We start from the raw sequence: 72,089 nt of genomic DNA, 5'->3' as shown, positions 1-72,089 counted from the left end.
TAGCCAATTCTTGTTTCATTAACTCCTTTATACCATTTCACCACAATCTCATAACCTATATGAGAAGGATCCATACACAACCTTGGTCTTTAGGGATTACCATGCTTCCACGAACTTGCCTACTCGTGGTCCAACTCTACGGACCTCCCCACTCATAGTAGTCTCAAGTGTGAGCACAAAAAATACGAATATGGACCTCCTTGCCCGCATCAATCACGTATCTTCAGCTCCATTACGAACCTCCCCGCTCGTAATTTAATCAAGCATATCCCAGACCAAACCATCAAGTCTATCCATGCAAACCCTCTGCAAAGGACCCTTGCCCCTGCATTATCGCCTGGTGCTGCCTAAGTGTCGCCAAGCAAAATTTTGCTCTAGACCGCTTGGGGGTACCCTCTTGTCGCCAGACGCTAAGCAACATAGTGAACTCTCTATTTGTGGCTATTGTTGGGCGGGAACACCACCGTCGCCAAGCGCCACACTAATAAAACGAATTCTATTGGTTTAGGCACAACATGCTTTCTAGCACATTCGAGCATTGTAATCATACATCCATAACACCAATTTCATATAATTACAATTCTCATGATACATAATTCATCATAACAGTTCCTAAGTACCAATCAAACATAAGAGCTCAAGCATTCCATCTTGAAAATAAGATATCATTTAGTGTAGTTAAGAAGGCACATCATATGGTAAATCTTTATACCAGCAGTCCAATATACACGCAATTTCACAAACATCACATTATTTATGCTACCACTTCCATTTTGATGTATCACATCATAAAACAAGATTTATCCAGACCCATAATTACCATCCCAAACACAAGTTCTTTTAATTAGTTATTTGGCATTATCAAGATGTTATGCCTACCTGTTAAATACCTCCACACAATAATCGCTAAAATTTCGCAATCGGGCTAGTGATATGCTGATGTTAACAAAGCTTATTTTAACCCTTTCCTTTTCATAGCTTAATTCAATTCAAGTTTCATTTGAATCCCATACTCCAAGTCATGCAACAACACACCTAGTTGAACACTTAGACATCATGTAATCATACCAATTTTCGCACTAAAATTGTTCGCAATGACCCCAATGTCAGTTTTCCACTGAGCCGACCAAAGAAGTTATTGGCCACATTTCATCGCCTAGCGACGTGCCGATACCGCCAAGTGGTGCACAAGGATTCTATAAATTCTAGATTTCCTTGCACCTGCTGAAAACCCTAATGTACTCAAAATCACAATTCAACATTACAAATGTAAGTCAACCACTAGAAAACACATATTCAACATGTATTTATAATTCTATTAGTTCAACCAATTCTTCCAACAATTCAATTCTGACTTTTGCACATCATATTTCACATTCAATCCCAAACCCATATTGAAATTTTATATACATATAATTCCAATTATGTCAGACTATCATAAAGAGCAATCACTATCAAACGATCATGCTAGAAAACATATCATCAAAGTCCCATAACTACAGAACACCCAACACGTCACACGTCACAAAAACACCAAACAAACATACAAAATCACGCGATTCTAGTTCGTGTCACCTAGCGGTTCTTCATTTCCACCAGGCAGTTCGTCACAGAACCTAGAAAATCAGGAACAAGATGGTTGTGTCCCCTGGCAGGCCTTCATAGCCGGTAGACAGTTTCTGGACAAAAACCCAGAATTCACGAAAATAGCATAATTTGAAAAGGAATTCAAGCACTCAGACCGTGAAATCATCCAGAACAAATTAATCAAAATTAAAACAGGTATGGTAAGCTCCCCTTACCTGGTTTCCTTGCTCTAAAAGCAATCCTAATGGATTTTTCGTTGTTGCCAAAGGCTTCATTCCTTGCCTCCACTCCAACTCCCTTAGAACACTTAATTCTTCTCCCTGGATCACAATTTCTCTGTTCTCCCTAACTCTCCTTGTTGCCATACTATATGACTCTTTATTTTCTCACTCACTCTTTTCCCTCCCACAATTTCCAGCCCAAAAATAAATTAAAAAATTAATAAAACGAAAATAAGGAAAAATTATTGGTTAGTGGCCATTAACTGGTCCCTTTATTGGCACCATTCAATCCCTCTGTTTTCCCAACGAATTTCTAAGGTTTAGAGGTTTTCCACCACCTAGCAAAAAGATTAAAACATAAAAAAAGTCTACTTACGCTAGCCAAGGTTCAAACTCCCATGCTTCCCAACCATCATGCATATGCACATCCATCACACCAACACATGTTTCATACCAATTTTTTATACACATATAATGTTAAACCATGCTTTTACATTCACAATATATATGTAAAATAAAAAAGAATGAAAATATCACACAATTGACATACACAAGATTCAAACCGAAGCTCATTCATAATAGTCAAGTACTCTTAACCACTTGAGCTAATATTATTCCTTGTCTATGACTTGTCAAGAAATTCTCTTAGGGGTACTTCCAACCCACCATTATTTGTAATTTATTAATTATTATTTATTTAAATTTCCCGGTTCTTACATTGCCTTGTGTAGTGGGGTATTTTCTCTCTAAGGATAACACTATGAGTGCCTCAATCCAGACTTTTTCTATCCTTTCCTCATTTACATCATCTTATATTGTTATTGTTTGTCATAAGAACAATTCGACTTGATCATCTCTTTTATCCATATCTCTATCTTGTTTTTGGTTTATCATTATTCTATTTTCAACATTTTTTAACATGAACACCTCCTTTGAATCCCATAATGGATGAAGATACCTCTCTTGAATCACACAAAAGATGAAGAAACTTCTTTCTTGATCCACAAGGAATGAACGCCTCCTTTGAATCACACAAAGGATGAACCATTTCTCTTAGCAACAACAGGAGTACTCAATCACACCACACTAGGTTTTTCAAAGCCTTTCCACGATGAGTTTTCAAGTACTTAGACTTCTCTAACTTCTCTATTTTTCTTTGTAAAGGAGAACTCTTGCCTTCATTTATAAAAGCCACTTTCAAATTTAGGTTAAGAATACGAAATGTCAAGTCACAACAGTTGCTGATAATCGATTATCATAATGACTTTTCTCGAAAATCAATTTTCAGTAAGATAATCAGTTATCAATAAGAATAATTGATTATTCCAGTGTTAATTGCAGAAGCAAAAACTCTTTCTTAAGTTTTTTCAGTGCGTTGCTTACTTGGGTTCAACCTTTTGACTATTCTCCTATTAGTTTAACTATTTTAAATAAGATATACAAATTACAAGACTTCAACAACTAAACTTTAAGTCTTCAATGTATCTCTAGAATCCATGCATTTTTAAGTCTTCAACACTTTTTATAAATTATCATTAAGTCTTCCACACTTCTTCATAAGTCATCATCATCAAAAGTCTTTATTAAAGCAATATGTCAATCTTTTTTTTTGTCAACATTTGAAAATAAAATGTATTAAAATTTGAAATAGAGATGAATTTAAAAAATTAAGAACTAAAAACATATTTAATCTTTATTCATATATTTGTTTTAAGAATAAAAGTTGTTATTAGTTTCACACTCATGTTAGCATCATTCAGTACAAAAATGGACAATTATTAAATCAAGAAAATACATGTTAAAAATTCTACATTTAATATATATATATATATATATATATATATATATATAATTAAATTATATTTCATGTTATTAATTAAATTAACTTTAAAATTCACATAGATTTAGAAGTTCCCAAAACAAATCTTAAATAAATTATTACTTTATGGTAATCCATCAATTAACTAGAATCGTCAACTTTTCATGTAAATTGTTCCTGTAGAGAACAAATAAGATACATTAGGCACAAGTGTCACTTTACCCGTATAGTCTGCTATCTCCTCAATTGGCTTCTTCTCGGTTGGCACATGTTTGCTTGGACCCGGAAGGGGTTACTTGCAGAAGGGACTCTGAAGCTTAAGTCAGTCAAAGCTCTCAAAAAGTCAAATCAGGTGATTAATGGAGTAATGAATGTGTACCTTTAATTACTGGGGTCCATGCGTATTTATAAAGTATTAATTATGTCTGGCCATGTCATGGATCGGGCCCTAGCTTGGGCCCTAGTTTGGGTTGTAGGTGGGCCTGGGCCCTAGCCAGGCTCTTAGTTCGATTATTATGGGCTCATTGGATATCAGGGGGCTTTGATTTCGCTAAGTGTATTAAGGTTGTCGGCCTAAACCGACTACTCCCTTTGGCGGTTTGTATTGCTTATATGCTGTCTTAGGCAGGTTATTCCTCTTAACGTTTTATGTTACCGGTTCAGGCTGGCTAGGCTTCGGTCAATCCAGCCCATACCGGTTACTTGAATGATTTAGCGTATAGATATGGTGATTGTTTATTATTATTTTGTTAAGTTGGCTTAGTGTGGTACACTAGTCTTCCAGCCTTTGCCAATATAAATATGTCGGTCAAGAGTGATATGTGTTGATATGCCGATGAGACCGGCTAGGTGTGTACATAAATGAAGATAAGAAAGTCGAGTATTCTATTGGGATGAAATAGCTTTTATGAAAATTTCATATGTGAAATGATTCCATATACAGTAGCAGTACTACTTATTGATTATCGTATACCAGTCAAACCAATGATTATTATTTCAGAACGCAAATCTTAATCTTTTACCAATGCACATACGTGTCTTTTAAATTAAGCAAACAGACAAACAGAAAAACTGCATGGTCAAAAGGTTGTTTTGTTGAATACACACCGAAAAGAAAATGCACATATACAGTACCCTACCCTAGTTTTTGTTTGGGTTAAGTATGTTTTTAGTCCCTGAACTTTGACCCAAAATTGGAATTCGTCCTTGGTCGAAACTTTGATAAATTTTGGTCCCTAAACTTTAAAAATGAATGAATATAGTCCTTTTAATCAAATTTTGTAAACTTTTTTTTAGGTTTCGAATACATTTTTCAGTAAATATTGAGCCGAGAATGTGTCAAACGGCGTAAACAACCCTAATATTTACTGAGAAATGCGTTCGAAACCTAAAAAAAAGTTAACAAAATTGGGTTAAAAGGACTATATTCATTCATTTTTAAAGTTTAGGGACCGAAATTTATCAAAGTTTCGACCAGGGACGAATTCCAATTTTGGAGCAAAGTTCAGGGACTAAAAACATACTTAACCCTTTTTGTTTTTATGATTTCATTTTTTTTTTCAACTGAACGTTATTACAAATAAATTTAGCAGAAAAGGAAAACCGATACTAACTTATAAATTTATTTTTCATTTTTTTCTATTTAATTGACATGAATTTTGTTTAATTAGACTCAGGTGTTATCATTCCAGTAAATATTGTCACTACCATATATACTTAGTAATTTTTCTTAAAAACAATAGTTTTATTTCCACTTTTTCCTTTCCTTTCTATTTCTCAGTTGTTTCCTTTTTTCACTTGTTTTATTCTTTTAACTCTTGGTAGGAATAAAATAATTATTAAGTGACCAACCTATACCCTTCAATATCCATGAAAAAAATCATTTGGTAAAAAAAATCAAAGATGAAAAAATATATACACTTTTTCTAAATTCTTCGACGCAACTTTTCATCACTATTTTTAAAGAGATTTTATATTTTATCTACTAAAACTCATATATAAGGTACCAACGCTTTTTACATAAATGTGAGTCTTTTATGCCATTTAATATATTTTACCCTTAAACTTCTAATGCAATAGCCTACAATAAGCTTTCTCACTTGATTAGCCTCAATTTTCTCTAGTTCATTATGAGATTCTAGAACTATTATCCACATGCCACTTCAAATGCTACAAGAAAATTTATAAATAATAATTAATTTTAGTGATCAATTTAAATATTAATTTAAAAAACTCAAAATTATTGGTTACTAAAATAGTCACTATTATGAATAAAAATTATAATTAGTCACTAAATTGATCTTTAAAATTAGTGATCAATTTAGTGACTAAATATAATTTTTTATTTATAATAGTGACTATTCTAGTAACAAATACTTTTTTATTTCGTAAATTTGTATCTAAATTGGTTACTATAGTGACTGACTATTTTTGGTTTCTAAAATTGGTTTCTAATTGAGGATTTTCTTGTAATGAAAAGATGTGGAAAAATTAAAAATCAAAGTAAAAAAGAAAAAATATTTTTTTTTCAAACTTTTCCTTAATTTCAAAATTTAACAAAAACTAATTGTCTTAGTTGCATAATAGATTATGTCTAATGTAATATGTAGTCTATTATATTATTATACCAATTACATATTTTACTAAATTTTAATTCACTTTCCACTCCTTCCAGTTTAGTTTCTAATTCAAACAAAATTGATACTAGCATAAGTATACCTTTTACATTACATGTTGAGCGTGTCAAGAAATAATTGAACAGAAGGATGTCACAAGAAAAAGGTGGAAAAGAAACGTGTCGAGGCAAGTAAGACTGAAGCAAAAGATTGAGTAGAGAACTTTGTTGAAAATCAAAAGTAATATTAATGCTCTAACCGATCGAACTCTCAACCTTTTGGTCAGAACATTTTGGCACCCACTTTGTGGCTTTGGAGAAACACTTCTCGATGCCCCAAATTTTTTTTTCAAAGCATAATATCTTAGACAATAGGGTGAAACACCTATTGTCGCTCTCTTATCGCATGTCGCTAATCCACTTGATAATTGACATTATCATGTTTTTATTTTATTTATTTTTATATCTTACTTTTATTTTATTTTTAAATTTTATTTAATATTTCAGGTTTTCAAATATAAATTTAGGTCCAGTCCAATTATGAAAGTATATAAATTGAGGGCCTGACATAGGCTAAATACACACTTGGAGAGAAAGAAACTTGATGTCTTTACACTTGAAGGATGGAAGCATTCAACTTCAGCATCAATCTTGTACATCATTAGTCATTCATAACATCATAATTTTGATCATTAAGGCAGACTCTTAATAAGGAAAGTTCTAAGACATTAGAGTTCTTATTAAAGTTTAGACTTGTTGCTAACACATTAGTGCTTGTTATATAAGGTGTGAATACTAAATTAGGAATTAGAAGAATATAGTTTAGTGTTTTTGCTTTGAATTTGATCATAAAACCCAATTGCAATGAAGCTTTTGTTTGATACATATCTCAATCAAGTTCTTTGTTTCCATTGTGCCAATTCCTTTTAGTCTTTACAATTTAATTTTGAATTTATTTTCTTTTTTTAACTAAACCTAAAATGTTTGTTATTCTCACCCTTTGTTAGTAATTAGTCAATTAAATTAAACCACATTAGTCCCTGTGGGATACGATATCTGACCCGTTGTCGGGGACTATAGTTTGGTTTAGTTTAGTTGTGTTTCTTTAATGATTTAGTTTTTTTTTCAAAAAATTGTCTTTATTGTTTTATACTATTTAACAGGCCCTGTCTAGTTTTCTTTACTATGGATGAGACGTAGGTTTTTGGCTGATCAATTACTCTACGATCTGAAGATTGAAAGAACAGCTTGGAGAAACAACAATATTAGGAGAAGAGTATTAAAGGAAGCACAAGAAGTCTCCTCCACAACCATAGAAAGTACAACAAATTTCTCTTATCAAGCATATATCCAACCATCAAATCACAAAGAAGAGGTGGATATGGCTAAAGAAGGTGAAGGAAAGTGTACTTTAGGAGACTATGCCACATTTATGGGCCCACTCAATTTTAATAGCATTGCTAGGCCAACAATAATTGTAACAAATATGGAGATGAAGTCTACCCTAATACATTTGGTGTAGAGTAATCAATTTTGTGGGTTATCACATGAAAATCCATATAATAACCTGGCCACGTTCTTGGAAATTAGCAATACGGTGCAAATCAAGGCCATGTAGATGTGCCATGTAGAGTCAACCATCGACGGAGGTCAACTACATGGGAAATCAAGGCCGCCAAGGAAATTATGGGAATTTCAATAACCAATGGAAGTCTCATCCAAGCATAGGACAAGATGGACCATTCAATAAGAAACAACAACATCAACAACCTTCCCTACACAAGAGACAAAAAGTTGGAGGAGACACTCCAACAATTGATGCAAGTCTCTCTTTAAATTCACAAGAGCACAAAAGCCTCAATTTGTAATTTGGAAACACAATTGGGTAAATTAGCAAAGATAGTAAAAGAAGATTTTGAAACGAATTTTACAACCAATATAGAGGTAAACCCAAAAAAGCATTGTAATGCTATGATAACGTGGAGTGGAAATGTGTATGAAAAAAGAGAGGAAGAAAAGAACGATGGAGAGAATGAGAACGGAAAGAAAAAAATAGAAAATAAAAAAGAGGATGTACTATACCTAGGCAGTCAGGACCGATATGGTTGACTACCCGGTCTGAACCACCTACGACTACTCCTACCATAAAAAGAATAGATTGTTAGTTAACTGCACAAAATAAGGACACATATATAACGGCTAATGCCGCCTACTTTAAAGAATAACACACAAGTAAAAGTCGTCAACTCCAAACATAGGAAATCACAATGGGACTTCTATTGTCAGATCACAAACATGGAACTTGGGCCTGGCCTAGGCCCAGTCAAAGCCTAAACATTGGCCCAACACAATAAAGAGGGGCCTAGCCCATAAAGGGGGTAAAATATAGTTAATATCTCTATAAATACATGTGAACCCTAACAATTAAAGGTACATTTTCATTAATTCAGTAATATGTGATTTGACTTTTGAGAGCCTTTGTTAACTTGATCGTCGGAGTCTTTTCCGCAGGTAACCCCCTAAGGGTCCAATCTGCCAACACTAAAAGAGGACATATCTAATCCAAGGAGCAACCAGTCTGAGAAGTCGACGACTGGTGTAAGATATGATTTGTGCTCCCTAATACGCTATTAGTGTTTCCGTAGGAACAAAGGAGGAGAAAAGTGAGAAAAGAAAAGAAGAAAATTTGGAGAAAATCCTTCCATATCCTCTCGTACTATCCAAGAAAGATAAGGAAAAAAAAGTTGACTCGATTCATGGAGATCTTCAAACAATCGGAAATAAAAATTCCTTTCTCTGAAGCAATAACACAAATGTCAGTGTACATAAAATGTTTGAAAGATTTCCTTAGCAAGAAGAGAAAGTACATTGAGGAAGACATCATTGAAGTCCAAGGTTTCCAAACTACTGAAAAATTGTTCCAGTTTCTTTTCTCCACAACAAATGAAGGGTCGAGCTATCTTGTGAAACCCTAGAAAATGTCATTTTAGAATTGATAGATGTTTAAAAATAGTGAGACACTATTATTTTAATATTAAAAGGTTTTAATATAAATAGAATCGTTCTAAAAGAGTTTCATTATTTTAAAATACATTATCTCTCTAGAAACCACTTTTCTATAGCTCTTTGACTTCTCTCTAGGAATTTTGTCTCTCTAGTAATTTGATTGAAAAATCGAGAACGTAGGATTGATCCTCTCGGCGAGCTCTTCAAATTGGACCGATCAGTTTCTCCATTCACATAAGTTGAGTTTTCACCTTCTTTTTAGTCTTTTTCTGTTTTTTGTTGAATGTGAGTTCCTTCAGCTTGCATGCGATGTTTTAATCATCAATATGAGTCTATGTTGATCAATGATCATAACGGTGTGTCTTGATCGTTCTTGTGATGTTTCTATGTTTAGATAGAGCATCCTATGGAGTTAGAGGCCTTTGATGTATATAGAGTTGCCTAAGTAGGATAACAGGTAATGGAATCTAATAGCTTTTAGAGTGAGTGAGTTATATATTGTATGATTGTGAAGTATTTGCTATGATGAATTATTGAGGCTTGTGATTGTGGTATGTTGATCTTTTAAATGATTGTATTGTTTGAATTGGGGGTATTTGAGAAATATGAAGTTATTGGATCATGGATCTAATTGGTGCTACCTACTATAATTTATAAATTCTTTTTGACCATTGCTTATAGTAGAAGTACCAATTGGAGTAATGAAGCAGATCCAGATTGCTTAAAAACCTTAATCTGTGATTGTTGATATTTGATACAGCGATAAGCCTCACCATGGCAGCGTTGAGCGTTGGATTTTACGAGCCAATCAACGTTAAGCCTCACCGTGGCAGCGTTGAACGTTGGCTCTTTCGATCCGATCAGCGTTGGGTGCCACTTTCTGGAGCTGAGCATTACTCTGTTTTTGACACTGCATCTTATTGGTAAAATGAAGATTTTCGCTTCGTTAACCATTAAATTTAGTAGAAATTTTGACAGTTGATTCTAGACATGTGAATCTTCATTGTGAACAGTGGGATCTTTATTTTGAAGTCTGTGATTAGAGAAATGGATTTCACCATTTATATGTCACTACAAGAAAATGTCTTATTAGTAACCAATTTTAGTGACTAAAAGTTGTTAGTCACTATAGTGACCAATTTAGATACCAATTTACAAAATTAAAATTTATTGGTTACTAAAATAGTCACTAATATAAATAAAAAATTATAATTGGTCACTAAATTTGTCACTAATTAATTAGAGAGCAATTTAGTAACTAAGTTATTTTGGTAGCCAAAACTTAGGTAGCTAATTTTTAGTGACCAGTTTTCTTTCGTAGCCAAAACTATGGTAGCTAACTTTAAAAACCAAGTTAGTGACCAATTATAATTTTTTATTCATAATAGTAACTATTTTAGTAACCAATAATTTTGTTTACTTTGTAAACTTGTATATAAATTAGTAGTTCTAGTAACTAACAACTTTTGGTCACTAAAATTGGTTACTAATGAAGCATTTTCTTGTAGTGTGAATTCATGTATAACTTTAATTGCTCTATTTGGTTATTTTTGTTGTTTTGATTATTTTGGGTGTTCTATGTATACTTGAACTGGATTCTATAGTCCTTATTGTTATCAATTGAGATAAAAATGTTATTATGGGTATATATGATCATAATTGGTATGAAATGTTGTGTGAGCATGCAAAGTTATAATGTTTAAAGAATTTCAAGGAGAAATTCTGTGTGGAGGTTTTAGCGTATGCATTTGCATAAGGATTCATTATTGGATTGGTATCGTTTCTCTAATAACTTCTAACGCTCAAGTAGAATAGAGTAGATTATGTGGTGAAGACATGAAGGAGATCCTAGCTACTGGACTCGATCAAGTCCTAAGCGCGAAGGAGTTTTACCTTGTTGGTGGTTGGGTGATAACCCCTTGAGGTCAAACTCTACATAGTTTGGAAACCATCCGCAGGTACAAGCCGACAGGGGATCAGATGTCAAATGCATGTATCCGGATAATTGAGTTTAGTGTCACTGCGTGTGTGATTATATATCAGAGTTATGTTTAATAACATGTTTGTAAGTATTTAGCATTATTTAAATATAAATATGTTTGCTTATCTGTTTTGCAATTAACTTACTCTTCTTCTATGTTTCTATGTTGTTTGTCTTTCTTTTGCGATGATTACCTATTCGGTGGGGGCAGATGTGGTTGTAGTGTTAGAGGCACCTCTAGATGATGAGGAGTCACCTTTTAGGGTGGTTGAAGGTTTCTGTGGGAGCTGTTGTAAGTGAGTGGTTTGTGCTTAGAATTAGAATTGGTTTTTAGTTGGTTTGTATAAATGTTATGCTTTTATAGTCCTATTTGTTTTAGGATTGTATTCATATACTTTATACATTGGATCTTCTGTTTTTAACTACTATAGTGAAACAATCCTATTTCATTTGTTTTTAAGCTGCTAAAATTGGGATGTTACATATCAGACATTAAACTAGCGCTTACTAAGAGGCAACCCAACATTTTTAAATTTTCATTTAATTTTTATTCCATAAAAAACACAACAACAATCGAGTTCGCTAGACGAACACATTCGCCCAACGAGCACTTAACCCCTATTTTATCATTCGTTCAACGAAGGAGCTTTCCTAGCGAACAACTTCCCCTAGCGAGCATTTTCTCTTTGTATTTTACTTGTGTTGTGAATCAATTGGCATGCGAGCAAGCTAGACTCGCCTTGCGAAGAACATGGAGTTTTCTTGATTTGTATTCTTGCTTTGAGTAATTTTAATTATTTTCTTTTGTTTCTACATTGTATTTCTGTTTGGATGGGTTTGCCATTATCTTAAGCTTCATATGAGCTAATCATGTTCTCAATTTGCATTTCAATTAATGTAATGATTAATTCAACTGAAATACACATGAAGCATTGACTATTTTTCATCTTGATTGTGCATACTGGATGGAATATATTGTGACACGCTTTAAGTGAAAGATAGTTGGTATGATGATATGATAGGTAGTCCTTTTGAAAATATTTGGGTGTACCACACCAAGCCAACTTAACAAAATAATAATAAAATGATTACCATACCTATACACCAAAACATTCAAGTAACCGGCCTAGGCTGGGCTGACCTAAGTCTAGCCGGCCTGAACCGGTAACATAAACATCTAGAGGAGTAACCTGCCTAAGACAGCATATGGGCAACACACACCGCAAAGGGAAGTAGTCGATTTAGGCCGACAACCTTAATACACTTAACAAAATTAAAGTCCCCTGATACTCAATGAGTCCACAATAATCGACCTAAGGGCCTGGGTTAGGGCCCAGGCCCACTTACAACCCAAACTAGGGCCCAAGTTAGGGCCCGGCCCACGGCATAACCCGACATAATTAATGCTCTATAAATACACGTGGACCCCAGTAATTAAAGGTACGCATTCATTACTCCATTAATCACCTAATTTGACTTTTTGAGAGCTTTGGCTGACTTGAGCTTCGGAGTCCCTTCTGCAGGTAACCCCTCTTAGGTCCAAGCAGACATGTGCCAACCGGAAAGAGGACAACTGAGGAGATAGAGGACTATATAGGTAAGGTGACACTCGTGCCTAACTTATCTTGTTTGTTCTCTGCAGGAACATTGAGTATTATGAGCTTTTGTGTAAAGAGTTGTAAGGTGAGCAATTATTGTCATTAAATTGATTTTTGCTTGATTCTCATTAATAAAATCACATAATTGGATAGAAAGGATAAGGGTATTGTTTGATGTGTAAAGCAACTTAGCCAAATGGCCAACCAAAAAGTTTCTTATCTATTGTTACCCTCTTGGAGCCTACATGTTTCATTCTTTACCCTTAGATTTTAAGGAAAATATATTTTGTCCCATACCTTAGCATAGAGAACATATACATGTTGAGTGGAATAAAGGTATGAGATGGATCAGTTTGGGGTACGATGTAAACACCCTACCACATATCAGTGTATAAGATTAAAAATGTTTGAGATATGCTTTTGTAAACAAACCCTGCCCCAATAATTTTAGGGTAAGCTTTTATAAAAACCCTACCCTAGAGAAAAAAAAGGAAAGATAACAGTTTTATGTGATAGAAAAGGGTTGCATGAAGCAGATGAAAGAAAAAGTGGAGCATATTCATAAAAACATTCACATGTGTTTATTCTCTTAGGCTTAATGGTGTTTTTGAATTCCTGAGAAAACAAATATTTTTTTTCTAGCCAAGCCGCATTACAAACATATGAAAGACCTTTTTATCTTACCAATGATGTGAATTTAATTATTTAAATGATGGGAAATAATTGATGAAGTATTTTTATAACATGCTGAGTGTGAGTGATTATTATTACTATAGATATATGTGTTGAGTAAAAAACTAAATTGTCGTGAGTTATTTCAATAGTCTGGTTCTTAATTCATTTTTTAGATAAAAACTTGAAATTCATTGAAGTAAATCGATTTTTCTGTCAATCATTCATTGAATGATAAATCACTACAAGTGATGGAGATATCCGATTTAAATAACGGAAAATCCAATATTTTAAAATTGTATCTAAAATGACTAGAAAAGTGGACACAAGACCGGATATAATGTGATCATTTTGAGCAAATCCAAAATCTTTATAAACGAAGCCAAAAAGTAGTTCCCACCCATTCTTATCATGATTGAGGATTGAAGTGGATACATGCAAATCATATTGTACTGTCTTGAACTTTTAGCAACAAGCAAAATTCTTCGATATAGCATAATTAGGATTGAAAGTTAGTTGCTCTTGAAATGTTTTGATCAGGTTGACAGTTTTCAAAATCCAAAATTTTTAATCTTTATGAGGACATGAAAATGTTTAAGTTTGGGATATTTTCATAATTGACATTATCATGTTTTTATTTTATTTTATTTATTTTTATATCTTATTTTTATTTTATTTTTGCATTTTATTTAACATTTCAGGTTTTATTAAATGTTTAATTACTCGGATGGTACCCACTTTGGTACAAGTGTGTCAATCTGGTACCCACTTTTAAAAAAGTGTTAATTGCATTCCAACTTCTGAAAAAGTGTTTCGATTAGGTCCCTTTCAGACGAAGTTGACTAACGTCGTTAGTCAACGTGCCACATGTCAGTATGTGTTTTTTTTATTTTTTATTTTTTTAAATTTTTAAATTTTTTTTTTAATTTTTTGAAAAAATATGCCACGTGTCAGGTCCCTATGTGTGACATGTGGCATTGTCAATGCCACGTCGCATTGCAATGCCACGTGTCAGTGTCACTATCAGATGTCATTGTGTTGATTTCGATTTAGTCCCCATATATGTCTTTTTGTTTCAATTTAATACCTACTTATGTGTATCTTATTCAATCTTGACCTAATTTTTTTTAATAATTAAGATTCATTTTTTATAAAATTAAAAGTAATTAAGTATAACATTTTTACAAAAATTAAGTATTTGATATTTATATTAAAATTTAGTGGTAAGAGTCATTTTATTAAGTCATTTTTAATAAAAAAAATTAGTATAACATTCAGACAAATAGAAATTTTGGTTTAAAATTAGTAAGAGATAATATTGTTCTATTTTGGAAAAAAAAATTAACAAAACATGAGTACTTAATAAAAAAAGTAATTAAGAAAGTAATATGTTAAAAAGTCATCTTTAATAAAAAATATTAGTAAAACATTTATACAAATAATAAATTTGGTCTGAAATTGAGAGAAACAATATAAACATTAGTACATAATTTTGTAAAAATATTTATACTTAATTAGTTTTAATTTTATAAAAAATGAATTACAAAACTATTTTACTTATTAAAAAAATTGGGACAAAATTGAATTAGATACATATAAGTAGGTACTAAATTGAAACAAAAAGACATATATAGGGACTAAATCGAAATCAACACAATTGCATCTAATAGTGACACTGACAATGGCAGATGTCACACATAGGGACCTGACACGTGGCATTTTTATTTATGTTTTCAAAAAAATAAAAAAATTAAAAAATTTTAAAAAAACCATATACTGACACGTGGCACGTTGACTAATTGAAGCACTTTTTCAAAAGTTGGGATGCAATTGACACTTTTTTAAAAGCGGATACTAGATTGACACACATGTACCAAAGTGGGTATCATCTGAGTAATTCAACCTATAAAAGTGGAAAAGATAAATGTGTGGATTATATTATGCAAATAAAGGGATATCTCTGAGATTTGGGAATATTATCAACAAAATGATTGGAATATTGAGTAGTCAAAGATTATCAACAATATTAGATATCCACAAAATTGGCTATTCAAATTACAAGTCAGAATAATTGAAGATTAATCCAAAGATATTGAATTTCCAAAGATTAAAAGATACATTTCAAGAATTATATCTTACAATTTATTCAAGTATCAAATCAAATCTAAATTTTAGGCCTAGTCCAATTATGAAAGTCTATAAATTAAGGGCCTAACATAAGCTAAACGCACACTTGGAGAGAAAGAAACTTGATGTTTCTACACTTGAAGGTAGAAGGGCATTCCAAAGGCTAGAGGAATTCAATTTCAACATCATTCTTGTATTTAGTATGTCTAGGAGTAACTAACTCCCTCATTCACACGGGTTGGGTGTAATGTATTTTTAATTATCCATGAATTCCATTAATGAATATAATTCTTTTTCATCACTCTTGTGTTTTATTCTTGCTTTAACTGCATGATAATTATTGATTACATATTTGTGAGTATCCAATCATTGGACACGATATTAGAACCTATACTAGAGTAGACAACTAATTGATTGTGCATTTAAACATAAAGTACATTTACTTATTTAGAACTAAAATAATAGAAATATTAATAAACCACATTTATTAAAGAAGTACTTTCTCAAAACATGGGAAAAATTCAAACTTTATTTTATAAGCGCCAAAAGATAAAATCCATAAATGCGTTCAATGCTTACAAAACAATTTATAGTAACTGATTACAAAATAATCCATAAAATCCAAAAAAATAAGTCCATAAAAAAAGTCCCCCATGTTGGCTCTTGTCCGGCTCTAAGTATCCATGTGCTCACATGCATCAACATCTGCTCCCATATAACGAGTTACATGATCATCACCAACCACACACAGATAGGATGAGCTCAAAATAAAAATACATTACAATGTACATTACAATAACAATTTAAAACCCCTAACACTTCTGATACACCTAAACCTTACACCCAAACATTCACATCTTTCTCTAGATGCCTTTTGATCCTACAGCTTTGATGATTCCCTTGGTCGATTCTTGCTGCCATGAGTGTCTACTTGCCCCTTCGACTACAGGCCACCACCTATAGTCCACACGTGGGAATGATCTTGTTATGGACTACAATCTACAATACCAAGTGGAGTTCCCCAATACGAACCACAGTCTGTATTTGTCCCAAGACTACCAAACTCGTCGGCTAATCATCGAGGACGACAATCTTCCGAAATCCATTCGTACGAGCCACAATCTCGCATACTCCACTAGACCTCCAAAACCACCAAGCTACAACCTCAAGTGGCCACGTGTTACCCAGTATGAGCTACAACTTGTAAAAGGCCCCTAACAAGTCATCGCCTCAAGAACTCTATCCAAAGTTGTGTAGAATCCTCCATGCAATCCAACTTTGTACTCGACACCACATGGCGCTTCACACATATCGCTAGTCTAAAACTGGTTCCAAATTGCCTACCAGACGCTTCACGCCGCCAAGTGCCATGCATCTCCAAAGCACTCTACCTGACCATTTTTGCCTAGTAGAACCACCCCCCATCGCTAGGCGCCATGCAATTCTAGTGACCACTACCATTGTTTTGGATCCCTATCGCCTAGTGGCTCGTCCCGCGTCGCTAGGCACCATACTAGTAGCGACAGTACTACTGACTTCTGGCATTTTGGGCAGGTTCTAAAGAACCCTAGACACACACCCAACAATTAATAATATCAATTATACTTATCCAACCATAATTATATGATTGAATCACAAATTCAACACATTCATTTACCAACAATTTCATAATTGAGATCATGCCATCACTCATTCATTAATTTAATTTACTATGTCCTTATTCGTTTACCAACCAAAACATGCCACCTTGAATTTCAACTAACATTCCAATTTGCACAAAATGACAGGTTCCAAAACATACACTATACAACATTTCACACCAAGCAACCTTACTTTTACACACTTTTAGTCCCATCCATCATTTTATATAAATATTTAATCATCTTACATGCAAGTGTTTTCTTCTCACACCGTCTGCCCAATTAATCTATATTATGCACGAAATTACTAGATAAACCCTCCCACCAAGAACGTCAATCATAGAACACAACCAAAATGTCCTACTACACTAATGTGTCACCTGACGACAGTTCATGCGCCGCCAGACAGTGCATACAAATCTAGGTTCTGCCCAGATTTTCCTACACCTGTACTAACTCGAAATCTCCCCAATCATCAATTTTGTCATGCATTTTGGCACTCTAGTGAACAATATTCAATAGATAAGGCACCCCATTATACCATATACCACGAAAACATATAATTTAATCATAAACACAGATAACAACTCCCCTATCCTGGATTTCTCACTCCAAAAATGTTTCTAGCTTTCTCCTTGATCTAAGTTGTCCTCCCTTTGATCCCTAACTATCTCCACCTTTCAATTCACTCTTAGTTCAGTTCTATAGTGCAATTTGGTGGCTGATACCTTCCCCTTGCCAACACTAAAACTAATTTAGTTAAATTTAAACAAAATTAAATGAAATCTCCACATTAATTTGGTCCTTAATTAACCTCTTTGTCTGTGTCCCGATTCGTAGAACCTACATTCAGCTCTTCACCTACTCAAATTCGTCACCAAGGCAAAAAAATAAAATATTATGATTTTATTCTAGACAAGGTTCAAACACACGACCACCTCATTGATAATCTTAATTTTTACCTCTATCTAGGTTACATTTTATTAGCAAAATCAACTCTTCCATAGCTTTCAACCTACTTAATTCTCAATTTTACCTTGCTTTTGTAAATAAATACATTTTGGGTTACATTGATATAATTTTACAACTAATCCCCATTTTTTGTATCTTTTGGTAGACAGGAAACTTTGTTCCAAAACCTAGACAAGTGAGTGACCCGAAGTAGAAAGGAGAAGATAAAAAATATTATAAAATGGAAGAAATAGTAACTGTCGGGTGACACAAAGCTAGAGCCAAGCGCCAGCATGCATTTAGTGACTCAGTGTCAGGCGGTACCTAGAGACCATCGGCCGATACACGTAAGTCTTTAACACTGATTTAACAGGTCGTGCCTGGTAGCAAGTGGCTTTCGTCAGGCGCCACTTTCGCTGATGTGGCAAGTTAGCCCTATTTCTTCATGTTTTTGCAAGGGAAACCCATCTTGGACGTTGTGGAGCTCAAACAACATGACTTGGAGTGCTTAGAGGACTGCTAGAGCTTGTGGGAACTCTCATTTTTTCCTCTTTGTATCTCCTTCCTCTTCCATTTCCATTTTTTTAAGCTTGTGCTCTCCATGACAATGGAGAGTTAAACCCATTTTTTTGGGGTTAGATGTAGCTTTTAAACTCTTGTGTAAATGCAAATGTTTTGAATATATATATATATATATATATATGCCTCTTTCATTAAATGCTAGTCTTCTTGTTTCTTCACTTAATGCTTGCATTGATTTGGCAATCCATTGTATGATATTTGGTTCATTAGGTATGGAAATATGTTTTGAAACCTTGATTTGGAACAAGAAAACACAATGAAGCTTGTATCTAGGATTGGGGCTTGACCCATTGGTTGTCTTAAACCCTAGTGCTTAAAGCGTGTTTGCTTCTTTAGAGTTCAAGGGATTGACTCTTGATAAGGAAATTTAGGCTTATTCCACTAAGGAATTAGGGTTTGAGTATATTTGTGGGTTGATATTAGCATATTGATATAGAGTATGTAAAATTATGTTTGCATGAGAGCGAAGTAGGTGAATTCTAACCCCGACAATATCAATTCATATAATTTCTAATCTATTCCGTTGACTAAGTTCCTTTAACTTCCAAAGTTCATCTTTAATCAATTATGCACAAATTTACTTTCGTACATGAAACTCAAAATTTTGGATTCATTCTTTAGTTTAAATTAGGTATTAATTACACTATCAATTAGTATTACACAAGTCTATTGGGAAACGATATCTCGGTCTTACCGTTTACTACTTGTGTAACCTAGTACACATGTTAGAGTCTTAACAAGTTTTTGGCACTGTTGCCAAGGACCCGTGTCTAATACTAGACTATTGTGTGATTTTTTACTTTTTTTAAACTTAATTCTTTTGTTCATATTTTACTTTTTTTGTTTAGTTAGATACACACATTATTTGGGCTAACTTGTAGTTTGAGCTTGTTGTTGTTTTCTAGTGTATGCAGGGTAACATCCATACAAGGAGGATTGTGTCTTTAGAACCACTCCTTGTTGATCCTAAGATAGAGAAAATTGCCCCCATAAACAATAGTGCCACTAGGAGACGACAAGCTCTAACACAAGTTGCCCTGGAATCTTCTACTTCAGACAATCTTGACACTACTTCTTTGAGTATTGACTCATCTCCAGAGGAAGAAATGGCTGAAATCCTCATGGTGATGGTAGAGGTCGTGAAATATGCACTTTGGAAGATTATGCAGCGTTCGCATGCCATATCAACTTCAATAGTATTGCTCGATCGACCGTCAATACCACATATATGGAGATGAAGCCAGCTCTCATTCACTTGGTCTAGAGTAATCAATTCAAGGGATTGACTCATAAAAATCCATACACTCATCTATCAACTTTCTTGGAGATATGGAACACAGTGAAGATCCATCAAGTACTACATGAAGCCATTTGCCTAAGTCTATTCCCCTTATCATTAGTTGGAAATGTTGAAGCTTGGCTAAACTCCTTCCCTGAGAATAGCTTAAATGATTGGGATGATGTGGTGGCCAAATTCTTGAACAAATACTTCCCTTAGTCCAAAGTCAACAAGGGAAAGCAAGAAATATTTGCATTCCAGCAAGATATTGATGAGTCCTTGGGCCAAGCATATGGTAAATTTAAATGACTATTAAGGAAAACTCTCGTTCATGGGTTTGATCAACGTACACTGATTACTTTTTTCTTGGCAGGGCTTAGATCCCAAACAAAGCTTATGTTGAATGCCTCAGCTGAAGGAAATATCAAGTGGAAGACACAAAAGGAAGCGTAGGAGTTAGTAGAGAACATGGCAACTAGTCAAATGACGCTTATATTAAGAGAACCCATTTGCAAAAGATAGGTGTCTTAGAGCATCAATCCCAAGATGCCTTGCTTGCTCAAAACAAAATCATGACTCAACAACTTGAAGCTCTCATGAAGAAACTTTCTCAACTTCCTCAAGAACTTCAAAATGCTTCTCTAGCTCAACATCAACAAGGGCAAGGCTGAGAATTGTGTGGGAAAAACCATTCTAATGGATAATGTGCAATGCAAAACACATCTCAGGAGGAATTTAGCTATATGAGTAATCAGGGCCATCCTTGATTGAAATTTCCATCAAGGAAATTTCAATTAAGGACGGAGGCCTCACCAAAACATGGGTCAAGAAAGAACGTCCAATAAAACCCCCAACTCAACCAAGTTACCAACACCCTTTTTTCTTTGATAGAACCTCAAAGCTTGAAGACATGATGCAACAGTTTTTGCAAATGTCAATTCAAAACCAAAAAGTGGCAAACCAAAATCAGAAGAACATAGAGGCATCAATTAAAAATTTGGAGGTGCAAGTGGGGCAATTAGCCAAGCAATTAGCAGACCAACATGGTGGCTCATTCTCCGCTAATACTCAAGCCAACCCCAAAGAGGAATGTAAAGTCATTTCACTATAAGTGGAAAGGAGGTTGGGCTAGGTTTGAAAGAAAAAGTGGAGGTTAAAGAGAAGAAAAAGGATGAAGAAAAGATCCAAAAAGATGAAGAAGTTGATGAAGAGAAAGAAAATAAGAAAAAGAAAAAAGAGAAAGTTGTTGTGAAACACCTTCCATATCCTTAGAATCCTTTAAGAAAAGAGAAGGAAAGACAGTTAGCTCAGTTCAAAGACATATTCAAGCAACTTGAGATCAAGACTCCCTTTCTGAAGAACGACAACAAATACCTTCTTATGGAAAGTTCATGAAGGAATTCCTTGGAAAAAAGAAGTACATAGAAGAGGAAACCATTGAAGTGCAAGGGATTTGTAGTTCCATTATTCAAAAAAATCTTCCTCAAAAATTCAAGGATCCGGGTAACTTCACCATCCTCTACACCATTGAAAATCAAGATATGGGGAAAGCTCTTGTTGACTTAGGGGCTAGAATCAATTTGATGCCCCTATCTCTACTTAGAAATATTAGTGGACTCAAAGCTAAATTAACAAGGATGGCCTTGTAATTAGCAGATAGGTCCATCAAATATCCCTACTGTGTAATGGAAGATGTAATGGTTCAAATAGATAAGCTCAAATTCTCGGTGGACTTTGTAGTTTTGGAAATGGAGAAAGATGAAGGGGGTACTGCTCATTCTTGGGAGACCATTCATGAAGACAGCCAAGGTTGTCATCAATGTGGATGAGGGAACGCTGAAATTGAAAGACCAAGATGAGGAGGTAACTTTCAATGTTTTTAAAGTTGTGCAAGAACCTAGTGATGAACAAACTAGTCTTAAGGCCATCAATGAAGTGTTATCTGTGACTAGTAGACCATGGCAAACTTCAAAGTTGCTTGGAAAGTGTTTCAATTATTTCTCTACTAAAGTGAATAAAGAGAGGGAAGAGAAAGATGATGTTCTAGTTCGCCACCACTCTTTGATGGGAACTAATGAGCTTAGACTTGGCCAACCAATTGTGATGAGAAAGGAAAAGTTGAATATTTCTCCTAGAAGATTCAAGTCAAAATGGTCAAGGTTGTGGGTTATTAGAGACATCAAAGTTGATGGAAGGATTGAAATTTAAGCTTCTTATTCTAGAAGGACAAAATTGGTGACTACTGAACAATTGAAGTTGTATAAGTGTGAGGTTGGGAAGGAGCACACCAAAAGCACCAACCAAGCTTAAGCGCATCACCCGTCAGGCTCGTGACATTAAACAAGAGCTTCCTGGGAGGCAACCCAACGCTCTAAACTCTTTTTGTTTTAACTTAATGTTGTAATTTAGTATTATGCTTGTATACATATGTGAAATGTGTTAGTATGGATTGTTGTGTTTTTTGAGATGTTGAACTTTGTGTTAAATTTGCATATGTGAACCTATGGTAGCATAGCTTTGAGTGTTGTCATGCATGTTGAGTTTTAGGATGGTGATAGCATGTGCATGTTGTGGCATTTTAGATTTAGTTCAATCCTAGTGCATTGTAGAACGTGGTAGTGAAAAATTGGGTGCTTGTTAAAATAGTAGTAGCATAGCTTGTGTAGTGAATTCATGTCTTAAATTGTTGTGTTTATGTGTTGTTGTGTGCATTCTGTGCATTGAGTGCTTTGCATGAGTGTGGGTGCATGGTCTAAGATTGAGAAAGTTTGAAAAAGTTTTATGCAAGAGTGCAAGGTTGGTGGGAGCATAATAAAGTCAAGCCAACCCAACCATAACCCAAAAAACACAAAATTTCCACCACTACAGCCTAACCGGTTGGCAGCACACTCCTTTTCGCCTGGCACCAACTCCAAATCAACCCCTGGGAGCATTTTAGTGGCCAAGCGCCTGGCAGCACCTTCGCGCATGTCTGGCGTCACACCAAAAAAAGGCCCTTGTACTAAATTACTAATACAGTGCCTGACGGCTTGAGACCCTCCGCCAAGCAGTAGCACTACGCTTGTTGTGATTGGGTAGTTTTAAATCTGTTTTGAGCTGGTCCACTCCCTCACAGTCCTACTGCACCTCCTCTTTCTAGCCTTAAGTCTCATTTTTCCCAAATAAGAACCTCCTTTCAAATCCCTAACCTTAATTCCCAAATCAAATCTCAAGCTTTGACACTCTCAATTGATTTTAGAAACCCTAACTCCTAATTTCAACTTCCACTCTTTAGACCCACTAGCGCCAGGCACTACTCCTTCCTTGACTCCAGACCACCCATCACTCAACCCTACTCTCGCCAAGCGTAGGACCTGCGTCCCACTCCTACCACACATCCCCCAACCAACTCTCCTCACTTCATCCTCTCCTCTTGCATTCCACTCAAGTAGACTCGTCTTCTTGTGTTATTCGCATGTTTCTAGAGTGTTTGATATTTATTTTGCTTAATAAGCTAGATTTGACTCACTAGCTTAAGGTTTACTTTTCTTTGATACAATTTGCTTATTTCACTTCACTTATGTAAAATCAATCGATTGATTAAAAATTCAATTGATTGAATACATTTATACTAGAATTATATGCAACAAGCCTTTTAACCTATTAAAAACCTTTTTAACAGATTGAAATAGATAAACACATGACAAAAGATATTTATCCTATGTCATATTATCTAGGAATACAATATAATCTTTAAGCTTTGAGATCTTCATGATAACTCAAGATGCAACAGATCAAAAGCTTGATCAACAACAAACCTTCATCAATTCTTCATCAACCACACATGATCTCATGCACTTGCTTCATCAAATCCAAGCAACATGTTGATAGTAAGTAAGTTTGTGTCTAGTGGATATTCCATGATTAATATCACCAATGATGTTGTCCTTTGATAGCCCTTTAGGTTCAATTCACTCCTTGGGTAAGTTTTTGTGAACTGTTGTTTCAGTTAACTATTTTTCCTTTCCAATTGACTCATTTATTGCACTAGATTGCTTCTCCAAAAGTATATTTTCATTATCTGCATTCTTTAACAATTGATCTTTCAAGTTAGGGATAGTTTCATCAAATACCACATGCATGGACTCTTCAACAGTCATTAACCTTTTATTATATATACTATATGAATGATTATTTGTAGCATAACCAAGAAATATACCTTCATCTCCTTTAACATGAAACTTGCCAAGTTGTTCTTTGCCATTATCTAAAATAAAGAATTTACAGCCAACACTTTCAGGTGAGTCAAAACATGCCCTCTACCTTTGAAACACTCATAAGGGGTTTTCTTTAAAGTATGCCTAATCAACACACGATTTAAAAGCATCTTAAAAGCATGAAATGTATCATTCCTGGCAGCTAAAAATAATATCCATGTGAATCTACAATAATCATAAACTATTACTAATGCATAGAAGTTTACACCAAGACTCATGGTTCGTGAAGGTCCAAATAGATCCATGTGAAGCAATTCCAAAGGCCTTTCAGTTGAAACACAAATTTTAGGTTTAAAAGAGACCTTGGTTTGCTTGCCCTTTTGGCAAGTTTCACATACTTTATCCCTCTCAAACGTGGGTTTTGGTAAACCTTCAACCATTTTTTTTCTATTCAGTTGATTCAAATGTTGCATATGTATGTGACAAAGTCTTTTATGTCATAACCATGTATCACCCTCTTTTATGAGAAAAAAAAATGTATGTTATTTGATGCATGATGCAGATCAAGCAAGTAGAAGTTATTGACTATTTTCCCTATTAACATTATGTGACCACATGCATCAAATATGAGATAATGACTAGGTCCAAAAGCAACTTTAAATCCCTTATCACAAAGTTGACTTATACTTATCAAGTTATGCTTCAATCCTTCATCTAGAAGCGCGTTTTTGATATTGAATGAAGATCCATTGCTTATGATCCCATTTGAAAGTATTTTTCCTTTGTTGTTATCTCAATAAGTCAAGAAACCTTCATCCTTCAACTCTAACTTTACTAATTTAGTTTTGTCACATGTCGTGTGCCTTGAACGCCCATTATGTAGGTACCAGAAGTCTTTCTTTTTGCATTTTATGATCTGTAAAAAAAGTTAATATTACATGGTACCCTTTGATAGATTAGGGCTAACATGGTTAAACCTTTCTTGATCCTTTTGGGATCCACTTCATAAACCCTTTAGAAATATCATATTTCCTTGCATAGCAGTTCCTATAAATATGGCCTTTCTTCATACAATAGTTGCAAAAGATGAATAGCATATCATTTGGCTCACTTTTAGAAAAGAAACTAGAAAACTTCTCAGTTTTCTATTTGAAAACAAGATTATATCCAAGTCCAACCTTCTTAAAAATCCAAATTTGAGAGCCAAAAACAACTTCTAGGTTTGCTTTCCCTCTTGTGAATTTTGCATAGGTTTTTAAAATATATTTAACTAGATTTTTTAAAACAGTGTAGTTTTCACAAGGTTTTGCAGCCAACTAATTTTCACAACAAGTTGAATTACTGTAAATCATGTCCATGTTTTTGAAATCAACTTTTAAATCGGCTAATTCTGATTCTAGCTTATTAACTCTTTTTTCTAGCTAGTTGTTTAATCATTTTAAACGATTGTTTATGACAACAATTCTGTTAGCTTCACTATGCAATTCTTCAAAGTCATGCAACAATTGATATAATCATTCTTGTCTTTGATGATAGAAAACTTACTTGGCTTGATGAAGATGACTCATATCCAACCATGAGACACAAGTTTGTTTTTTCACTTTCATCTTGTCATGAGCTACTTGTTGAATCACCATTGTCTTCTCAAGCTACGTAGGCACGTCTTTCCTTGGGCTTGTTCTCTTTTTTCCTGTCAACACTTTTTTTTTTTTTTGTTAATGTTTTGACATTCAATCTATATATGTCCTTGATTTCCACCATTATAACAAGAGAAACTAGGAATGTTGCTAAAATCGCTTTGTTTAGAATTGTACCTCTTTTGATTACCTTTTTTACCTTTCCTCTTGAGATACTATCTAAACCTTTTAACCAATAGTTTCAAGTTCTCATTATCACTTGATTCAGCCACCTCCTCCTTACATTCATCACTCTTTTTAGTGCTAGATTTCAAGGCTATGTTATTCACCTTTTTCTCACTTGACTCTTGCTCATTTAGCCTATGCATCTCAATTTCGTGCTCCTTTAGCTTACCAAAAAATGTAGTTGTGGTCGTAGTGGATAGATCCCTTGATTCTGAGATGGTCGTGACTTTAGGTTGCCAACCCCTCTCAAGACACTTTAGCACTTTCATGTTTAACTCTTTTTTATCAAACTGTTTTCCTAAGCCTCTAAGTTGGTTGACAATATGTGTGAATTTCTTTTGCACTTCAGTAATTGATTCTCCTTGTTACATCTTCAACAAATCATATTCTTGTATCAAGGCATGCTTCCTTGCTCTCTTTACATCATTTGTTCCCTCATGAGTGACTTCAAGCTCATCCCACATGTCTTTTGCACTTTTGCAATGAGAGACTCTAAAGAACTCATCCATGTTCAGTGAAGAGGTAAAAATGTTCTTTGTTGTACAATCATATTGAGCACACCTTGTTTCCTCATTTGTCCGTAGATTCCATGGCTTGTCAACCTGCTTGTCATCAATAACATGTTTAGGAGTGTAAGGTCCATTCATAGTTGCAACCCAAATGCCTTGGTCAACTAATTAAATGAAAATTTTCATGCAAATTTTCCAAAATTGATAATTAACACCCCTAAACATAGGTGGTCTATGTATAGATACCAATTGTTAGTAATGAAATGGGTAATTTAGCAAAAAAGGAGAGGTTGAATTGGATTTTTGAAAACTTCGGTTATTTTTAATTTCTTAAAATCCCTTTTGACTAAACCAGACCAACCATGAAATCATAATGCAATTACTTCTGAACTATACATTTTCAACCAATTAAGAATAAAAATAGCTGCTTAATTTGTTCAAACGTAATTTTTAGATAAATAAACTTAAGTTTTACATTTATAGCTCACAATTTTATTGAATAGGTAACATTATTTAAAGGTCACATTTAACACCTGTGGTATTTAATACTGTTTAGACTTTCTCTATAATAAAGTGGTCTTTTTTATGTTTAGACAACATTTTTGTATTTGTAAATAAATTTAATGTGGTCTAAAGTAAAAAAATATTATAGCATGTGTAAAAAAATTTAAAATTTTGTGTGTAATGGTATTAGTACATATAAGACAAAACTTTTCTTCTTTTAACCACACATTCTAAAGACAACGTTTAAAAAGGTGTGGTATAAATAGACAATGTTTCATAAAGCATGGTCTTTGATAATTTTTAAACCACATTTATAATAAAGTGTGGTCTTTGATAATTTTTAAGCCACATTTGTAAAAAAGTGTGGTCTTTGATAATTTTTAAGCCACATCTATAAAAAGGTGTGGTCATTGATATTTTTTTAAACACCATTTGTAAAAAAGTGTGGTCTTTGATAATTTTTAAACTACATCTATAAAAAAGTGTGGTCATTGATATTTTTTTAAATCACACCTATAAAATTGTTGCCTTTTATGTGTTTAGGCAACATTTTTTATGTGTTGGTAAGTTCAGTGTTGCATAAAGAAAAAAATGGTGTACTGAGATAAACTCAGAACCAGTGTTTAAGACATATCAAGAACTAGAGTTTAAAACATATCAAGATTGATTTCAATCAACACCAAGATTCTTGAATCCCAGAAGAATCTTATCCCCTACATTGTAAGATCCCACTTATAGACCTGGAACCACACCAAGAACCACACAGAAGCACAAGAACAACCAAACCTAAGTGATGGTTGTCCCTAGCCAACCAAAGCACATGTTCTTCTAACTTCAACACAAGCAAAAAATGCTCCAAGATCTTTAAACACCAGCTAAGTAATCTAAAGAGAGAGAATTTTCCAAATTTGTATCACTTATTTTCACGCTTAGAAATATCAATTGTTACTTCACTCTCTGAAAAACCAACTAATATAACTTGGTCATAAGTGAATTCAACAAGTTGATTTGTCCGTACAATCTGTTGATTTCACTTAACTTAAGTGAAATCAAACAATTGAATAACAATTCAATTGATTGAATACATTCATAGTAGAACTATATGCAGCAAGCCTTTTGACCTGTTAAAAACCTTTTTAACAGATTGAAAAGGACAAACACAAGACAAAACACATTTATACTATTGCATATAGCCTATGAATACAATACAATCAAGCTCTTAGATCTTTATGATATCTTCAAATGCAACAGATCAGAAGCTTGATCAACAATAAATCTTCATCAATTCTTTATCTATCACACATGATTTCATGCACTTACTTCATCAAATCCATGCACTAAGGTCACTTGCGCTAACACAAACATTTCAAAATTGAAAAGTGCTTCACATAATTGCTAAAAGTGGTTTTCAAAAGTTTGGACTTTCCATTGAGCCAAAGTTACGATTTAAAGACATGTAAGCTAATATATTTAATCAATTGAATTTAACTACCAATCAATTCATTTCACTTAACTTATGAAATTAGTTTATTTTTAGTTAATGCAATTGATTGATATGTTCATCACATATTTTGATTGATATGTTTATCACATATTTTGTTTGGAGATAACAATTAATTTATTAAAATCCTTTTTAACATATTAACAAACCCCAATGTATATACGTGACCTTAAATACAATTGAACCACTGACAAGTTCTCTACCATTGATCTTTAAGATGTAGTGTTATTATTGGATTCATCAAATCAAATCTTCATAGATGTTTCATGAAAACATAATTGACTTCGGTCCATCGTGGGGTTGGGTAGAGCCCAGGTAAAACGTACCTATGTTTCTTTTTTAAACTAGCTTACCTTTGTCTTTTGTGTCTAATGTGGTTTGATCCACTTGCGATGATCGTATGTTATATGTGAGCAGATTATGGTGCAAGTGGGGTGCATCAACAATGATACAAAATTCTTTGTATTGCATAAAGTTTATCTTTCCTTTGTTTTAGTATTATGTTTTTGAAAACTTTCTTATGTAAACTTTTGAGGAATATTGTAATACATTGAGTATACATATGTAGTTTTCATTTTTAAGATGAATTATAAGAAATTAATTAGTAGATTAATTCTTCTAATCCAAGGTGTTACATAAATAATGAAGAGATGAAGTTTCTTAATGGTAAAGAAACTATTAGTGCAAGTTGTTCAATTGAGTGTAAATAGAAAAAACTCAACAATGGAGAGTTAAATTGGTTTCCTTAAATGTTTTAATCACTTTTGCAAATGTTGTTTGCAAATAAATTAATGATAATTGTGTTTGAGGAAGTACAATAGGCAAAGTTTTACGGCTTAACTAATTTACTTAATTAAAAACATTATGATTGTACATGTTCTTAAAATGATTCTCCATTTAAGTCAATGTGAATAAAAGAGAAAATACACATTGTATTTCTATACTGGTTTGTTAACCATACACGGTAGGTCCAATTCTCATTTAATTAATCGAGTTCCACTAAGAAGACTAATGTTCTAAAGTACAATGCAAGTATTCTCCAGGCTTATAGCTACTTTAGACTGTTTGGACTCACAACTCTCCTAGCTAACTCGTCCACTACTATTTTAGCAAGTCACTCTTTACTTAAACTGAGTATATTCTTTCGGCTCCCAATCACTCTTGGTTAACTCCATTAAAGAGAAATGAAGAATTTTGAAATACAAATAAATGAAAATTTTGAAAAGAGAAGAAGAGGATATGGAAATGAAGAAAATCAAAATTGAAAAATTAGAAAAGAGAAAAGAGGAAAGCTTAAATGTGGGAAACCCTTAGTTTTTAAAGGGGTTTATTTTAAAATCATTGACACTTCTTAGATGTTTAGCAAACCTCTAGTATACATGTTTGTTACTAGAGGTTATTGTAACCTCTCTTATTAAACCCCTATTAAAATAAAAGTTATTAGTAGTGTATTTTTTAATTTGGAGCTTTAATCTGGTTAATGACTTAATATTATCACTTCCAAATTAGTCAATAATTTTAAATTTGTCACTAATTTTAAATTAGTCACTAATTTTAAATTAGAGACTAATTTAGATGTTATTTTAGATGCCAATTAATTTTAATTTATGGTATCTAAGTTAATCAATATAGGCACTAATTATTTTTAAAGTTAGTTGCTATTTAATTATTTTGTAATGATAAAATAATATAATAATACATGTCAAAGTTTGTTTATTTTTCTAATAATTAAGAAAAATATAAAAAATTTAAATAACCCAAATTAACGAAGATTAATTATATATATATATATATATATATATATATATATTAAATCAATGTTATCGTTTTGTATAATCGCTCTTATGTTGTATTTATTTTCAACAACAAAAACATAACGAACGAATGATGACTTACAAAGAAAAATTCAAATTTCAAAATAAAAAAACACATCGAACGAGACACTTTTGGTTTTAAAACTTTCTTCGTTTGGGAGGTCTGCTCAACCCACAAATCCTACAATGTAACAAAAGAATTTATAAAAAAAATACAATATAAAACATGAACGAGCTATTTAGATAAGAATTGTATCTTACAATTTTCTCAAAGATTTCTCGTGCAGATTCAGAAGTGTAAATGCCCGATGAGCGTAAACGGGCTAACTTCCACTTTTGATGACGTGATGGTGGTGAAGGAGGCTCAGTATCTTCACCCTCATAAGGTGAGGGCCTAGATTTTTTCTTTTCTATCATTATCTTCTCTTCGAGTTTTCTATACCCACCACGAGATAATATGTGCGGGTTTTTATTTTGAGCACTTATGCTTTGAGCCTTTTTTTCTCTTTACTTGTAACATATAAAACCCACTTTATGAATTAGTTAAAATTTTGCATAATTATCAATTGTGCTATTGATGATTTCAAATAAACATACCTGCCATCCCTCAGATGTCCGAAGCTTAAGAAACTGACGCCATGTGTCTTCAACAATGGATTTTCATTCTTTTTATGTCTAAAGACATACCTAGACGTCAACTTGGTCTTAAAACCACGAAATTTCTCAGCCACCAATGACAAACATTTTTGTTTAAGCGTCGCCACATTTGGAATATCAAATGTTAGCTGCAATATAGAAAATATCATCAACAATATTTATCATATTATCAACAAAATCAAAGTATAACGTTAATAAGATTAATATTAGTTACCAATAAATCTTGCCATATCATTTCCCGATCAACTTCAGTGACATGATCAAAAGATGGCGTAAGGATTGATATTCTCTCTCGTGCCAACATTCCTAAATAGCTTTTGAAGACGTCCCAAAAACAACCACTAGGCTCACCAGTATCGACGTTAATATCAACATGTGTTTTCTGACCTTTAGCTCTTGTAGTTAAGAGCTCTCTCAACCTAGTGGCTCCTCTGGTGGGTCTCTTAACAGGTGCTTCATCCTTCGATAAGGATGATTAGCTTGTAAAATCCTTCGATTGGCGCAGATACACGGTCTTCCTTCCGATTTTCAATTGATGAGATGCAGTGTTTTCTTCACATATAGGACATGCTTTATGACCCTTGACATTGTACCCTGACAAATTACCATAAGCTGGAAAGTCATTAATGGTGCAAAATAACATTGCATTCATCATGAAAGTTTCAAAAGCAACAACATCAACCCACAACAACTTCAAGTCTTCAACTAGAGGATTGAGATATACATCTATGTCATTTCCAGGATGCTTTGGACCAGATGTCATCATAGACAACATCATGTATTTTCTCTTCATGCAGAGTCCAGGAGATAAGTTGTAAATGAATAATATAACAGGCCAACAACTGTGGTTTGTACTTAAATTACCAAATGGATTCATTCCATCGGTAGCTAAGCCAAAACGAATATTTTTACATTCTTCACCGAACTTGGGAAATTCCTGATCAATATTTTTCCATTGCATTGAATCAGCTGGATGACGAAGGAGTCCATCACATCTTCTCTTAGTTGCATACCATCTAAGGTTTTTAGCATCTTTAGGATTTGCAAACAAACGCTTAAGTCTGGGCACGATTGGAAGGTACCAGACTACTTTCAAAGCAGGTCCTTCCTTCTCTATTTGACCATTATTTTCACTGTTTCTTTTCTGCTTGTACCATGATGACCCACACTTTGGACATTTTTTCAAATCTTCAAATTCTTTTATGTATAATATGCAATCATTAGGACATACGTGTATCCTTTTATACTCCATACCCATCGGACAAAGAATTTTCTTGGCGTCATAGTTTCGAGTGGGTAGAGTATTACCTTCGGGAAGCATTTCATTCAAGAGCACGAGCAATTTTGTGAAGCTTTTATCTGTCCAACCATTTTGTGAAGCTTTTATCTGTCAAATCATCGCGTGAACTTAGTTGAACCAACATACAACGGAGTTTCCGCATCAGCATACATCGTCTCATACACATGCGCTTGTGCAAAAGCTTCTATGCCAGCATCCCGTATCATGTCCTCCATATTGTCTTCTTCTACTCGCTCTTCACATCGCTCTTCCCGTCGCTCTTTCTTGGAGGAATTGGCAAGATATTCAGTCCGAGAAACAGTGGGAATGTGTATTAATTCGCCGTGCCATGTCCATATTGTATAACTTCTAAGGAAACCATCACAAATAAGATGTTCCCTAACTTGAGTAGCATTCAATTTTCTTCCATTTAAAAAGTTAACACAAGGACATTTGAACTTCACCTCATCATCACTTATCCCCTCATAACGTTGCGCAAATTTTATAAATTCTTCTACTCCATTCTCATACTCAGCATTGATACGTGGTAAATTAATCGAATATCGATCCATACTGAAATCGCATGAACAATTTCAGTAATCTTTGAATCAATGCTCACGTCGTAATCAAGATGTGACCCTATCCCATTTAAGAAGATTCACTTTCTTTATTTTATTGGTACATATTACTTTTAAAATACATATATTAAATTTCACGAAATTTTGCCAGCATTTTGCATTGGCCTTCAGGATACACGAAATGAAAGTGATTATAAACCACAATCAAATATGCACTTGAAGATCAATACAAAACATAATTGACAAATATTCATGAATTTTAAGATATGTATTTTAAAATATATATATATATATATATATATATATATATTTATGCACTAATAAACTACTAAAAATTTATTTATCTTCTTAAACTGTCCAATTGGACAATTCAAGATTCAATACATTTAAATTATTAGTATTGTATCCCCTTTTATCTAATTAAAAAATAAGTATTTTCGTCAAAATGAAAATTTGGGGACAATACATAATTTTCGTATTGAATCACAAATGGGAAACTAAGGCTAACTCATAGTATATACAAACAATTTCAATTCCAATGAAAATCAATACTTGCAATAATCGAAATTCAAAAATAATATATACAAAATGGAAAATGAAACAAAAAGAGTTAGAAACTTACCTTGGATGAATGACGGTACTACAATTACTGGAAAAAACTGAGAAGGAAGTGCACTAGCGGAGGCGACGCCGCGACAGTGGCCAGAGGAGGAAGCTGGTGGCCAGAGGAGGAAGCTGAGGAAGGGAGAGACGAGAGAGGGACGAGAGAGAGACGGGAGAGAGAGAGAGAGCGAGAGAGAGCGAGACACGAAATGGAGGTGCAGCACAGGGGGCTCGTCCACGTGGTGGTTGCAATGGCCAGAGGTGGTCAAAGGTGGCCAGAGGTGGTCGAAGGTGGTCGGAGGGTGTGGTGGCAGTGGGTGCAGCGGAGAGAGAGAGTGGGGATAGAGTTGTAGAGGCGCGGGGAAGAAGAAGGGTTCGCGAAATTGGAACCCTAAATAAACCCTATGGCTTCAATTGTTAAGGAAACCGAAGCCATAGACCCACTTTTGGCATCGGGTCTTGTTGGACCAAGGCCAAACAGCTAACGGCTTGTTGGCTTTTTCAAAAATGCAGCCACTTCTTGGCTTCGGGTCTTACTGGACCGAGGCCTATACCATTCTTTGGCACCGGTTTTGAGCGAACTGAGGCCTATACCCATCTTTGGCTTCGGGTATTAGGAGAACCGAGGCCTAAAACTTGGCTCTAATTGCAAAAATGCCACCGCGCCATTATATGCTTCGGTTCCTGACCAACTGAGGCATATAAGGCGAGGTAAAAAGGGAATTCTGCACTAGTGATAAGTTCTTCTCTCACCTGCGTCATGATCATTTCCTTCATTCTTTGTTCATAATCAGCACCATGACTGCATGAAGACTAATGAGAGGAGGAACCAAAAAATTGGCGTATGCTGACTCCTGATCCAGCACCACGCACACGTCCAGGGTGCTTAGGTCATCCAATTGCAGCAGCAAGTATGTCATGACGACCTTCTGGAATGAATCCTCCTTGGGTGGTCTGCTCAACCAACGAATCCTACAATGTAACAAAAGAATTTATAAAAAAAATACAATATAAAACATGAACGAGCTATTTAGATAAGAATTGTATCTTACAATTTTCTCAGAGATTTCTCGTGCAGATTCAGAAGTGTAGTTGCCCGATGAGCGTAAACGGGCAAACTTCCACTTTTGATGACGTGATGGTGGTGAAGGAGGCTCAATATCTTCACCCTCAGAAGGTGGTGACCTAGATTTTTTCTTTTCTGATATTATCTTCTCTTCAAGTTTTCTATACACACCACGAGATAATATGTGCGAGTTTTTATTTTAAGCACTTATGCTTTGAGCCTTTTTTTCTCTTTACCTGTAACATATAAAACCCACTTTATGAATTAGTTAAAATTTTGCATAATTATCAATTGTGTTATTGATGATTTCAAATAAATATACCTGCCATCCCTCAGATGTCCGAAGCTCAAGAAACTGACGCCATGTGTCTTCATCAATCCAAGTGTATTTCAACAATGGATTTTCATTCTTTTTATATCCAAAGACATACCTAGACGTCAACTTGGTCTTAAAACCATGAAATTTCTCAGCCACCGATGACAAACATTTTTGTTTAAGCATCGCCACATTTGGAATATCATATGTTAGCTTCAATATAGAAAATGTCATCAACAATATTTATCATATTATCACAAAAATCAAAGTATAAGTTTAATAATATTAATATTAGTTACCAATAAATCTTGCCATATCATTTCCCGATCAACTTCAATGACATGATCAAAAGATGGCGTAAGGATTGATATTCTCTCTCATGCCAACATTCCTAAATTGCTTTTGAAGACGTCCCCACAACGACCAATAGGCTCACTAGTGTCGACGTTAATATCAACATGTGTTTTCCGACCTTTAGCTCTTCTACTTAAGAGCTCTCTCAACCTAGTGGCTCCTCTGGTGAGTCTCTTAGTAGGTGTTTCATCCTCTGATGAAGTATAATGTCCAGTCATGTATCTGTGAGGACATGCGCTTATGCAAAAGCTTCTACGCCAACATCCCGTATCATGTCCTCTATATTGTCTTCTTCTACTCGCTCTTCACATCGCTCTTCCCGTCGCTCTTTCATGGGGGAATCGACAAGATATTCAGTTCAAGAAACAGTTGGAATGTGTATTAATTCGTCGTCCCATGTCCATATTGTATAACTTCTAAGGAAACCATCACAAATAAGATGTTCCCTAACTTGAGTTGCATTCAATTTTCTTCCATTCAAACAATTGACACAAGGACATCTGAACTTCACCTCATCATCACTTCTCCCCTCATAACGTTGCGCAAATTTTATAAATTCTTCTACTCCATTCTCATACTCAGCGCTGATACGTGGTAAATTAATCCAATCTCGATCCATACTGAAATTGCGTGAACAATTTCAATAATCTTTGAATCAATGCTCACTTCGTAATCAAGGTGTTACCCTATCCCATTTAAGAAGATTCACACTTCCTTTATTTTATTGGTACATATTACTTTTAAAATACATATCTTAAATTTCACGAAATTTTGCCAGCATTTTGCATTGGCCTTCAGGATACACGAAATGAAAGTGATTATAAACCACAATCAAATATGCACCTGAAGATCAATACAAAACACAATTGACAAATATTCATGAATTTTAAGATATGTATTTTAAAATATATATATATATATATATATATATATATATATATATATATATATGCACTAATAAATTACTAGAAAGTGATTAATCTTTTTAAAATGTCCAATCGGACAATTCAAGATTCAATACAATTAAATTATTAGTATTGTATCCCCTTATATAATTTTAAAAAAATGTAGTTTTTTTCAAAATGAAAATTCGGGGACAATACATAATTTTCGTATTGAATGTCAAACGGAAAACTAAGGCTAACTCATAGTATGTACAAACAATCCAAACAATTTCAATTCCAATGAAAATCCATACTTGCAATAATCGAAATTGAAAATTAATATATAAAAAACGAAAAATGAAACAAAAACGAGTTAGAAACTTATCTTGGAGGAACCGCGGTACGACACTTGCCGGAAAAACCGAGAAGGAGAGCTGTGCACGAAATGGAGGTGCAGCACCAGCGGAGGCGACGCCGCGATGGTGGCCGGAGGATCGTGGTGGCAGCGACGGAGGAGGGTGGTGGCAACGACGGTGGCAGGGAGAGAGGTGAAAGAGTGATGCGAGGTGACAGGAGGTGCAACACAAAGAGGGTTCACCTTCGCCTTCGCGTGGTTGTAGTGGTCGGAGGTGGTCAAAGACTCTAGTGGCAGCAGCGGATAGAGAGAGAGAGAGAGCGAAAAGAGTTGCAAAGGCGCGGAGCGGAGAAGAAGAAGGGGTTTCGCGAAATTGAAACCCTAAATAAACTTTATGGCTTCGGTTCCTTTAACAACCGAAGCCATATACCTCGTTTTGGCACTGGGTCTTGCTGGACCGAGGCCAAACACCTAACGGCTAGTTGACTTTTTCAAAAATGCAGTCCCTTTTTAGCTTCGGGTCTTGTTGGACCGAGGCATATAATGCTCTTTAGCACCGGTTTTGGGCGAACCGAGGCCTATAGTGCTCTTTGGCTTCGGGTGTTAGGTGAACCGAGGCATAAAACTTGGCTGGAATTGCAAAAAAGCCACCGCGCCATTATATGCTTCGGTTCCTGGGTAACCGAGGCATATAAGGCGAGCTAGAAAGGAATTTCTGCACTAGTGGATCTTCAAGCCAAACCTGTCTCCTTGACCTTCGACCCAGACCAACTGATTCCTATCTTCAACCTAGGGTATCCAATTTGTTCCTTCGACCCAACTAGCACCTATCAACCATTGGCTTGGATCAACGCCTCTCAACTTTCGACATGGGTTGTTCCCTCTCGACCTTCAAATCCAATTGACCCATCTCGACCTTGGACTTGGGCTGACCCATCTCAACCTTCGGCTTGGGTTGACCCTTCTCGACGATTGGGCCAAGTGGCCCGTCTCAATCTTTGGTTAGGCAGACCGTCTTAACTATTTATAGAGTTGTCTTTTCTCAAACTTCGAGTTTGGTCGGCCAATCATGACATTCAGTCTGAACTTGCCCATTTCAACCTTTCGTTTGGACCTGTCAATCTCGATCAATAACCTAGTTAGCCCGTCTTGTGGTTTGGGCGGGCCGACCACTCTCAACCTCTCTTGACCTTCAATTGGGCTTTCCCATCTTAGCCCATCTCAACCTTCGACACTAGGAGCTCGTTAGTAACTTCGTCCGTGACCGGTCAATCGCGATCTTCAACCTGGGTCAGCTAATCTAGGCCTTCAGTCCAGACTAACCTCTCTAGACTCTCTGCCCAAATTGGTCTCTCTGAACATTTGGCCAAGGTCAGGTTGTATCAACCTCCGACTCGGGTTGACAAATCTCAATCTTCGACGTTGTCGGTCATGATTTTCAACCAAAATCGACCAATCTCTATTTACAACAATCGATCTATCTTGACTTTCAACTTAAACCGATCCATATCGAAATTTTGTCGAGAATGACATGGCTCGACTCTTCTCACAAATAAAAATAATAAAAGAATTTTACTTTTAAGAAAATAGTTTATCGACCCTACTGAACACGAATGCTTTTTACTTAATAATACGGAATACATTATTCTCGATATAACTAAGTGAACCCATTTAGAAAAGTAAATATTTACCTAATTACTAAAATTTTAAATTTATAAAATAAAAAAAATTAATTTTTTTGATATTAATACATATATAAATATATATATATATATATATATATATATATATATATATATATATATATATATATATATATATATATATATATATATATATATATATATCAATCGTTCAATTAAAGTTTTACACAAAATATTTTTCTTTAAAATTAAAAATAAAATATATCAATATTTATTATATTAAACCTTGTATTTATTCTATAATATATTTCAAAAAATGGTAATTTTTAAATAAGAAAAAAGTGATTTGACACCACTAAATAATAATAATATTATTTTAAATTAAGTTATTTAATTAAAACATAAATTAAATTATTCAATATGAAATTAATAATATTATTTGTACAGAGGGGTTAGAAAAATCATCCTTTACCAAATTTTCAGAATCCGTTTTAACATTATTAGAAAAACAATCCGTTTTATTTCCATACCCAGTTTCATATTCAAATGTTATTATTATTATCTATTACTATTATTATTTGTTAAAAGTGAGTTTTTAAGCCTAACTCAACTTCACAAAATCTGAGGTTTGCACTTTACTTATATATTATAAAATGACTTTATTTTTAGGCGACGTGGGACTTCCAACATTATTATTATTATTATTATTATTATTATTATTATTATTATTATTATAAATTAGTAGTGAATTCAACAAAAATTAAAAAGAAAGGTATCCAACTATGTATTTTCCTGTTAATATACACTGCTTGTACGATTTTTTCCTTTTCGATCACATTATTGAGACACAATCTGTGTCTAGAAGGATTACCACGTGTGGTCGTCGCATTCTAAATCAATTGGACTGAAAAATTGTCTCTCTTTGAAAGCAATGTGTTGAATAACTGACTCAACAATGGTAAACGTTACTGCCATAGTCCAATGTGAAACACAAGTTGTGCTAACAACTGTTTCCTGCACTATCAGAAGCAACCCTTGAAGAGCCCCTCACTACTATAAATTACCTGCAATCGCCATTGCCTTTGCTCCAAACAAAATCACTTCAATAAACCCACTCTATATCTCTCATTACAAAATGAGTTCTTTTAGCCAAAACAACCATGTGTTAGTTCTGTTCCTTGTTTTCACTGTGTGGACATGCCACGTAATGTCTCGCAGGTTGCCTGAGGCAACCTCGTCAGAGAGACATGAGAAGTGGATGGCACAGTATGGTAAGGTTTACAAAGATGCTGCTGAGAAGGAAAAACGTTTCCAAATATTCAACAAAAATGTGCAGTTCATTGAATCATTCAATGCTGCTGGGCACAAATCTTTCAACCTCAGCATCAACCAATTTGCAGACCTGCACAATGAAGAATTTAAGGCATTACTAATTAATGGTCAGAAAAATGCACATAGGGTTGGGACAGTAACAGAAACATCGTTTAGGTATGACAATATAACTAAGGTTCCTGCTACCATGGACTGGAGAAAAAGAGGTGCTGTTACTCCAATCAAGAACCAAGGCAGATGTGGTATATATTTATATTTATTATACTCTACAATACAATATCTTTTTCATTCTGCTTATTACTAATAACTCTGTCATTCTACTTTCATGCTCAACCCTTTTAAGCAATTCCTTGTGCTGATATCAACTTTGTTTTGTTTGCAAAATCAGGTAGCTGCTGGGCTTTTTCAACTGTGGCTAGCATCGAGAGTCTCCACCAAATAACTACAGGTGAATTGGTGTCCCTATCAGAGCAAGAACTGGTGGATTGTGTTGAAGGAAACAGTGAAGGGTGCAATGGTGGTTATATGGAAGATGCCTTTGAATTTGTTGCGAAGAAAGGAGGGTTAGCAAGTGAAGAATACTACCCCTATAAGGCAAACAACAAGACTTGTAAAGTTAAGAAGGAAGGGCATGGTGTTGCTGAGATTAAAGGGTATGAGAAAGTTGCTGCTAACAGTGAAAAAGCACTGCTGAAAGCTGTGGCACATCAACCAGTGTCAGTGTATATTGACGCTGGGGATTCTGCTTTCCAATTCTACTCAAGTGGGATATTTTCAGGAAAGTGTGGAACTCATCTAAACCATGCTGTTGCAGTAGTTGGTTATGGGAAAGATCGTGGTGGTGGTAAGTATTGGATAGTGAAAAATTCATGGAGCACAGAATGGGGTGAGAAAGGGTACATGAGGATGAAGAGAGATATACGTGCCAAGGAAGGTTTATGTGGAATTGCTACACATGCTGCTTATCCTTTTGCTTAAGTTCTTTAAAGTACATGCATGCATTTTGAAAATCTCTGATCATCATCTTCTTTTCTAGTAATCAGTGCATCTACGTGTTGTTCCTATTAAGTGTTTCTGTGTTGTCTATGTAATCGTTTAGTTTCTCCAAAATAATGAAATAAGTTTGATAACAAGCGAAATTTTACCTGTTCTTTTATTGTTTGTTTAGTATATTAATTTGTAAAAGTTACTGTTTATTACCAATGCGTTGTTCGTGTTCTACATGATTAATTTTTTAATATTGATACTTTTGAGACCATAATAAATAAACAAGCATCACAAAAATTAATTATATTGACACATTTTCTATTTTATTAATTTAATTGTTCATATATTTATATAACTAAAATAAAGTTTTCAAATAGATATTTATTTCACAAAAATGTCAGACAGATGTTTTCTTAATTTTATAAATCAAGATTTTGTAATATCCCATTTAATAGTTTTTACGCTACTAAATAAAATATTATATCATAATCAAACAAAACAGAAATAGGAATAAATTGTTATAGAGTGATGATACATGGCAAAACTCAATCAAGCACTCAAATATCCAATTCAAACATCAATTTAGCACACAATTCTTCGATCAAACTCATCAAACATGGTTTATGGACGAAATTTATACGAAAAACAGTAAGCTTCCCTTACCTTTGCAATTACCACTAACAAGAACACTTTCAACAAGGGGGCACCTCAATTTCACAACCTAAGGAACTGGAATGCATAAACTCAAAGTGAGGATAGGACCCTAATTCGATTTGGTAAGAATGGAGCTCCAGAAATTTCAAAATTTGAAGAAAATTGAGGAAACTGAAATTGACTTACTTGGAGGAGAAGGAGACTCAGCTGGGGAAGGATTTTTGTTCTAGTTCTAGGTTCATTTGTTGTAATAGAAATGGAGGATGGATCAGAATGGAGGTTCAAGCTTTCTGGTTAGAGAGAAGGCAGTGAAAACAGAAGGGGAAAAATGTAAAGTGAGAGTGGAGTGTGTTGTTCTGTGAAACTGGTGGCAAAGAGAAAGAGAGTATATGGAAAAGGGAAAAGTGGGCTCTCACAATCTCCCCAACAACAAAAATGACTTGCACTAGACTAATGGACTTCCCTCTGAGTTGTCTTGTCTGGATATCACCGAGACCAACAGGCTGAACCTCCACTAAAAGATCTCCTCTAATCCGCAAGTCCACCTCAAGCACATGAGAGCGGTCACACACATACTTCCTTAGCTGTGAGATGTGAAACACTGAGTGAAAGTTGGCCAACTAAGGAGGTAGAGCGATCTCATAAGCCACTGGTCCAATCCTCCTTAAGATTTGATATGGACCAATGAACTTAGGAGATAGCTTTCTCGACCGAATAGCCCTTCCCGCACTAGTAGTCGGGGTAATCCTCAAGAAAACATGGTCTCTAGGTGCAAACTCCAAAGGTGTTCTCCTCTGATCAGCATAGGATTTCTGCCTACTCTGAGATGCCTTCATCCTTTCTTGTATTAGCTTAACTTTCTCAATAGTCTGCCTCAACAACTCTGGTCCCACTACCACTAACTCTCCATCCTGGTACCAACATAAGGGACTCCTGCACCTCCTGCCATAGAAAGCCTCATATGGTGCCATGCCAATGCTTGCATGGAAGCTCTTATTATAGGTAAACTCTACCAAAGGCAGGACCTCATCCCAGGCACCCAGCTGATCCAGCACACACGTCGGTAAGAGATCTTCAAGAGACTAGATCGTCCTCTCGAACTAACCAACCGTTTGGGGGTGATAAGCTGAGCTCATAGTCAACTTGTTGCCTAAGGCACTTTGTAACGTCTGCCAGAAACGGGATGTGAATCTTGGATTCCTATCAGAGACTATACTCGACGACACTCCATATAACCTTATGATCTCACTGATATACAATTGTGCCAGCTTCGCCATGGACATCCTCAGATTCACTGCTAGGAAGTGAGCATTCTTGGTTAGGCGGTCCACTATAACCCATATGACATCATGGCTCTTCACAGTCCGTGGCAAATGGGTAACAAAATCCATAGTTATGCTATCCCATTTCCACTCTAGTATCTCCAGTTGTTGCAGCATCCCTCCAGGTCTCTGATGCTCTGCCTTGGCCTTTTGATAGGTCAAGTAGGATGATACAAACTGAGCAACATCTTGCTTCATGCCCGACCACCAAAAAGATTCCTTCAGATCATGATACATTTTATTCATGCTTAGGTGCATGCTAAAATGACTTTTGTGCCCTTCCTCAAGAATCATGCCTTTCACTTCTGTGTCCTTAGGTATGCAGACTCTGCCTCTGAACCTCAACACCCCCATCACCCCCTACCATAAAGTCCTTGGCTTTCTTAGTGTCAAGCAACTCTATTGTTCTCTGCAGCTTGGGGTCAGATAGTTCCCTCTGCTTTATTAGGTCGAGGAAATCACTAGATACAGTTAGATGATTGCATCTAATGACACCCTCTCCTAAAACCACCTACAACCGCATGTCTCTGAATTGCTCCACCAAACCCAACTCCCTGACCATCATATAAGATGCATGAACTGTTTTTCGGCTTAGGGCATCAGCCACCACATTCGTTTTCCCCAGGTGGTACAACAGCTCGAAGTCAAAGTCCTTTAAGAACTCCATCCACCGTCTCTGCCTCATGTTTAACTCTTTCTGGTCAAACAGGTACTTAAGACTTTTGTGATCACTGAAAACCTGAAACTGTGCACCATAAAGATAATGTCTCCAGATCTTCAGTGCAAACACCACAGTTGCTAACTCCAAGTCGTGTGTGGGGTAGTTCTTCTCATGATTCTTCAATTACCTTGAGGCATATGCAACCACTCTCCGATTTGGCATCAGAACACATCTCAATCCCTGATAGGAGGCATCACAGTAAACCTTAAAAGGGTTTGCTGGTATTAGGGATTACTAGCATGTGGGCACTAGTCAGCTTCTGCTTTAACTCTTGGAAGCTCTCTTCGCACCGGTCGGTCCAAGCAAAAGAATGATCCTTGCAAGTTAGCTGTGTCAAGGGTGCTACGATCTTAGAGAATCCCTCAATGAACCTCCTATAGTAGCATGTCAGCCCCACGAAGCTCCTAATTTCAGTCACTGACTTAGGACGCTCCCATTTTAACACAACTTCCACCTTGGATGGATCCACAAATATGCCCTGAGCTGAGATCATATGCCCTAAGAATTGGACTATGGTCATCCAAAACTCGCACTTTGACAGTTTTGCATACAACTGCTTCTCTCTCAAGATGCTCAAATTGTCCTCAGATGCTCTGCATGCTTCTCACGAGTTCGGGAGTATATCTGGATGTCGTCGATGAAAACCACCACGAACTTGTCTAGAAACGGCCTAAAGATTCTGTTTCATATAGTCCATGAATAAGGAAGGGGCGTTAGTCACACCAAAAGGCATCACTACATACTCATAGTGTCCATATATGGATCTAAAAGCGGTCTTCTACACATCATCAAACTTAACTCGAATCTGATGGTACCTCGATCTCAGGTTGATCTTAGAAAAAACTGCAGCACCGTGAAACTGATCCATCAAGTCATCTATCCTTGGCAGAGGATATTTGTTCTTGATGGTCAACTTGTTTAGTTGCATGTAATCCACATAGAGCCTAGAACTGCCGTCTTTCTTCTTGACCAACACCACCGGTGCTCCCAGGGTGACACGCTCGATCTGATAAACTGTTTTTCTAGCAGCTCTTTAATTTGTTTCTTTAACTCCACTAACTTAGCAAGAGCCATTCTATAAGGTGCTATTGATACTTGCCTTGCTCCTAGCACCAAATCAATGGAGAACTCTATCTCCCTAGGAGGGGGTAGGTCAGGCACATCCTTAGCGAACACATCTGATAAATCCCTTACTACAGATGTCTCAATATTTCTGCCTCCATTTTCAACAAACAACTGAGTCAGAACTAAGAAACATTGAGATCCCTCCTTAATTACCTTATCCACTTGTTGTAAGGACATCAACTAATCAACATCCTCTATATTAGGAAATAACACCCTTTTCTCATTGTAATCAATAAGAATGTGATTAACAGATATCCAATCCATTCCCAAGATTACATCTAACCCTTCAGAGGTAAACAAATAAGGTTTACCTTGTACTTGCGTCCCTCAACCTTGATTAAACATCTAGCACACATCGTCAAGGTTCTGACCAACCTAGAAGCAGGTGTGGACACCACCAGATCAAACTAGAGTTCCCTCATCGAAAGACCCAACTCTACCACTTTAGATTCCGAGACAAAGGAGTGTGTCGCTCCAGAATCATATAAAATACACAAACTCCTACCAGCAATTATACATGATTTGGTGATGAGGTTACCTAATATGACCACCTATGTACCCGTCATGGGATACACTCGGTCAACTACCTGAGGCCTTGCACCTTCCCTTTCCTGTTGTGATTGAGACTGTGCTGGAGGTCTCGAAACTGCACTCCTACTGGCAGGGCACTCCCTGATAAAGTGACCCTCTTGGCCATATTTGTGACATGTCCTCTTACCAATCAGCTAGGGGCAAGCATTCTTCAGGTGGGGCCCTCCACAATGATAACACTACGACCTGGAAAGTTGAGACTGTTATGGCTGATGTGAGAACCTCCTAGGCCCATGAGGCTAAGCTCTGGAGTATGGTTTCCTCCTATCTTCATGTCTGCTCACGGACCCAGATGGTTCTCCCACCTTCTGTTGTGATCGCTGCTGAACTTCGACCTCAGCTTTCAACTTCTCCATTACTCTTGCTTTCTCTACAAGATAGGGAATTCCTTGATAGAGAGCGGGGCCACCATGAGTTTGAGATCACCTCTCAACCCATTTTCAAACATTGTTAGTCTTCAGCCATCTTCAAGGTGTGAAATCTGCCCATGTGTTTGAACCTTTTAGCATACTCCGATATAGACATATCTCCTTCCATTAGCTGCAAGAACTCGACCTCTTTAGCATATCTCACACTGTCAGGGAAATACTCAGCATAGAATTTCTTCTTGAACAAATCCCAAGTGACGGTTTCGCTGTTATCCTCTAGCATCATCTTCATGCTAAACCACCAATGCACGACCTCTCCAACAAGAAGGTACTCAGAATATGCTAGCCTGTTTTCTACAGGGCACATCTTCGCATCATAAATCCGCTCCATGTCTCTCATCCACTGATCTGCCTCATCTGGGCTAGTCTTGTCATCGAAACGGGATGGATGGTGTTGAAGAAAATCCTTCAAACTCCACTCTTGCACTCGAGGTGGCGGAGCTTCGAAAGAACCAACTGCAGAATGATTCTCCCCTATCTAATGCAGGGCTTCTAAATGCCTCTACTGGTTCGCGTCTATTGCTAGCCTAGTAGACTCCATCTATTGCAAGGCCAGGTTGTGTTGTTTCACCATGTTAGCATTCTTTTGCTGCATGGCTGCTATCATCGCCTCAATTGCTCCCACCAAATGAAGGTTATCCGGGTTTGGAAGAGGAGGAGGAGGAGGCCTAGGTGCCATAGCTTTGACCACACAAAGAAAGGAACCATCATTTTAGCTAACAGATACCACAATTATGCTAAGACACTACGAGAAACACACAACAGAAACTAAGTAGGCACACACCTACAGATCCTAAAGGAACCACTGCTCTGATACCAAAAATGTAACATCCCATTTAATAATTTTTACGCTACTAAATAAAATATTATATCATGATCAAACGAAGCAGATAGTAGGAATAAACTATTATAGAGTGCTGATACAGTCATCCAAAGTAACCATATAAGTCCATATTGACATGTACAGTCTATACAAGGAAGAGTTGATTTATACATATCAAAACTCCATTGAGCCTAACCCAAAAGCTACTACTGAATTTTCAAGCCACGGATCAACTCCTGTCCAGAAGGGGAGTGTCTTCACCTGAATTCTTCTCTGCTCACACCAACAGTAGGTGATCATTGCAAAAGAGAAAATACACAAGGAAAAACAACATAGACAAGAAGGGTAAGCTAACTTAAATAAGAGAAATCATGCAGTTCAAATTAGGAATATCAGTTAATTATGTTCACAATCATCAGAATTACTTAAATCACCACAACATAGCACAAATACATGACTCTAGACTCAACATCCGGATTATGTAAGTGACATTGGATCTCTTGGAGGTATGCACCTGTGACGGTCCCCAAACTCTGCAGAGTTTGGGCGCAATGGGTTATCACCCGACCAATGACTGGGACCTTCTGCTACTCCTCACAACATAATTCATTCTGCTCTATCTGAGCGTAAATGATTATTGGAGTTTCAGGATACCAACCAATATGGAGTCCTCATATCCTTACACACACTAACATACTCTTTTGAGTTTCCCTTGAAATTCTAATTTAATCATATCTCCTCTTAATTCATATTCATTCAATTTCACCACTCACAATATTACCAACAACATTCCAAACATATAAGGGGCTAGTTGCACAAGATCAAATTCAAACATTTAATCTCATCCCTTAAATTAGAACATCAAAGACCCCACTATAGTGGTTCTCACTCAAGCTAGAAGATCTAGCCCAAGCGAGAGGCCATCTCGCTTACACGGGTCATTCTCGCTTAGGCGAGGCCCTAATAGTGGGCAAAAACAAAATTATGGCCGAACTCTCACTTAGGCTAAGATGGTTCGCTTAGACGAGAGTGTCTCTTGCTCAAGCGAAATCAGCTCGCCTAGGCGAGGCTTTGCGAAAGAACATGGGTGGGTTTTCTAGTGTTTTCACTTAGGCGAGAGCCACTCGCTTGGGCGAAAATACCAGATTCCCAATCTGTTCTCGCATGCATTAACCCAGAATTCATGGAAAACTCAATCAAGCACTCAAATATCCAATTCAAACATCAATTTAGCACACAATTCTTCGATCAAACTCATCAAACAATTTATGGATGAAATTTAGAAGAAAAACAGTTAGCTTCCCTTACCTTTGCAATTACCACTAGCAAGAACACTTTCAACAAGGGGGCACCTCAATTTCACAACCTAAGGAACTGGAATGCATAAACTCAGAGTGAGGATAGGACCCTAATTCGATTTGGTAAGAATGGAGCTCTAGAAATTTCAAAATTTGAAGAAAATTGAGGAAACTGAAATTGACTTACTTGGAGGAGAAGGAGACTCAGCTGGGGGAAGGACTTTTGTTCTAGTTCCAGGTTCATTTGCTGTAACAGAAATGGAGGATGGATCAGAATGGAGGTTCAAGCTTTCTGGTTAGAGAGAAGGTAGTGAAAACAAAAGGAGAAAAATGTAGAGTGAGAGTGGAGTGTGTTGTTCTGTGAAACTGGTGGCAGAGAGAAAGAGAGTATATAGAAAAGGGAAAATGGGGCTCTCACAAATTTTATGTTCGAATTATGCATCTACAAAAAATTGTCATAAGAGTTTGTATCATATGCCATGAAAAAAAAATAACTCTATATACCTTAGTTTCTTAACATGAATGGTATGTATATTTAGCTCAATATGTGTGAGAAATGAAATATGTGGAGCAAAAGGATAAATGGTTTAAAGCTTTGTTAGAAGTCTGAAGGATTGTTTTGTAAGAGAATGAAATATCATTTTTTATGTTCGTATTATATCACGAGACACTATGGTGATATGTTTGAAAACTTTCTATAGTGTAAGGCAAAATTTTCCTGATGATAAAAAAAAGGCAAATTTTCCCTATAAATTCAGATACTAGTATTTTCTTTTCTCAATAATGTTATTTGAGAAAAAGGAAGAAATGATGAATCAAATAAAATGTCAACATGAAAGCAAACTATAAAAGGTTTTTGTCGTAGGAAACAAAAATGTTCTTACCAAGCCGAGATATACCCAAAGGTATATTATGTTGAGAAAAAGAAGAAGATAGACATCTTCCTTCAATAAGAAGTTTTCATGATGATGATGATGACTTATGAAGAAGTATGAAAGACTTGATGATAATGCATGAAGCAATGTTGAAGACCTAAAGAATGCTTTGATTCAAGAGATACAATGAAGACTTAACGGCTTAATTGTTTAGGTCTTGTAATCTGTTTATGTTATTTAAAATAGTTAAATTAGTATGTCAAGAGTTAATCTCGTCTTTTAGAGATAAAAAACTTTCTTATTTGTTATTGTATTTGTGATTTATTTTAGTGATTGAGTTAATCTCGTCTTTTAGAGATAAAAAACTAGACGTAGGGTCTTTTGATCTGAACCAGTATAAATATCTTGTGCAATTTTCTCTTTCCTACTATCTTTATTTTATTGTGGTTATTAAAGTAAAGGAAATAATTTTAATTGAACTTTGATATTAAAAGGAAAAACTTTTAAAGCACATATTTCATTAAGAACCTAATTCACCCTCCCTCTTGGTTTTTCTCTATACAAGAATCATTACGTTGTGTGATTTTAACACTTGGATGGTCGAGATGTATCAAGTAGTCTTAGTGTCCATTCTTCTCTCTATTCTTCAGGTAACAAGTCTTCTTCACTACGGGTGTAGGGATGTTCTTTTTCGATAATGGTGATGTGACCTTAGCAGAGGAGTCTCCAAAGACATTTTGACGCTCAAGTTAGTTATTGACAGTAAAAAAGTGAGATTGCAATAAATGATACTATTGACATAACTCATAAAAATGACTACTTATAATACTTGGATGGGCTCTGATTTTTGGGCTTAGGGTTCATAAGATTACCTCATTTTAGGGATTCCTAATGCGTTTACTTATTCTTAATCCCTTTATGATTTGTCCCTTTGCTTATGTGGATTTGTACTGCAGTAGTGACACACATGCTGCTAGTTTCTTGGTTTAGGTCAAGGTCTCCTACAACTATTAAGTGCTAGGTGTACTAGGCCTATATATGTGCACTAGCCCCTCTAGAGTTGAGACATTAGTAGTTAAGAGTCTTATTAAGGTGTCTTCAACCTTCTAGTGGCTAAGGTGTACTAGGAAAGAAAAATTTCTTTACCTTAGGCTGCGAGATATTGTTAGTCTCTACTATTATAATGGTCCCTAGCCTTGAAGACAACAAAGTCGATGAAGGGGTTGAAAATGGTACAAAATAGGAATGTGCCTAGCCTAAAGTGATGTGATGTTTCATGGGGAAGGGGGACAAGCCCTCTCAAGACCCTTATAAATAGGCTAGTGGGGTAATAAAGGACCACTTGTGCTCGTTGTGATAGTCAAGGAGATTCCTAACTACTTGTTTTATCTACTCTATAGGTATGTCTTCATCCTTATCTTCCTCTCATTCTAGTTCCTTAGCAAATATGGCCCATTTAAAGCGTTTAGGGACGTCTTTGCCAATCTCTTTTAGTAGTTCTAGTAGTGTTTTCACCTCTTCGAAAGACGTATTGAAAGACCTTCCCCTTCGCACGGGGTATGATAGGGTCGACACTTGTGTGCATGAGTACTTCTCCAAATACAACTAGTCTTCTTCAATTCGTAGATTTGCCGAAGCTTATCCAGTTTTAGATAAGGATTGCTTAGATGACGTTGTATCCTGGTGACTTCTTTTATATGCACTCAATCTTACTCACCCACATGCATGTCTTGCTTCCTTTTTATGGTTTCATCGTGGAGGTGTTGCGTATTTTGAATGTAGCCCCTACACAATTTCATCCTAACGTTGGGCGACCTTGCAGCCATTTAGGATTCTTTGCAAGCTCTTAGGTTTGACACCATCTCCCCCATGTTTCTTTGTTTTGTTATCCAAAAATATGTCTCCTTGCATTTCTTTGATGGAGACAAGCCCAAGTTTCCTTTCATTTGAACTTGCTATGATCATCACTATGATTATTGGCTAACGACCATGATGACAGTCGAGGATTGTAGGGTTCTTAGTCTCTTGGATATCCTTCCTTGACGACTTCCGACTTGGCACATGGTGGCCAAATTAAATTCCTCTCAACAATGCAAGGATATGCTTGGAATGTGTCCACCCTATGCCTTCGTGAGGTCATGTATCAACTCATCTCACTTGTTGTTTGTTTTTTGCGGGAGTGATTGCCTCTCATGAAGATGTTGGTGTGGTCCAAAAATAGTCATTTTCAGTTTTTTCATGACTAGCTAAATGCTCACAACAAGGAATGCTTGCAACTTTCCCATGTCTTCAAAAATCTAAAATGGCCCATCCCAATTGGCTAAGAACTTTCCCTTAGTTTTCATTACGTTGCTCACCAATCTCTAAACCAAGTCCCCTTTGTGGAACTTTTTCGATTGTACATTTTTATTGAACCTCCTGCCCACCCTCTATATGGTGGCCTATTCATATATGTTTGCCTTCTCCCTTACTTCCAAAAGCAAGTCTAAGTGTGCTGCTAGGCATTAATTATTGTCTTCTTCTGCATATTGTTGTTGCCTAGTTAATGGTCCCCTAATTTCAACTGGATCTTGGCATCAATGGCAGAAGTGAGACTGTATAGGTTTCTTTAATGGTAGACTAAGGCATGCATCGATAAAGTTAACAATAACTCCTTAGGCCAATTACCTTTGGTTGTCTTAAGACTCTTCTTAAGCTCATTGAGAATGATCTTATTAGTTGTTTTTGCTTGTTCATTAGCCTGAGGGTGCTATACAAAGCTTGTAATGTGTTGGACATGAAGTCCTTTGAAGATAGGGATTAATGAATCCTTTTTTTATGCTTTATGATTTATTTTCGTTTTCTATGTAAGACAAATGGAGATTGGGGCTTTATTCGATCGAGCTTGCCTCTAGTGCCTTCTTAGTGGCTTGGACACGATCAAGTCATTCGTAGTTCGAAAAGGATTTAATCCAGTCGGATGGATTGGGTCCTAAGCCTATGAACTCCTACTATAGAAAAGGCTCCGTAGAAATGCAAGCCTTGTGTCCAAAGGTATAATGAGAAGTGGCCCTAAGGTAAGGGTTTTCTAGCCATATCGAGTTGAGCATACCCATCCCTCCTTGACTAAGGGAAGATTCCAATTACTATGTCAAAAGGCAATCACTGAATTCACTCTTTTGACTTCTACCATTGAAGCAATACCGAGATATTCAAAATTCCCTTTTAGCAGTGTGACCAATTAGCTCATCTTGATAGTCGGAGCTAGCATGTATCAAAAAGAATTATAGAAAGTGATGATAGGGAACAGTGATGTCTTGGCTATTCCAATCTTGGCTTAATGCTTTGTTCAAAAAGAGAATTTTGACTGCCATAACATATGCTTTATACCTAACATTAAACAAAATTAATGATTGAATCGTGAAGGAAATGAACCTAATATAGCTTCGACCCCCATAGCTCCCCAAGCTTACCTATACTATAACAACTCTCATTCTATCTGATGAGAGCACATTTAAGGAGCACCACTTGTGCAGAGCGTAGCCTTTGGGGAAGGTTATTTCCTCTAGATCAATATGACATAAAACCACATCTTAGCTTTTTCGTAATCCAAGCCTCAAACATTTATCCACACACAATCACAAAATAAGCAAGGATAACTCCCTTACAATTCCATGATGAAAACTCAAACTCAATACATGTCCACAAAAGAATCAAGAAGAACATGGCTTAGCACCCCTTACCTGGAATTGCTACAATAAGACCACCTTAGCTTTGCTCTACTCATCCCTTGCTCTTCACGTTTTGACAAAAAAAATTTGCTCTTTCTCTCCCTCCCAAACCACATGTTGCCTTTCCTCTCTTTCCAAACCTTAGGTTAAGGAGGTTACCTTAAACCAGGTTAATTAAGACTCTCAGACCAGATCCAATCAAGTAAGGCCCATAAACAAGCACACTTTACGAAGTATGTTTCCAAGTTTTACTGTTCAATGAGAAAGAGAAAATCACCTTGAGTTGACTTAAACTTCGGGATATCTTTTGCAGTACCTCTCTTAAGAACGAATTGTGTCTAGAATATTACTCTAAAAAAATATTAAATAACCTTGTTAGAGACTTCACAACATATATTATATATGTCCCAGTAAGAACAACTATGAATTTTAATTATACAATAATTATATAAATAAACTTTTTTTTGGGTGCATCGCAGAAACTATGAAATACTAGTATATTTGTTTATATATTTTTCATTTATATATATATATATATATATATATATATATATATATATATATATATATATATATATATATATATATATATATATATACTAGCTGTTTTTCAATGACTTATTGATGATAGATTCTGTTTTTAATTCTTTTTCGTATATATTAATATATTTAATACTTAGAAAGTTCAAATAAATATTAGATTAAAAACTTGTTAAATATTTAATTAAGAAAGCTGGGGTAATCAGAGGAAATGGGTTATTTCACCATGAAACTGATTAAATTGAATCCATATTTTCTTCTTTAAAACTGAATAAATCCAATCCATTAACACTGTATTAAGAAATAAGAATGAAAGAGTGGCTGTGATGAATTGGGGTGTAGAGTAGTCAATTATGTCATTTTGTCTGTGTATTGAAATTTGTAAACTACGAGAACCTTTCGAGATATTAAAGAGATAGAGACAAATAAGTCAAAAATTAGAAAGTTCCGTTTCCACATAAATCACTCACCATTCCCATACATACAGAAAATCTACTGAATCAATCTGTTGACGCGTTTGTAGTCCCCACCATCAATTACATAACCCATATTTACGGAAAAAGCAATTATTAGACGATTTTATAAACTGAAAATGAGGATTTTAGAATAAATAATTAAATAAATATTTTTAAATAGATAATTTTGTAACAAAAAGAAGGCTTTAAAAACAAAATTAACGATATTGTTTACTTAGTTTTGTATTGTTACAGATAATAAACACGTGTTGTTCCTCAAGAGAATTTTGTTAATAAATTCAATACAACAAAACTCTTAAATAATAATTAATCTTAAATAATAATTAATCTTGGTGATAAAAACTTGTTAGTCATTAGTAACCAATTTAAATACTAATCTAAAAAATAAAAAATTATTGATTATCAAAATAATCACTATTATAAATAAAAAATTGTAATTATTTGTTAAATTGGTTACTAATTGACTAATATTTAGTGACCAATTTATAAAATAATTCTTTTGATATCCAAAACCTTGATAATAATATTTTAGAGATCAATTATAATTTATATAAAGGGGTCTATGTTTAAAATTATTATGAAATTTGGTGAAGTCGTAAGATGACAACTTCATGACACTTGTCAGGACAGTGACAGATCTTTGGCCAATATATTGGGGGTGTCAAAATTTTGATATATTTTTTTTCCAAAAATGTCAAAATGGGCTTCTAGTTTTCTTAGTCCCAATTTGGTTCCAATTTTTTAAAAATTGATACAATTTAATCCTTTTCGTTAAATATTTTGAAGCAGAATAAGGATTTTTCATCAAAATTAATACTAGGATTATGTTAATTACACCAACAAAGAAAACCATCCTTATTCACAACTTCAATTTTGATGAAAAAACTTTGATTCGATTCAATAAATTTAACAATAAAAAAAATCAAATTACATCATTTATTCAAAAATTGAGACTGTATTGAGACTAACAAATTGGTGGACTAACTTGATATTTTTGAACAAAAATAAGAACCAGAAGCATAATCCCATAATTTTTATATAAACTAGTAAAAACATTGTGTTTACTTTTTTTTTATAACAAAAATAAGAACTAGAAAGCGTAATCCCATGATTATAAAAGTAAATATAAATAATTTTTTTAATTTTATTATAATTAATTTTCATTTATAATGATTAAATTTAAAAAGATAATCAAATAAAAAAGGAGTTAAATTAAAAAAATAGGTAATATTAATAAAATAATTAATTTTATTTAAAAAATATTTGAAAGGTAAAAGTGAAAAATAAATGTGAAAAAAAAAACTTTTCCTTATAAATAAATATATGTATAAAAAATTTTAGAAATAAAATACATAAAAAATAATAAAAATAATAAAATTTTAAAAAATATATTTAAAATTATATATTAAATTATTTAAATATAAAAAAATTTAGGGGTCCATAACCCCTTAGTCATAACAAAGGAATGTCATTGTGTCAGAATGAAGTCCTAATTGGTGTGACAACTTCTATTTTTTTTGTCAGAGAAATCTTCTCAGCAATCACAACTTTAGTTTTTTTCTTTAAATGTTTTAACCCAAATCGTATTAGGAGCGACGACTTTAGTAATTTTTTTTTTCAATGTGAAGTCATCAGAGACATGAAGATTTCAATTTGATTATTATTTTTAATTGTAAACTTCCTTTTAATTTTTATTATTATTTATTTAAATATATTATTTATTTAATTTCATCCTGTTCGAAATGAGGATTATTAATCAATTTATATGAATCCAAACTTTATTTCAGACCCTAAAATGTATAGTAAACAATCGGAAAAATTGTGAATATAGACAAAGATGTAATAATCTTTATTATGTATCCAATTAATTAAATTATTTTTAAACATTAAATTAATTAAATAAAAATAAAAATAAATCATTAAAATATAACCGAATAAATAGTATATATTACTTTAGTTTAAACAAGTTAATAATACATTTAATTAAATAATAAAAACAAATTAAAAAAAAGTTTACGATTAAAGAAAAATCAAACTGAAATCTTCATAATAAAAAAAAAGTTACAATAATTTAAAGTTGTTGCTCCTAATATAACTTCAGTTGAAACATTTAAAAAAAATGGTCATTATTATGAAAACTTATCTAAAAAGAAAAGTAGACATCGTCGCACCAAACTTATCCTGATAAGTGTCCTAAAATTTTCATCCCTCTTATAAGTTAACCTAATTTCATAATAAGTTTAAAAACAGACTCCTTTATCTAAATTAAATTGATCTGTTTTCATAAATTTACAAAAAATTGTGGCAGCAAAACAAGACATTGAATATAAAATGAGAAAATGAGAGCCGCGATATCCAACGCAGTGATTGGATTAGAAAATTATCTTAGTATGTAAAACATAGTTGACTTGGTCAATCATGACGCACGTGTAGTAGTCCAAACAAATAATAATTAGTGTATGATTGTTACTTTTGATTGGATGCACTCACTGCTTACATATGCAGGGTTTCACCTTTATAAGAAAACATTAAAGCTGTTTACATTATTCTATTATATGAGATTTACAAATGAATTTAAGTCCACATTAGATAGTAATAAAAAAATTAAACAAGATACAATGGTGGTTCAATGGTATGTGACTCTTAAAGCAAACATACAAAATTATGCCGGTTTTATTTAAAATTTATTTTGTGAATTTTTTTTATGTAAAATTATTTATTAAATTGTCATAATTAATTTTATTTAATATTTTTTTTAATAAATAATAAGAGTAATTCATTTAATCTTTATATAGACTTTGTTGATTTTATTAAATAAATTTTTATTATATATCTTTTATTTTGAGAAACTCCTTTCCGCTTAAGTAACTGATACTGAAATTGTTAAAATTATTTTATAAGCTATATATGCATTTGAAAAAGAATTTATTCTTTTTATATAATTAAGAATGTCAATCGATTTATCAATTGGTTTATATAATTAAGAATGTCAATTAATTTGAAATATTCATATGGTTATGAATTAATACTCATATGATTGATACTCATATGATTCATTATTCTTTATATAAATATTTGTATTAACTAAATTGATTTGTTTTCTTTATGAATTACATGTTGTATCTATAAATAAGACCATTCTTATCAATAATAATACACAAAAGAAATGTTCTCTATTCTCTAATTGGGAAGAGGAATTGTACTCCACAAGCACATAACACTTAATGGAAAAAAAATGACGTAAATCAAAGGGGAATTAGGATAGAGTAATGACATCAATAAATATTCTAGTTCTTGAAAATATTCAAATTACGCCTCTTCTTATTTCTATTCCTAAATTAGAGCCTCAAAACAAACCTACAATTATTTATTCATTTATCTCCATTAATTTATCATTATTTGTGATTATTATTGTGTTTGTGTTCTTTCTCATACAAACTTTCAAAAATCAAGTCATTAATTATGTAGCTAGCTAGTCAGCTTATTTTAGTAAGTGTACATTAAATACTATTACATAATTTCAAGAATTTATAATTTTTTGGATTTAACATATACATTTATAATGCCTCCCTTCTTAAAAAATACTATACAATAATTTATTTAAAATTAAAAATGAAATTATGGTCATGCTTCTAATAAACAAAAAGAAAAAGCATGTTTTTAATTTTTAAAGAGATTAACTTAATACCTATCTAAAAATAAAATGATACTCAACACTACGACCAAATAAATCTATACATGTTGCCTTAGGATACTTGCTAGTTTTGTGCTTCTTTTCATATATAGGAATTGTAACACTGAAGCAAAGCCATAATAGGAGAAATCATATCAAGATAAACTTACTTCATCCCAAGACTTCCCCTTAGCAAGTTGTGGATATACACCTTAAGATTGACGAATGATATGAAGTAGAAATGCTAGTTATTATTTAGTCTCTGAGAAAAAGTAAGTGGAATGGTTGGTGAATGAACATAAAGAGAAAGCTAGATTACCCTTCTCCATTTCTTGTCCAACAGAGTGCATTATGCTTTTACCTTTTTAGCTCTGATGCCGGAAAGTAACACATAGCTAAATAAAACTCATCAAATCATTGTTGTTATATCATATCAAATAAAAACTGGTGCATAATTGTGAACTTGTTGAAATTCAGAGTTTGTTTTATGTGGCTGGGTGGCTGTGACTATTGTTTGAAAATAGCTGAAAATTGTGTGGCTGCAACCCTTGTTCCTTATGAAACATATGTTGAGGAGTTCTCCCAAGAGATTATATGTCATAGAAGACACTTGTGACCCTGACACTGACTCAAATTTGGCGACCAAGCTACATTCTTCTGAAGGCATAACTTCATACTGTGAAGTTATTGAGAATCATTGAGAAGAATGACTACAAGAAATCACAACAACTGATATAGAGCTCAGACTTCCACACAATAAAAATCATCAATGCATTTATCACCATGGCAATTAGAACAAAAATTATATACCTACTACACTGAAGCAAATGTTGTTTTGAACTTATACAACAATGATTATATACCTATTTCACTAGTTCTACAACACAATTCAAAGATAACAAGGGAAAAGGCTTGAATAAAATCAAACTTCCTGAGAACAAGGTGAGATTGGCGACATTGAGGGTTTGACTCTAAGAAAAGAACAAAGAGTGTCGTCGTCGTCGGAGAAGGAATGATCGGCAGCTAACACGGGCAATTCTCGTTGACACCGCTGGTGGAGTTTTGATTCGTTGAAGCCAACTACGGTGGCCTCTTCGGAGATGGTAGCAAGATCGAGTGATTTCAGCGAGGCTACTTCATAGCTTTGTGCATTCCCTTGAGATGGTTGCGAAGTCAGGAGATTTCGGCGGCATGTATCGATCCTTGCTGGTGAACAGTGAATCCAACAACGAGTTTGGTGACACAAGGGGTTGAGCGAGAGCGAAAAGCTTGCCAAAAATGGCTACACCACCGTCGGTAAAAAATGAGTAGGAGCAGAGGAAAAATTATTTTCTCGGTCAAATTGGAGACGAGAGAAATTAAAGAAATGAACAAGGAATTTGAAGGAGATGAAGAAAACCTATCTATAAGGATGAGTGATAGGAGGGAAATTGGAGCTGAATTTTGAAATTGAGAAGTGTAGAGGGAAGGGGATCTGCTTCTGCGTGTTGGGTCTGTTAGAGGAGAGAAATAATCAAGGTAGTCTGAAATCACTAAACAAAAAAAAGCATGCTTGTTTCCTCGTATTAGGATTTGCGTGCTGCTTTTCTTTGGATAGTGAAGAAACTTTACATACAAATCTGTTTTTCGTAGGTAATGTTTATTAAAATAATTTTATTCTTTTATCATATTTATTTTCTACCCTTACTCTTGTAGATAATTTTCGAATGAAAAATTTTCACAAAATTCTATCATCATTACATACGAAATTTTCGTATATAATTTATTTTTTTGTTACCCACAAAGATTGATGTTACCTACGAAATTATTTCATAGATAAAATAAAATTGCATACGAAAAATATTTCATAGATAATTTTTCATAGATAATAAATAATTTTCTTGTAGTAAATACTAGTGCGATAGGTAGTATTAGTATGGTAAAATATTACTGTACTAAGAATTGTAGACCAATTAGGAGGTACTAAGTGAAGATGCATTAGTTGGATATGAAACCCATATCTATGCTATAAGGTTCATAGGTGGGGAGAAGGACTTTGAGTGGAAATGGTAGAATGGTATTGTGCAGGATTAGACGAAAGGAATATATATCCTAAACTGCGGTGAAATCCTAGATTTAGTGATTAAATGGATATAAATATAAGGTGCAATTATTGATTAAATGGAAAAATGAAGGGATTATCTAATTTAGAGAGTAAGAGGGTTTATAGTGATTGGAAAATGGTGCAAAGGGTCTACAGTGCAACTAAACCAATATTTGCACAACTACTAGTGTATCGCATGGCGATAACTACCAAAGCAGTAGAGTAGTGGAGCATGTGGTGCCTGACGGTGAGGGTCGTCCCGCCTGGCGATACCTGAAAGTCAGTGGTATCAGAGGCACTTGGCGATTGGCGGCACGTGTCCCCCGCTAGGCGGTCTAGAAGCCAATTTCGCCTAACGGCTCTATAGCAGTGCCAGGCGATGATGTAGAGGCAGAAGCTTTGTTTGCTTCGATGTGTGTTGTCTACAAGACTTTGGTGATATCTCGAAGGTCAACTTGCTGGTATTCCTTGAGTTGTGGTTCGGAACGTATCCATTGAGTTGTGGCTCGGGATAGGGGTTAAGCACATGGCATTCCTTGAGTTGTGGCTCAGAATGACATCTCTTGAATTGTGGCTAAGGATGACGGATGAACACAAGGAACACTTGAGTTGTGACTCGAGTTGGCGAGTGTTTTGCGGTATGAGTGTGCGAGTTGTGGCTCGTATAGATGGGTCCACATAGATTGTCCCCCTTAGTATTCGACTGACGAGTTTGGTAGTCTTAGGATGTTACGAACTATATTCGTATTGGGAACTCCACATAGCATTACAGAGTATGGTCTATAGTAGATTTCCCGCACGTGCTCTACAAGTTGTGGCTTGAAGGTGTGGTAGCAAGAATCTTGAGGTATTCATCTGAAAATGTAGATCACGGGCAACATGGTGGTGGTCATGTGGTATGGAATCAAAGGAGTGAATTCCTTTATATATATATATATATATATATATATATATATATATATATATATATATATATATATATATGTTCTGTATATATGTTTGTTTAATTGTTAGCTCACCCTATCTGCTTGTGTTTGGCGATGATCGCGTACGCGGTATGCGGGAGCATATGATGTTGTAGGTGGATCTAGTGAGGCATAGAGCCAGAGCGAGGCTAGTCGGGGAGAAAAGTTTACCAGAGTTTTATATGACTTTGAATAAATTGTAAACATTTATATTATCATATCTGAATATTTTATTAGAATTTTATAAGTATGGATTTAAGAGTATTTTATTATATTTTATTATGCACACTACAAGAAAATGCTTCATTAGTAACCAATTTTAGTGACCAAAAGTTGTTAGTTACTATAATTACTAATTTAGATACAAGTTTACAAAGTAAAAAATATTATTGGCTACTAAAATAGTTGTTATTATGAATAAAAAATTATAATTGGTCACTAAATTGGTTTTTAAAATTTGCTACCATAGTTTTGGCTACCAAAGAAAACTGGTCACTAAAAATTAACTACCTAAGTTTTGGCTACCAAAATAACTTAGTTACTAAATTGCTCTCTAATTAATCAGTGACAAATTTAGTGACCAATTATAATTTTTTATTTATATTTGTGACTATTTTAGTAACCAATAAATTTTAATTTTATAAATTGGTATCTAAATTGGTTATTATAGTAACTAATAACTTTTAGTCACTAAAATTGGTTACTAATAAAATATTTTCTTTTAGTGACAGTGTGCTGAAGAAATAGTAGACCAAAGCAATCAAGAGGGTTCCATATCTGAAAACCCCAATAATCCAACAACAAGGGAAACATCATGTGAACAAGTTTTTACTCCACCACAAAAGCCATTCTTGAGTTATTTTGGTTTTCCTTTTCACAATACGAAAATAAATACAGTCCACATTTTAATATATTTTTCATTTTATACAAGAAATCAAGAGAAATTCTAAAGAAAGAACTACTACAAAATTTGCTGAAACAAAAAGCATTGTTCGCTCGTTCAGAATCAGTTATTTTATACAATGAAGTTCTGAAACAAGTTCCTAGGCTTAAAAGTAACACTACATGTCTTTTATGTATTAACTGTCATGTGATTGGGCTTCAATGAATCAAGGTTCAAACCATACTTTGGAAGGAACATCCAAACTGAAACATGTAATTAAAATGGTGACCTTTAACTTACAGATAACATATTGTTTAATGGAATCTATGTAGGAACATGATGCAGGACAAATATCCCTACGTATTTTTTTTCTCCAAGTTATGTATGATTCTTGTATTTATAATTTTTTTTTCTGACACATGTGATGGTATTTTTATTGGTTTATCTTCTGATACATGTTTAGTTACGCTCTCCTAGCATACCTTTCATCCCCATTTAAAGGTATTTTTCATTTATTGATATGGCTTTAAACTTTTTCCTTAAATTTCAGAGAACCTTTCTCAAATCACTGAACATTCAACTTTCAGTTCTATTATCACAACAAAGCTTGAGAGACTGGTCTCTATAAGAATTTGGCTTTGGAGAACCAATCTTTGTTGGTTGATTTTCTTATGAAAAATCCTTCACTTCTATTAAAATACAAACTCCCACTAACATGTACACCGCACATTGAAACGAAATTTAAGGTTGAAATAAAAGATGATTTAGGGTTTATCGATTAGAAAAGAGAAATTTTGTGCGAAAATGGAGTTAAGGACTGTGAATGGTACCTTTATTGCCCTTGACGATGGTGGGCTAGATGCAGATGACGCAGACGACGGTGCGGATGATGCAAATGTTGGTGGTAACGCGTACGGCACGAACAAAAGGACGTGATTGGGAGTGAAGTTCAGAGTGGATTTTGCAGTTATTTTTGAATGAAATTCAAATGTGGGTCAGTTTAGAGAGAACGTCATGAGAGTTGCGTATCATTTCTTATTTCTTAGAGTAGGAAGCAACATTGGAGCGTTTTAGAAATATTTTAATAAGAAATAGAGAGCGCTTATTTAATAAGATGTTATCTATCATAACCCTAAACATGGCGCTCAAAATCTAAAACCGCTCTTTATTTATCTCTTTTGTTTATTTTATTTATTTTTTAAATATAAATCACATACAGATAGCATCTTTTGGATGAAATGCTATTTATGAATATGACTTTTTATAGTGTTTATTTCATTGTCTTTTAATACCATTTTTTAATTTATGGCGTTTAATTAAATAAGTATTGCCTAAATAGCGTTATCTATCGTCCAATTTGGTGCAATGCTTTGAAATGTTGGCTTTGTTACTTAATTAGTTCTTGTTGTATCTTAATTCACATTGCCTCCTCAATCAGGTTGCTTCATAACATAATTCTAGGAACTTCAAGAAGGCAAGAGAATCAAATAATTTCAAGTGGGAGGTGTTTACTAAGAGCATTCCAGTCCCCAATGATGTACCAGTTAGTTTAAATATTCCCATTGAGCTTTATAGCTTGCTTAAAGACACCACAAACTATGCATGGTACACTACCACGTGAGTTCTTGTCAAAAATTTTCCCTTATTTATTATCCCATGCATAAGATTTCACCCTGAGATTTCGTCAATCTCATCAACCTTGTATTTGGATTTATTGATGCCTTGCAAAGTGCTCTAAGACAAATTATGAGGGGCGTTAATATTTAAGGAACAAATCATGGTACTCATAAAGAGAAAGATTTTGAATTCTAGAAAGTTGCAATCTTCAAGGTTTGAGTTAACAACATAACTATCTTGATTAGCATTATTGGACTTCCTATAAGAGGCTCAACTTTTTCCTTCTCCCATATGTTCACCACTTGTTTGTTTCAATGTCATTATATTGTTGTATCCCTTTTAATATATACAGGACAATGGTGCATACATGGAGCATAGGTATCCTGGACCAAAGTCTATACTCATTCTTAGTTTAACTCAAGAAAAATTGATCTGAGTGCTAATGGTTGGGGCACTAAGGTATTATTAATTAATTAACCAATATGTTTAAACCACAACTGAACATGTGAGATTGTACAATTGAATTGGTGTCGTTTTGCAGGTTGGAATCCAAGGAGAGGAGTATACCATCTTCATTGAGGAGGTTTCAAAGAATTTTTTTTTTAGTCGACAAAACTATGTATACTTATATAATAGAGTATTTGGTGTACTCTAACTCTTATACACACATACTTACAAGATTACCAAAATACATAATATATGCATATGAAAGACCTTAAAGTTTATATAATAAAGTTTATACTTATACAAAAGTTATCCTCTTACCTTTCAAAACTACCACAAACTATAGTATATAACCAGACACCCTGTAACATCCCGTCAGGATATTACGAATTTAATAAAATAAAATAAAGTAATTAATTTCAATGCATTTAATAATACCTCATTTCCCAGAAACACGGGAAATTTAAAACATTCTTATTAATTCCAAATATACTCAAAGTTCGTAAATCATAAAACTGAACATAATTACAAAGCCTCTCATCAGAGTTTACAAATTATTTCAAAATAAAACATGTAAATCTACCAGTCTATCCCCTCTCCGCGGCTAAGCCTCACCAGCTCCACCTACATCATCACCTGCTCACATGTACCGCATACACGATCATCGCCAAACACAAGCATATAGGGTGAGTTAAAAGATAAAACATATATGTATACCAAACACATACATACATATATATATATACATATATATGTATATATATATATGTATATGTATATGTATATATATGTATATATATATATATATACATATATATATATATATATACATATACATATACATATATATATACATATATATGTATATATATATATGTATCAATACAGTCCCGCGTCCATCTGAATACAATTCTGCTAGGAGATCCTTCTCAACAGCCTCACAACATACTTATCGGGGTAGTTCTTCCAGAATAATTACTCCTAAAGCCAATCTCCAAGGTATATAAACAATTAATTCCATACCTAGGCCCGTGTACCAACAAAATGATGATGAAGATCATAGATCTATTCAATCTCCAACCTATTCTTCTCTTAATGAACCTTATGATACAATCTAAGTTCATTATTGATAAAGAGTCACTTCGAAATAATTTTTATTCGAAGGAATTACAACCCCAAAGAAATTGGTTTTTTAGAAATTACCAAAATTCTAAAAGGGTTATTATTCAAGAAATCTATTACAATTTTCTTGAAAAGGTAAAACTAAATATCCCATTTTTTGATTGGTTTCATGCTTATACCATAAAAACCAATATAAAATATCCTTTCCAAGAAGAAATCATAGATTTCAAAACCACTAATGTCATCACGATATGGCATCTCAAGGATGGAGAAAAGGTTCAAACCGAACTACCTCCAAAAACACAATACCAACTCCCTAACCTTAGGGATGATAAGGGAAATCCAGTAGTAGTTGCACCCTTTAAAACCAAAGACTTAAATGAAGAACAAATATCGTGATGCCTTATGGAACAGGCCAATTATACAAACAAATATCTCCAAGTATTAGGAGAAAAATTAATCTCTCCAAAACCTGAACTTCTAAAAATAGGTAGTTCTTCAGGGCAAGCATCTACCTCAAAACAATTAGAAAAACCTTTGTTCAAACCTTTCAAAATAAGTCAGAAGGCTAAACAAAACCTATTAAAAGCTAAAGCCACTTCTGATCAAAATCATGGTGAATTATTAAATAAAATTAATAATTTACTAACGACGGTTGTTCCAGATACTCCTCAACCCACCGAAGAAACTTCTTTAAAACTCAAAATTAGACAACCTACAAAAACCATAGCTGTCCTAGAACAAAGCTCAGATAATGAATCTGAACCTAATACTCCTTCATAAATCAATCCAATCTTAGTCACTGCAAACAAGCAATGGAAAAGTTTAACTAAACCAACAACCTTGGATCTTACTATGGAAGATACAAACACAAAAACAAATGGATTCAACGCCAACAATGTTTATGAATGGAACATTGATGGCAAATCTGAGTACAATATCATGCAAATGTTACAACACATGACCATGGTTTGTACGACCTACCAAACAGCCCATGATTCCACAGAAGAAGCCATAGCCAGTATTATAGTATCTGGTTTTACCGGCCAATTAAAGGGTTGGTGGGATCAATATCTCACCGAAGCCCAAAAGTATGATATCTTTTTAGCTGTCAAAATAGATGATAATAGTGATCCAATTTATAATAATGGTGAAACCATCCCAGATGCTGTCAACACTCTAGTGTTTACAATAGCCCAACACTTCATAGGAGATCCATCTTTATGGAAAGATAGGTCTGCTGAATTATTATCAAATCTCAGGTGTAAAACCTTAGGAGATTTCAAATGGTACAAAGACACTTTCCTACAAGAATTTACACTAGGGAAGATAGTCAACAACCTTTCTGGAAAGAAAAATTCTTAGCATGACTTCCTAGATCATTAGGAGATAAGGTCAGGGAAAAAAATCAGAAGTTTAACCCCTGATAATATCATTCCTTACGACCATTTGACTTATGGTCAACTTATCTCCTATGTGCAAAAAACAGCCTTAGAAATTTGTCAAAACGATAAACTCCAAAGACAACTTGCTAAGGAAAAATCTCAAAGTAGAAAAGAACTCGGAACGTTTTGTGAGCAATTTGGTATACCAGGATGCTCTACAAAGAAAACTAGGAAAGTTGTCAAACAAGAACAATTTCCAAGTACCAGACCTAAGAATAGTAGACCAAAATTTCATAGGTCTAGAAAACCATTTCAATCTAAAGAAAGCAAAAGACAAACTAGACCACCAACAACAAAAAACATTATTTGCTACAATTGTAGGAAACCAGGTCATACCAGTAAATACTGCAGACTCAAAAGAAAATTAAGCAACCTCAATCTAGAACCAGAATTGGAAGAAAAGATCAACAATCTTCTAGTTGAAACTTCGGAAGAAGAATCTGATCCAGAATTCTTTGAAGAAAATCTCAATGAAATTCAAGAGGATGAACAAGAATCATCCTCTGACAATGAAAACATTCCAACTGTGAATGTTTTAACAAAAGAGCAAGATCTTTTATTTGAAGTAATTAATTCCATTCCAGATCCCAATGAAAGAAGAACTTATTTGAATAAGCTCAAACAAACCCTAGAACAGACTTCTAGGAAGAGCTTACTAGTCACAAATAAATATGATCTTAAACCTATTTTCAAAAAATTGGAAAAATCTGCCTCTAAACCAGTAACCATTCAGGATCTCCAGACGGAAATCCACAATATCAAAAAGGAGATCAAAGAAATCAAAGAACAACAAACAATTTACAATGCAATATTATCCAATTTAGAGGAAAATTCTGATCAAGAAGAAATTCCTGAAACAAAATTAGAAAACAAAGAAGAATTTGGAGACTTTCTAGGTCTTATTAGTCGTTTGACGATACAAAAATTCTTCATCAATATTAAGATAATAGTTGAAGACTTTGTCTTAGAAACTATTGCCCTATTTGACATAGGTGCAGATTCAAATTGTATCCTAAAAGGATTAATCCCCACTAGGTACTTTGAAAAAACATATGAAAGACTTAGCACAGCTAATGGTTCTAAATTACAAATCAAATACAAACTATCTAGTGCAATTATAGAAAACCAAGATTATCGGATAGAAACCCCATTTTTGTTAGTCAAAGACCTAGAAAATGAAGTTATTTTAGGGACACCCTTTATTAAAACATTGTTCCCTTTAGAGATATCTGAAGAAGGAATCTTGACCAAGCATAATGGTAAATCTATAATATTTAGATTTATTAGAAAACCTATCACCAAACAAATCAATCTTATTCAACAAAAATCAAATCAAATCAATTTTTTAAAAGAAGAAATTTCTTTTAAAAATATTGATTCCCAATTAAGCTTGCCCCAAATTCAACAAAAAATCAAAAGAGTGCTCCATTCAATTGAGTCAACCATTTGTTCTGACCTACCAAATAACTTTTGCTCTAGGAAAAAACATATAGTTGACTTACCCTATGAATACCAACTAAAGTTAGACCAATCCAAATGAATGAAGAACTTCTTCTCCATTGTCAAACAGAGATCAAAGATCTTTTAAATAAAAAACTCATAAGACCAAGCAAGAGCCCTTGGTCCTGTGCAGCTTTTTATGTCAACAAACAAGCTGAAGAAGAAAGGGGTACTCCAAGGTTAGTTATTAACTATAAACCCCTAAATCAAGCCCTAAAATGGATTATATATCCTATTCCAAACAAAAAAGATCTTCTTAATAGGCTCCATTCTGCTAAAATCTTTTCTAAATTTGACATGAAGTCTGGATTTTGGCAAATACAGATCCAAGAAAAAGATCGATACAAAACTGCATTTACTGTTCCTTTTGGGCAATACGAGTGGAACGTTATGCCATTTGGACTTAAAAATGCACCATCTGAATTTCAAAAAATAATGAATGATATCTTCAATTCGTACTCCAATTTCACAATTGTTTACATTGATGATGTGTTAATATTTTCTCAATCCATAGATCAACATTTTAAGCATGTTAATATCTTTATTAACATTATTCAACAGAATGGCTTAGCTATATCTAAATCAAAGATCAACCTTTTCCAAAAAAAAAAATTCATTTTCTTGGTCACATGATTTTCCAAGGAAAAATTATTCCTATTGATAGGGCAATAGAATTTGCAGATAAATTTCCAGATCAGATAATTGATAAAACCCAACTCCAAAGGTTCTTGGGCTGTCTTAATTATGTAGGGGATTTTATTCAAAATCTCAATAACATAATCAAACCTTTGCATGATCGTCTTAAGAAAGCTCCTCCCTCTTGGACAGTTGAACATACTCAAGCTGTCCGAAAAGTCAAAACCTTGGTTAAAGAACTACCTTGTCTTTATTTACCAATCCCCCAAGCTTTCAAAATTGTTGAAACAGATGCTTCTGATTTAGGATATGAAGGTATTCTTAAACAAAGGATTGATAAAAAAGAACAATTAATTGCTTATACTTCTAAACATTGGAATCCTGCACAACAGAATTATTCGACTGTTAAGAAAGAAATTTTAGCAATTGTTCTTTGTGTTTCAAAATTTCAATCTGATTTGCTTAACCAAAATTTTTTAATTCGTGTCGATTGTAAATTTGCAAAAGACATTTTACAAAAAGATGTTAAAAACTTAGCATCAAAACAAATTTTTGCAAGATGGCAAGCAATTTTAAGTGTTTTTGATTTGAAATAGAATATCTCAGAGGCACCTCGAATTCTCTCTGTGATTACCTCACTCGTGAATACTTGCAGGAAAAAGGTAGCTGACGAACATGCCTAAAAAGGCAGTATTAGCTTCGGCAAGAAGCCGAGGTATAAAACTAGCCATATTTGGCCCAAATAAATCATTAGGGTCACAGACCCCAAAACAAACTGGGTCATCAACCCAATCTGGGTCATCAATCCAAAAAAAATCAAAAGAAGTCATTGGGTCATCAATCCAACCAACCTCTTCAAACCAAACAGCCAAACAAACCAAACTAGATTATGCCATCCCAATCCAAAAGTTGTTAGCTCTTCAAGATCAAGGACTAACTACACTTCCCAAGAAAACTTAGGCAGACATTGTCTCAGATGAAGAACAAGAAGGAGATAATCTTGACCTAGCTCTCCTTATTAAAAACCTAAAAAACCACAAAACAATCTGCAACCCAAGAATGAGTCAAGAACTCCAAACCCAATCAACCCAAAAACTTGTTTCAAAATATCAAACACATTATATAGCAAAAAACAAGTTTTCGTCAATTGTCCAATTGGAACCAGAGTATTGGGATAACAACCCAAACAAAATAACTACCAAAATTTTTCCTGAAGGTTTTCATTTTAGACCATTAGCTTGCAATAAAACCAGACAATTTTATGAGTTTGTTTTGGTTTATACAGATTCTGTAGCAATCAAACATTATAGGGATCCAAAAGATTCCTCAAATTTTACTCATTCAACATTTCAAATTTTAAAGGTTTTAACTCCTAGCCAATATGGCGAAAACCCAAATGTTTTTAAAAAAATTTCTGAAAATTTTGATCCCATTGGGTATAACTATTGGGATTATATTGATGCCTGGACCATGGTGTTCTGGTATCAAAATAAAACCTATCGCCATTCATGGCTAATTTATTTCAAAAGAAATAACAAGTATAATTTTCCAAATTGGTTCCTCCAATGGTGGGACTTTTGTGGACCAATCCAAGAAATCCTTCCATCTCCAGCAAAAGAAGGATTTAAATTGTTTAAAACCAAATACGACCAGGATTCAATGACTCCTGCAGATTTGAAGTTCTATTCCGAATTTTCCTTAGCATGGGTATTCTCATGGCAATATAAGTTCGGAAAGAAAGAACATCCAAACAGACTACCAACATTACAAAGGAATTCCTATGTAAAGTGGTGGGCTCAATTTGATGCTTCTAAGGCAAGTCCGGAAGAAGTTTGTAAATGGTTTGTAGCAAATTTAGAATTTCTGAAATTAGCAGATCTAGAAACTTCTCAATTCCTCAACCAGAAAGCACAAATCAATGTTGTCTTAACAGCTTCAAAATCTAAAGAAAGTTTTGCAGAAAATCTGCAGAATATTCTCAAGCTATTGAAAGAGGATGAAGGAACTTCCTCGAAGAAATCATTACCAAGCTCTTCAGCTTCAGCAGCCTCTTCAGATGACATATTTCAGAATGAAGATGACTGTTTCGGAATCAATCTGGCAGAAGATTAATAACCGACACTATAGCCACAGTTCCAGTCATGATACCGGTACTGTTGAAACAGTAAAATTTATGGTTATAAAAGGAGTGCTCGACCATGTTGTGAGACACCCTTTTATTTACTTAAACATTAGAGAGAGAAGTTAGAGAGAAGGCCTCTGAGTTTGTAAGCTTTTTCTTTCTTCCTTTCTCCAAAATCTGTTTGCATTTCTCAGAATAATAAAGGTTTCCAATGTTTTCCCTATTTTCCTCTCTCTCCCCCTAGCTAGTTTAGTGCGGACTACCGCCGTTATGGTTTTCTTTTATTTTCGTTAATCTGTTTTGATTTTATTTATATGTTTTTCTCCTCTCCCTCCGACTAGTATTGTGCGGACTACTACCGTGTAAATCTGGTCTTCTTTTACATTTCCGCATTACATATTTTGCATCACTATCTTGCTTTACTATTCCGAATAATGCCTTTCTTCTCTTTGTGATCCTTTACATTTTTTCCCCTCTGCCATTTTTCATCCCCTCTGCTTATTTTGCATCATTATCTTGCTTTACTATTCCGAATAGTGCCTTACTTCTCTTTGTGATCCTTTACATTTTTTCCCCTCTGCCCTTTTTCATCCCCTCTGGTATTAGAGCCTGATGGGGAAGTAGGGTGATATTTATTAATGTTAGGTTAACATATATTACGATAAATTTGGTAATATGGATTTATTAATGTTTATTTTAATTTTGTATAAATCAAACTGCAGATCTGGTTCCTTTGATCTAGATCTTGAGATGAATTATAACAGTAAGTCCCGAGTCATGGGCAGTAAGCCTATCTTACCCATATTCGTCCTAAGATTTAAATCTAGCAACCAAGACTAAAAAAAAAAGAGTTTTTGTAAAACCAGATTTATTGCATATATGGAAACTTGACATTGATAAATGATGCCTTATGAAACCAAATGACGGTGAGATACCAGATATCATACAAAATGAGTAGCCTCCTTCGATCTTTTTCCCTTCGTCTTTCTATTAAAAGATCTGCCTCCTCCTCTTCTACCTCAAATAGGTCAAATCAAAACTTGCTCACTGAGCATAATCAAACACAGGAGGAAATCCCTCCAAGAAATAATATCTTCGAAGAAGAAGTTTGCTTTGAAGATATTAACCAAGCAATAGATAACTGGGAAATACCGAAGATTCCACTGGATGAACTGTATATCCTAGAAGAAAACAAACATTTCCGAAATTCGGATTACATAATCAATACAGCGGAAAATAATATTCCGCTCGACCTTGAAGCCGGAGAAGAATTTCATCTTCTCACAAAGCAATCAGTGGCTGAACATGCCAGAAAATACAAATATTTACACATAGGATGTGTTCAAGTAGCAGTTAAACCTTTAGTTAGAGAAGGTCTTAACGCCTCAATCCTCATGTGCCTTAGAGATACTAGGCACAATAATTTTCATGATTCCTTAATAGGAACCGTAGAAACAAGTCTTGGACATGGTCCTGTATATTTCAATTGTTTTCCCAACAAAACGGTGAGTCTTTTGGATAGAAATATTCTAGACTCATTATTTCTAAACATTAGGCTTCATGGATTAAATATGAAGGAGGGATCTATTCCTGCAGCATTGCTATATAGAATTCAATACAAGGTTATGAATACTTGTAACTCTAGAGTTCTGCTAAAAACAACCGATAGGGAAACTACCTTATTTGTCACTGACATGGCCAAAGCTAATGTCACAATTCCTAGACTCATCAAATGAGATGAAGTCGATTTACCCACTTCTTGGCTGTTAGATAGGGCTACTCCTAGTGCTCCAAGGCATACTCCTGAACTTCAGGAAATAAGACAAACTGAGACAGGAAAAGTAGAAATCATCTTTGACAGAAGAAATTCCTTTTCCTCCAGATTTTATATATATATATATATATATATATATATATATATATATATATATATATATATATATATATAAGAACATAAAACTCTTCTCTTATTCCGCATCGCCACAACCATATATGATATCTTTTCATTCCCCACAGAACTTATTCCATTGCTATCACATGGCCACAACCATGTATACCGATGCACCTCGCGGAAGACTCGTTACCTTCCTTCCACATGGCCACAACCATGTTAGCAGTATTCTACATCTTCTATTAAGTATCTCAACGCGCCTTGTTGCCACACCTATCGGCCACAACCGATAGAGCACGTGCGGAAACCATGCTATGGATCACACACCGTAACGCCAGGTGGAGTTCCCAATTATGAACATAGTTCGCAACGTCCTAGGACTACCAAACTCGTTAGCGAATCATTGAGGAGGGCAATCCCTCTAGACCCATCCGTACTGGCCACAACCAGCACACTCACACTGGCAACACTCACCAACTCGAGCCACAACTCAAAGGTTCCTCGTGTTCATCCGCTATCCCGAGCCACAACTCAAGGAAAGTCATTATGGGCCACAACCCATAGAATGCCACGTGCTTAACCCTTATTCTGAGCCACAACTTAAGGAAACGTTCCGGGCCACAACCCA

At 34.5% G+C, this 72,089-nt stretch overlaps 2 protein-coding genes across 2 annotated transcripts; one reads left to right on the top strand and one right to left on the bottom strand.

Moving 5' to 3' along the window:
* The first annotated feature begins 39,312 nt into the window (after positions 1-39,312).
* LOC114170680 (senescence-specific cysteine protease SAG39-like) lies at positions 39,313-40,652 on the top strand. Its single transcript, XM_028056207.1, has 2 exons — positions 39,313-39,772; positions 39,919-40,652. Exons 1-2 carry the CDS (start codon positions 39,334-39,336, stop codon positions 40,506-40,508), a joined length of 1,029 nt encoding a protein of 342 aa, XP_027912008.1. The 5' UTR covers positions 39,313-39,333; the 3' UTR covers positions 40,509-40,652.
* A 4,728-nt stretch (positions 40,653-45,380) lies between these two features.
* Positions 45,381-46,037, bottom strand: LOC114170291. The gene is made up of 2 exons (XM_028055772.1): positions 45,930-46,037; positions 45,381-45,836 (listed from the first exon to the last, which is right to left on the bottom strand). Exons 1-2 carry the CDS (start codon positions 46,035-46,037, stop codon positions 45,381-45,383), a joined length of 564 nt encoding a protein of 187 aa, XP_027911573.1.
* Positions 46,038-72,089: the final 26,052 nt, after the last annotated feature.

The sequence above is a fragment of the Vigna unguiculata genome, chromosome 11 (genome assembly GCF_004118075.2).
Source record: "Vigna unguiculata cultivar IT97K-499-35 chromosome 11, ASM411807v1, whole genome shotgun sequence".
Taxonomy (NCBI): domain Eukaryota; kingdom Viridiplantae; phylum Streptophyta; class Magnoliopsida; order Fabales; family Fabaceae; genus Vigna; species Vigna unguiculata.
This window is presented reverse-complemented; position numbering and strand designations above follow the sequence as displayed.

What these genes read in the sequence shown, in the direction of transcription:
- LOC114170291 (XM_028055772.1), bottom strand. Translation starts at nt 46,037, where the DNA reads ATGGCACCTAGGCCTCCTCCTCCTCCTCTTCCAAACCCGGATAACCTT. An exon ending in AGCAAAAGAATGCTAACATG is followed by an intron (nt 45,837 to 45,929) that starts GTGAAACAACAC and finishes GCCCTGCATTAG; the next exon opens with ATAGGGGAGAATCATTCTGC.
- LOC114170680 (XM_028056207.1), top strand. Translation starts at nt 39,334, where the DNA reads ATGAGTTCTTTTAGCCAAAACAACCATGTGTTAGTTCTGTTCCTTGTT. An exon ending in CAAGAACCAAGGCAGATGTG is followed by an intron (nt 39,773 to 39,918) that starts GTATATATTTAT and finishes TTGCAAAATCAG; the next exon opens with GTAGCTGCTGGGCTTTTTCA.